Source organism: Adiantum capillus-veneris, chromosome 1 (genome assembly GCF_014529385.1).
Source record: "Adiantum capillus-veneris isolate H3 chromosome 1, ASM1452938v2, whole genome shotgun sequence".
Lineage (NCBI taxonomy): Eukaryota > Viridiplantae > Streptophyta > Polypodiopsida > Polypodiales > Pteridaceae > Adiantum > Adiantum capillus-veneris.
Window position 1 is genome coordinate 153,619,469 of NC_140931.1, and position 72,089 is coordinate 153,691,557.

Here is a 72,089-nt window from a genome sequence, read left to right on the forward strand (position 1 = left end):
CTATTTTTGGGCAATTTTCACATCAGGTGCAGCATTTACCATGGCTGACAACAACAACACAGATGTGTTCAAGAGGTTTGCTCTGCTGAGGACAGGTTGGATGGGGACAATTACCCTATGTGGGCTTATATGATGCAACATGTTCTTGTGTCAAAGGGCATCTAGAACATTGTGCAGGGCATTGATGTACGTCCTGGTTCTGAGGATGTAGGCGATGTTAACACTAGGTTGGTAATGGGACACTTTGATGTCCTGGGACACTTTTATGTCCTGTTAAGTGACCATTTTCCTTGAATTATGTCAAGAGTTTCAAAATGTATTTTGAGGTGCTATCTGTCTAGAAATTTGTCTGATGAGCTGAAAAAAACTCGACATTTTTTTGGAATATCAATTCCATCTTTAACCTTGTCCTTGCACAACATTTCACAACCTAAACTGTGTGAAAAAACGGGTCCTGTTTTTGGCTTTTTTCAAATTTTTGCAACTATACCACTCTAGAATCCATGTTTGTGAGGTCTATAATGCTAGAGAACTATCTTTAGTAGTCCTCAACATGTCACGATGCTTCTAGGGAGAAATAAATGCTAAAGTTGTAAGTTATGACCAAATTACAAAAATTGTCAAATCCTGTTTTTTAGCCAATTTTAGCTCTTCTATGATTTTTTTGGTGGCTTTCATGATATCCAAATGCAATTTTGATTTTCTATGTCGCATACTGTAACATAAAGCTAATATTCCTTGAGTTTTGGGGCACCTAATACCCTATTTTGCATAGTGGACAACGATGGTTGATTTTTTCAATTATAGAAGAAAACAAAACATTCTAGTATATCAAGTATAGCTTTTTCAATATTGTTAGTTTCTTGTGACAACTACATGCATTTTGTAGGTAGTAACCATATCTAGTCATAAGGATCAAATTTGGCTAGCTATTGAATAGTTTCTATGGGATTCTACAACTCATAATGTTGAACCCAGTTTTTTCATGTTTGTTGTATTTAACACTTCATCTTTGTCCCCAAGATTCCCCTTGGTAAGAGATGTATTATTCTTTTGACATGCTCCATGTCTCCTTATGAACCTAAAGGACAATAGGGAACTAAGAAAACATGCATATATTATTTGTATTGAGCATGGCTATAGAAACTTTGATGATAGGTTTGCAGAATGGTAAAAATTGAACTTTTTGGTACCTATTTCTTTTGGCAAAACAAAAAATAGTGAGTGAGAAGCAATCATATGTTTTGATCACCAACCCATTGAAGTTAACTAGGGAATTTATCTCAAGTTCTATAAAAATCCCTAATCTTATTTTTATGCAACAAAACGTAAGAAATGACTGTTTTGATGAAAATCTACTGGTCCATCAACTTTGGAGGCTTGGTGTGAACAAAAGATGAGAAATTTTACAAGTTTCTTATTTTTTCCATGTGTAGTAGGCCTTGAACTATAACCTCATGAAAGGATTTTTAAAAATGAATGGATCTACTATGGTTTTGGAGGTTTTTTTCAAAACCCTGAAAGGACACATTTATGTCCTGTTAGGTTACCAACCTAGTGTTAAGGATGTTGCAGGTCTTGCTGCAAGGATTGCTGCTATTAGAGTTGTTTTGCCTACTGTAGAACAAGCTCGTTGGGATGTTAAGGATGCATAGGCGCATGCATTGATTGCGTTGTCTGTGAAATGCACCATTGTTCCTCACATCTGTTCAGCAAAATCTGCAAAACAAGCTTGGGATATTTTGGCTGGTCTTTATGCAAGTCGCAATGAGGCTAAAATTGCTTTTCTGCATAAAGAGATGGAGTCGAAGATTATGCATGAGGAAGATGATATGGACACTTTCCTTGGTAGTGTCAAGGATATCAATGAGCAACTCATTTCTGCATGTGAAGTCATTTTAGACAGTTCCCTTGTGCAGGCTGTTCTTGATTCCTTACCAGATTCCTACCAGACTTTTGCTAGTACTTGGAGAATGATGACCCAAGGAAATCCTAAAGTTGTCAAGTTTGATGCATTATGCACATTGCTGTTGCAAGAGTCACTGTCTAGAAAAAATAGGACTAGGTAGCGTGCAGTTGAACAAGATTTTATCGCTTCTCAAAGAAAGGGTGGTAATAGTAATGCAGCCACTTCTTATGGTTCTACTGCGAGTGGAAAAAATTTTGTTCCTAATGCTTCTGCTGGCAACAATTCGTCTGGAAATTCTAGTGATAAGGGAAAAATGAAGATGCATTTCCATTATTGTAAAGCTATTGATCCCTTGATCAAGTTGCGTCCTAAGTTGAAGACCAAAGAGGCTAAGAAGAAAGAGGGTGGTTCCACTGCAAATGCTGGTCCACTACAAATGCAGCCATTGTTGAGTCTTCTATGAAAGGAGACTGTGATGCTGATGTTGATGCAGAATGGGCTTTTAGCGCAGAGTGCACTTACAATCCTACTGTCCATGATGCATGCTTGTCAGTTGCTGTAGATTCACATGTGTGGTATTTCGACAGTGGTGCTACAAAGCACATTACCTCACATTGTGAATTGTTTACCTCTCTCGAGTCTGTCCCTCATGGGAATTCAGTCACTTGTGCCAACAATGCCTCTTATTCGGTTCAGGGAGTTGGAAAGATTGTGCTTACTGCTACAAATGGCAGTTCCTTCAGACTTGTTGATGCACTTTATGTACCTGGGATCAAGAAGAATCTCTTGTCTGTATACGCACTTGCTAGACTTGGACTTGTAGTCAAATTTGTGGATGGCAGATGTACAGTTCATGATCTCCGTTTTGGTGATGAAATTGTTGCATTTGGCCTTTTGTGTCGTGGGCTGTATAAGCTCACTTTGTATGACAAGTGTGGACAAAATTTTACAAATTTTGTTGCAGATTCAAGGGCTATTTCAGATGCAAAACTTTGGCATGCACGTTTTGGTCATCTAAATTTTGCCAGTGTGCTGCGTTTGCAAAAATTTGATATGGTTGCTTCTTTGCCACCTCTTGAAGCACCTTTCAAACATGTTTGTGAAGGCTGTATTTTGTGTAAGATGCAGCGTTCTAAGTTTCCAAAGGATGGTTCAGTTCGGGCCACATGCAGGTTGCAGCTTGTGCATAGTGATGTTTGTGGGCCCATACAAACTCTGTCCTTGGGCAATTACTTGTACTTCGTGACTCTCATTGATGATTACTCCAAGCATGCATGGTTATTTCCACTTAAAGCGAAGTCCGAAGTTCTTATGTGCTTCAAACAATTTCTGGATATGGCTGAAAATGGCTCGAAATGTACTATGGGCACCCTCCATTCTGATCGAGGGGGGGAGTGCATGTCTCATTAGTTTAATGCATTTCTGGCTAGTCATGGGATAAAACGCCAATGTACAGTGGCTTATACACCTCAGAAAAATGGTGTTGCTGAGAGGAAAAATAGGTCACTGATGAAAACGGCACGATGTATGGTCAAAAGTCAAGCTTTGCCGCATTATTTTTGGCTTGAGGTCATCATGTGTGCCACTTATGTACTAAACAGGTGTCCTATGAAAGCTTTGTAGTCTATTACTCCATATAAAGTATGGCATGATAGAAAGCCTTCTGTTGAGCACATGCGTGTTTTTGGTTGTTTGGCATATGCTTTGGTGCCACAAACACAACGCAGAAAATTGGATGATAAGGCTGTCAAATGTATTTTTGTTGGTTATAGTGCTGAAAGCAAAGGTTACAGGTTATATCATCCGCAAACAAAGCGTATTCTGGTTTCATGGGATGTAGTGTTTGTGGAAGATTCTGTTCAGCCCTTGCTGTCATGTAGTAGAGACAGTAATGTAAGCTCACAGGATATTTATGACACTTTGTTGCCTCTTTTTAGTGGTGGAAATATGAACGTAAGTGCCAATGAGGCAAATGTATAGCCTATGGGGGTTTCTGAAAATGTTACAGATCAGCCTATTACTGATGTAGATGTACATGATGTAATTGATGAGGAAAGGGTTGAAAATGAGCAGGCTAGAGGTATGCCAAAATGGCTGGTGCACACTTTGCGTGACAGTAAATTGGATGCACCTTTGTCTAGTCGTACTCGTTTAGGCTCTCGCCATGCATCTTATGCATCAGAGTGTTATTCTTTGGATGTGTCTAGCTTACATGATGTTGAGGAGCCTCTGTCTTTTGATGAAGCACAGAATTCAGAAAATTGGATGACTGCCATGCAAACAGATATGATGCACTTATAGAAAATGACACATGGACTTTATGTGATTTGCCTCCTAGCTGGTGAGATTGATCGCCGTAAGGCTCGACTTGTTGCAAAGGGTTATGCATAGCAAAAAGGCAGAGATTATGAAGAGACTTTTGCTCCCACTTGTCGTATGACTACTGTGCATTTTCCATGTGCATTGGTAGCTCATTTTGGTTGGGATGTACATCAATCAGACATTGTTACTGCTTTCTTGAATGGTGACATATTTGAGAAAGTTTATGTAACGCAGCCTTGCGGTTTTTTCATAAAAGGACAAGAGGACAAAGTGTGCAGATGTAAGAAGTCTTTGTATGGGTTGAAGCAATCTCCTCGTGCTTGGTATGAGAAAGCTGACACTCATTTGGTTAAATGAAGCTTTCGTAACAGTCCAACAGAAAGCCATTGTATGTAAAGTGTGAGGATGATGTACTTCTCATTGTGGTTCTTTATGTCGATGATTTGCTGATCACTGGACCAAATGAGAGACATATTGCTGAATTTAAGGCTGCTTTGAATGCTACTTTCAAGATGAAAGATTTGGGGCTGTTGCATCATTACTTGGGTATACAGTTTAAGCAGTGTGATGGTGGTATTGCCTTGTGTCAGAAAAGTTACATAGAGACATTGCTATGTAAGTTTGGACTTGAGGATTGGAAACCTATTGCCACTCCCATGGAAACATATTTGAAGTTGAGTCTACATGATGCTAGAGATCCTGCTGATGTCACTCTTTACCAAATTGCTGTTGGCTGCCTCATTTATGTATGCAACACGAGGCTAGATATTCAGTTTGCAGTCTCACAGGTCAGCAGATTTATGCATAGCCCAGGGTCTAAGCACTGGCAGGCTGTCAAGAGGATTTTCCGCTACCTTAGTGGCACTTTACATCTTGGCTTATTTTATCCCAAGGGTGGATCATTGCTGCCAGACTTACATGCTTTTTCGGACTCAAATTGGGCTGGTTGTTTTGACACGTGAGTGTCCACAAGTGGTTTTGTTTCATGCTTCGCAGTTCATGTATATCATTGTTGAGCAAGAACAAACCTACTATGGCCACTTCGAGTTGTGAGGTTGAGTACAAGGCAGTCTTCATAGCTACGATTGAGTGTGTACGGTTCAGACGCCTTATGGCTGATTTGGGCGTTGGACAGGACACTGCCAACACTATCTACACTAACAGTCAGAGCACATTGGTAGTTGCGAGGAACCCAGTTTTTCATGCTTGCATAAAGGACATTGAGGTGCATTACCACTATGTCAGGGAGAGGCTCTCAACAGGAGAGATGAGCTTGGATTATGTGCCAACACAGGACAACCTTGCAGATCTTTTCACAAAGGCATTGTCTCGTGAGAATCTTGAAGCTTTCCGCAAAGCTTTGGGCTTACTCCCCTTTGTGGACTAATCACATCCTTAGGGCATGGCACTTCCCTTTACTCATGGGCCAACTCATGGGCAAACTCTCGTTCACTCCGATTTGGTCAAGTTGGCAGACCGCTATGGTCAGTTTTAGGTCGTAGGTCTTCGCGCACTGCTCAGTTTTTAGGGTTTTTTCCAAGGATTTAGACTAGCTACCGGCTGTACAAAATGGATCATTATTGAGTGAAGAATTTATCCCTCATGTCTTGTGTGAGACGGCACTGAAAAAGCTCAAATGTGGGCTCCGAAAATGTCGCGCAAAAGAAGTCGAAAACTCTCTCTGTAAAGGCTCCAAGTGGAAATGAGGTGGTTTTAGCCTACCCTGGATATCTATACCTGGACTTCCCGAACCAAATTTTCCCAGATTCCCCCGTTAGTCCTACTAGGCTGTAAAATCTATGTTAGATTCAAATTTTTCCCTGATCGGATCCCTGTAGCTCATTTTGCAAGAATTTTACAAAAGTAGGCATGACCGCCTAATTTAGGCTTCCCGCTTTTGTCTTCTGATTTTGTTGAAAATTTTTGTGCTTGTCCGCTTGTCCTTCTGATCACCATCGTGTCTTCAATTTTTCCATCTGAACTTTCTTGCTATTTATTACTAATTTTGACCTGTTTATTTAAAAAATCAAAGAAAATAGCAAAATTCTCTAAAAAAGTAAAGTAAAAATTCAATAATTAAGCAAATCACTCGAAAAACACAGCTTTATTGTATTTTGTTGGATTTCTCTATTTTTAATCCTCCTTATCAACAAAAATGATGAAAAATATCCAAAAAGGACTATTTTTTATGATTTTCTGATAGTATATACACTATTTTACACTCATCGAGAAGATATTATCAATGAATTTTTCCTTGTCGATGCATTATAAGGGCATTATTAATTTTACAAAAAGTCACACATTAACATGGAACTTTTTCCTCCCTCTTCAAAGATTGCCCTCAATTACTTAGTACTTAGTGCCCTTCCACCCCTCCTAGATGGTGTATTCCAAAACGATTGCATGCATGGGTTGAACAATTGTGTCTAAGCATCGTCGTGATTGGCTCGACCATGATATGAAGATCAATGCAATTCAAACCAATATGATGTGTGAGTTGGGTCTTGAGTAAATAACTCAAGGGTTTCCGATGTCGAGGTTTGTTGCTAATGTCTTTTAAAGATAAAATCTTATAGCTTTTGTGCTCTCTGTTTGATTGTACCATCAAGGTGTTTTAGCACACTGATTGCTTGAGCTATTGGTAGCATGTTAGACTGTTGTTGAGCTTTTTCGCGCCATTGGTAACGCGGTTGGCTTGGTGCTGCATGGTGTGTTGGAGTCTGTTGAGACTTAAGTCACCACTGCTTGATTGGTTTCGCGGGCTGTGGAGAAGATAAGTACTCTTTTTTCTTCCAAACCCTTTTCATGTTAGGTTCCTTGCTTGTAGATGCTCGATTCTATGTTCGAATACTTGGAACCATCTTATGTTTCTTCGGTGAAGTTTTAGGCACCCAGATCTAATTTGGTTTATCCTTAAGTTGTGCTTTTGGTACCCAAATTTTCCTGACTCCTTGCATGCTACTTGTAGCATTTGTTTATCGTGGAGATGGAGAAGATTTGCTTTGTGAAGTGGTCTGATGATTACATCTTTTTCATTCCTCCTTGCTTGGTGCAACTGGAATAATGAGTTGCCCTCCTTTACGTGATAGCTTTAGCTGATTTGTATCCCAATCTGGTACTGCTTTGTATGTACGCATCCAAGGAATGCCAAGAATCATCGTCTCATTCATGTGTTCATCTCGCAAGCATACAAATTGATGCAGACATGAACATCCATGTACTACCACGTTCAAGTTGACTACTCCCAATGTTGGAGTTGGATTCTTGTTGCATCCTTTGATTATCGTTATTCCTGCGGTCAATGCTTGACTTGTTGCCTTCTTGTATGTGGAATAATTGACTGCATTCACTCTAGCTCCCGTGTCTACCAAAGCATTGGTGCTATGATTGTTGATCTTTACTTTGATACGCAGATCCATTCCATCTAACCAGTCGTCATCTGTTGAAACCGCGTCTTTAGGTAATTACCATTGTCGGTCATCTATTTCCAAAGTGTTGATGGGAATCAATATCTATTGATTCTTGAGAGCAGCTTTACGCTTGAGTACCCAAAGTCTAGCTTTCTCTTGGGCTTCCTCAATAACCTGTTGTTGCTTCATCTTCCTTTGTTTGGCTGCATGCATTCTCTCTAGCAATTCATTGGTTAGTGGAAAATTGTATTTCTTTAAACGACATCCACTAATCCAATTAGCCATTGTTCACCATCTAGGGTGGACAATTTTACTGCTCCACTTGGAGATACATCTTCAATGATAAATGGTTCGTTTCCCTTTTTCTTAAACTTGGGAATGTGTTGCTTAAGGGAATAGACTAGAACTGAGTCCCCTTTTTTGAAGATTTTGGTGATTAAGTGGGAATCAAAAAACTATTTTTGTTTTCGCTTTTGTGCATAGATATGAGCTACAACAGTTAGTCTTTGCTCGTCTAGCTTTATCAAATCTTCAAGTCTTTCTGAAAATTCATGTCCAATCCACTCAAGAGTCTGTGCTACCCTTAATGTCAGCAATAGAAGCTCTATTGGTAGTATGGCATCAAGACCATAAAAAGGGTTAAAGGGTGTAGCATTTAGAGCTGTTTTGAACGAAACTCGGTAAGCCCATAGAGGAGCATGGAGATTCATTTCCCAATCTCTCCTTCCTGAACTAACCACTTTGGTCAGTACCGAGCTAAGAATTTTATTTGTATGCTCAACTTTTCCGTTTGCTTGTGGGTGATAGGGAGCTGATTTGTTATGGATAACTATAAACTCATTAAGCAAATACTCTATTACCTCATTGAGGAAATGAGTTCCCCGATCACTGACAATCTCTAATGGAAGTCCATATCTCATGAATACATACTCATATAAGAATGCAGTAGTGGTTCTGGCATCATTCTTTTGAGTTGCTTTAATTTAGCCTCGGCCCACTTGGTCAAATAGTCCGTAGATACAATGATATATTGAGCTTAGGTTCTATAAGCAGGTGGTTGTATCAGTCCCACAAAATATATACCCCATTTTACAAAGGCTATAGCCCCCATCATTGATCTTAAGGGCATGATGTCTACTCATGTTGGCATTTTTGCTTGTTTTGACAAGCATCACACCTCCGAACATATTCTTTGGCATCTGCAAAAAGTGTTGGCCACCATATGCCTGCCATCAAGATTGCTCTTGCGGTGGTCTCACTAGAAAAGTGACCTCCAGCTAATCCAACATATGTTTGTTCTATAATAAGAATATACTCATGTTCATTTGCACAAAGACGCAAATGTTGATCTTTACCTCTCCGATAATTGGTTCCCAATAAGAGCATAGTCTCTTGCTTTAGTTTCAATTTCTCTTTGACAGTGTTTACTCATTTCCTCAGGAAATGTTCGGCTCGATAAGTAGGTAGCCAAATAATTACTCCACTTAGAAACAGGTGACATTTGAAACAATGTTACATGAGGAATGGGTGGTTGTTTTTGACATTGAGGGCAATCTTTTACAAAAGATCTAACATCTCTCCTCATAGCCAGCCAAAATACTCCAAGTCTTAAGATTCTTTGCATTGGTCTTTCGAAAAGTGAAGTTCTACTATAGTAACATGTGCTTGAATTTGGTATTGATCCTTTTCTTCAAGGTTAATGCATAAAAGCAATATCCCGTCTCGATTTCTCTTATATAGCCTTCTAGCTAGTAATTGATACATGGTCGATTGCTCGATTAAATCAATTGTGATAGGAAATGGTGATTCCACTTGAGCTATTTTCATCAATGAAATAATTTTTCCGACCATCTAGGTATCATTTCCACGGAGAACAAATAGGCATCTGGTAGATCATCGTCTACCCCTTTGGGTGATTCCCCTGAAACAATCCTGGACAAATGATCTGCTCGTTGATGCATAGTGCCTTTTTTACAACCACAGTGAAATCAAATTCGAGAAGAATGATGAACCATCTCACTATTCTCCCTGTGCTGCATGGATTGTTGACCAAATATAACAAAGCTTGTTGGTCCACAAAGAACACAAACTTTTGGCTAATAGGTAATGTTTATATTTTTAACAGCATAGATAATTCCTAGTCCTTCTCTTCTAGTGGTGGTGTAATTCTTTTCTGCCATGTTCAATTGTCGGCTAGCATAAGAAATAGGAAAGTCAATTTTTCCATCTCTTGGTTGGGCTAGTATACAACCAATAGCAAAGTTTGAAGCATCTACATGTACGTGGAATACCTTATACCAATCGGGTTCTTTCAATATTGGAGCTGAGGTGAGATCTTGCTTAAGATTCATGAAGGATTCTTCACATGTCTCGGTCCATTCAAAGTGCGTAATCAAGCTATACATTGGTTTGCAATTATAGCATACATGTAGATGAACCCTCGGTAATATCCACAATGTTCCATGAAGGTTTGTATCCCCTTGACTATTGTTGGTCTAGGTAAATCAGCAATGACCTGAATCTTTTCAATATCAGTAGCTATGCCATTTTTAGACACTATATGTCCAATAATTTTCCCTTGTCTTCCCATGAATGTGCACTTTTTAGGATTTAAGCAAATCCTATAAAGTCTACATTTCTCGAATACCTTTTTGAGGTGTTCCAAATGATCAGCCCGGATTGACGAATGTACGTATAGATCATCCATGTATACTTCCAAGAATTTTCAAAAATACTCTTTGAAAGCATGGCTCATCAATCTCTGAAACGTGGCTGGAGCATTAGTTAACCCAAACAGCATAACCCGATAGACAAATATACCCCATTCTATTGCAAAAGCAGTAGAAACCAACAAACCAATGCAGACTATAATAGTGATCTTGTGTGGATTGTTCCTGAGGAGATGCTGGCAAAAGTCCAAGAAAATGAAGAACTTAAAGTTTATACATGAGCATATTGTTCTTCGTCTAGGATGCATTGAGTTTTTAAAGGCTCTATTTAGCAATTTCAATGTAGGGATATGGTCAGTTGCTAATGACATGCATGTTGTGGACATCATCAGGATTTTAGAAAAGGAAGCTAAAGAAAAATTTCTATTCTTTATGATCTGGGGGCAAAGCCAATGTCAACCATGCGTAGAGTCAAGGATCACTCGCTTAGATAATCCAAGAGTAGAAGCACTTTTCAAACCGCTGGCTATTGCATCATCAAAATTTGGGCTTGATGCAAGAAGATTGCTTCTTGTAGATGATGAACCATTAAAGGAATGTGTGAATATTGCATTGAATTGTATTTTTCCACCATCATTTAATGTTGATGATGAGGAGGATAATATCCTCCTTGGGGAGCTGCTACCATATATCAAAGCTCTCAATCATGTTAATGACATTCGCACAGTTACAGGGTCTCATTTATATGGACAATCACCCATTGCTCAAGGTCATGAGCTTTATAACCGTATATGCAAGGTTGTTGCAGAGTGGGAGGAGAGAAATCTAATTTTTCTAGGAAAAACCTACTTCACGGGAAGACTACCAAAAGTTTCTCGTCCTCTTCACGATGAGAAAGTTACAACATCTAGCACTAGTGGAATGTCCACTCGAAGTCAAGACAAGAAACTTTCAACACGTGATCGAGAAAAAGTAAGGGTCTTAAAGAATATCAAATCATTATCAGCCTTGAAAGGTACAAAAGCAATCATGCTTGCCCAAAAATTGGGATACAAGGAGCCTGTGATCAAAGTACATGAAGCCAGGAGTTATATAAAGCATCTAAAAATTCAGTATGATTTCAAATAGCCCTATATCAAGAAATGATGGAGCAATGTTTTGTAACATTTTGTCATTTACAAAGATCTTTATGTACTCAGAGACTTTGTTAGAGTGCTTAGGGTTTCAAGATATATGAATATGTATATGATTAATAGTTTTTTAAATTGTCTTTCAATACTATAAGTAACTTCTAAGTTTCATGTGCCAAATGCTCTTTTTTTAAAAAGCTTTTATAGTTGTTTGCTTTGAAATTTGAGTTCACTATGCCATCAAGGACAATCTTCATGCTCATAAGGTCAAATCTCACCCTATATGTCCTTGGGGGAATTTCACTTTATGGTCTCAACACCCTATGAATCTAAGGACATAGGGTCATAGTTTGGCATGTGTTCTTGCATAGGACTTACTAAGTGTAACCACAAATTAGCACCCTATGTCCCTAAGGTCTTCAACACACTTAAGATCTCTATATTAACTTTTTTTTTTTAATCATTTCAGGGCTTCCAAGAAAAAATGTTTTGCTATTAGATTATCACAAAATAGAGGAGCTCCCTTTCATATTACATCAAATATCACATTCAAACCAAGAGCAATGGTTTCATTATCTACCAACATCTTTCAAACAGGACAAAAGAACGCTTATCTTGGATTTAGAGGGTGTGCTTCTTGCAACATTTGAGCTTCAATCAAGGCCAACTTGGACCAAGTACATGTGCATTGTAGAAGATAACAATGAGGTGTATGTGGTGCATCCAGATGCAGAGTATTTCTTAAGATTTTGCTTTGAGTTCTTTGAGGTTTGGATTTGGAGCTGCCATCGTTTACAAAAAGCTCAACACATAATCAAGACCTATTTTCCTACACAAAGTCACAAATTCAAGATGATTATGGATAACCGGTGCTGCCAAAATTCAAATTTCATGATCGGTTACAAAAGAGCCTATCACAAAAATCTTTAGACCATATGGAAGCTATTTGATTATTTAGATGGGGGCAACACTATAATATTTGATGATAGTCCATATCGAGTGATGTGGAATATGCAAGGAACTTATATTATTTTTCCAAAGTTTTGGAACCAACCTACTCAATTGCTTCAAATTTTTTTAAAAGATGAAATTGTTCCATGGTTATGTGGATGGTTGTATGCTAAAGACAAGAGAGACTATACCATAATAAATTTTGTAATGTTCCATCTTGATCCTGAGACTCACTATGTAATGCAATGTTATATGTCTCAAAGGACTCAAATTCTCAAGAGAAGGAGGCCATTTTAAGTGTACTAGTTAAGTATTCTAAATAGCATCTACCAAGTATTTGGCAATGTGTACTTTTCAAAATTTAAACTTGATGGAATGTTGTGGGATATCTTGAAACATCTTTAAGCTGTTTTTTTAATGAAGTGCATCCTATTGTCAGGAGACTTCTCTCATTCAAGTTCTTTGGTTTCATTGTTTGATGCTTCTATGGTATTGTTAACTTTTTCTTCTTATTAATTGTCTTTATTAAGTGATCCAAACAATCAGAATTTCTTGACATTTGGTAGTGTTACAAAACGGTGTTTTTTGAACACCCTCGATCTTGGAGATATCATACTCTTTCTAGTTAGTCTTTTATTGTACATGCGATGAAGACCATCATTTTTATGAAACTGTCAAGTTGATGGTAATCTTTATGTTCATACTTTATACTATTTTGACATAAGCAATGTATACAATGCGTATTATTCACATCAAATGGTGTTTTTAAACACCTCCTTTTTTTGAGACACCGTCTTTAAAACCTTTGAGTGAAGTTTTAAAGCATGTACTTGATGTAAAAAATATTCATCTTAACATTGATTCTTTGGCACAAACTTATATTAGGAGTTTTTATATTGTAGTTTTATGTTAAGAAATAATTTCAAAGTTAGAATTATGATAGTTTATCTAAGTAAATGTCTCATCTAAATTTGTATAGTTAAATAAAATACCAAATGGAATTATAGGTGCAATAGATGACATCTTATGGTCTTAGGGCCATAGGATACTCTATAATATTGTTTAGATTTTTTAATTGTGTGTGAACATAGATCATAGAGGGTTTTTCTCACTACCATAGAGGATATCCTATGGCTTTGGGGCCACATGGTCTCAATATTGAGCGTAGAGGATTTCTTACTAGAATAGAGGGTACCTTGTGGCCTTAGGTCCATAGGGTGCAAACACAGAGTATAGAGGATTTCTTACTAGCACAGAGGGCACCCTATGGTCTAAGGCCATATGGTGACAACATATAGAATAGAAGGTTTCTAACTAGCATACGAGGCACACCTTGTGCGCCTGGGGACATAGTGTGCCAACATAGAGCATAGAAGGGTTTCTTATTGGCATAAAAAACATCTTGTGGCCGTAAGACAACCTACATCCTTAGGGACATAGGGTGGCACATAAATAAAGTCCCATATGGATTTGAAGGGCTGGACCTCTTTGTACGTTGGGACCAGCTAACAATCCTAACCCTATGGCCTTGAGGTCATAAAGAGACATATTAAAGTCATAGACATGTCTACAAAGAGCACCATATGGCCTTAAGGCCATAGGTGCAATAGATGGCATCTCATGGTCTTATAGCCATAGGATACTATATAGTATTGTTTTGACTTTTTAAGTGTGAAATATATTTTGAATGTTGTTTAAGTTATCGTGTATTTAAAACTTGATAGCATCTACAAAACCATGACCAAGTATTTTGTTATACATGGATTAAGGTCACCAAATTATGACAAGCGTGTTTAATAGTATTTGCCTTTACATATTATCTTTTTTAATTGCTGTAATCAATCTATATGCTGCTTAAAATCATATCAATTGGTTTTTTGACACCTCATTTCTTGAGAAGATACTTCTAGAAGCATTTGTTGTATTTTGAAAAGCACTGATGTCATACAAATCCTCTTTCCAAAAACTATATTGGAGGTTTATTCTTAAATTTTATAGTAGAGAATTAAAATAGACTCATACAATCATGATAATTTATATAAATTAAAGGCAACTAGAGCTTAGAAATCATTAAATAACACAATCCTAGCATACACATTTAGAATTTGGGAAACGGGATTTTCCCAAATTATCTAAAATGGTGTTTAGAGGCAATGGTCCATATTGCTACGTTTGTAGCCTTGAGAGAGCATGAACAAGTAGAATTTACGATACCACTCCCTTGATCACTGTTTTAGATCATAAAGAGTCTTTTATAACTGAAACACCAATTCTTCATTGCCCTTCTCAACAAAACCTTCTAGTTGCTGCATATAAACTTCTTCTTGAAGATCACCATGCAAGAACGCCGTCTTGACATCCATCAGGTCAAGTTCCATGTCGTCTTTAGCAACCAACACAAGTACACACCGCAGAGTAGTCATCTTGACAACCGAAGAAAAGATCTCATCAAAGTCAATACCCTGCTGCTGCTTAAATCCTTTAGCAACAAGCCATGCCTTGTACTTGGGTTTATTATCATGAGGTGTAATTTTCTTCTTGTACACCCATTTTCATGGTAATGCCTTTTTACCTTTAGGCAACCGAACCAAATTTCAAGTTTGATTCTTATGCAATGAGTCCATTTCTGATTGCATGGCCAACTGCCATTTTTTCGAGTCAACCACTTGTAATGCCTCCTTGGAACAAGATGGTTCTCCGCAATCCGTGAGCATGACATAATTTAGAGATGGCACATAATGATCAGGTGGTTTGGAGACACGCTCAGAACGTCTCACCACAACTGATTCTGCCTCTCTAGCCACTATAGGCTGTTCGTGAGTCTGACCATGCTGTCTTGATGTGCTAGCACTAGGTCCATCTTCCCTGAAGACAACTCTTCTGATCTCCTCTGTCTTGTCTGGCTTAGCGTGAAACTTGGATTCATTGAAATGCACATCATTGCTACGAATAACTTTTCTGGACTCAGTATCCCAAAGCCGATAACCCATCTCGCTCGATTCTCCGTAGCCAAGAAATATACACTTCTTGCTCTTTGGTTCTAATTTATTCCTGAACTCCTTAGGAATATGGCTATAAGCTTCACAACCAAAGACTGTGAGATGCTTATACGAAGGTGCTTTGCCTGTCCATAGCATCTCGTCCACTTCACTCTTATCCAAAACCCTACTAGGAGACCTGTTGATCAAATGGACTGTTGTAGCCACTGCTTCTACCCAAAATCCATCAGGCAACTCAGCATTTGACAACATGCTTCTGAACTTCTCTTGTATGGTCCTATTCATACATTCTGAAACTCCATTTTGTGAAGGATTTTATGGTGCAGTAAGTTCCCGCTTTATCCCTTTTGCTTCACAAAAGTCTTGAAAAGCTTTGGAAATGTACTCTCCACCATTGTCAGTTCTAGAGCACTTCAGCTTCTAACCACTTTGATTCTCCACAAGCATCAAGAATGTCTTAAAGACCGTGAACACCTCATCCTTGTGATTCAAGAAGTAAACCCATACTTTGCGAGAATAGTCATCTATGAATGTACAAAAGTACGTTGCTCCCCCTAGTGAAAAACTAGGCATTGGTCCGCATAGATCACGGTGCACAAGATCTAACCGTTCGTCCCTACAATTCCTCTTTGATCTGTGTGGTTCCTGTGTTTGCTTACCATAAACACAATGCTCACAAAACTCAAAATGTTGAAATGTAAAGCCAGGCAAATAACCATAAAGAGAAAGTATTTCTATTCCTCTTTTTGACATATTTCCCAGCCTAGGATGCCACAGTGACACACTTGGCTACTCAATCACATTAATCACATGGTTTTTAACCTCTGAAACATGTAAGTGTATAGAGTTCTTGACTTGCTTCCATGTGCTATAGTCATCAAGCCTTTGGAGATCTTCCAAGCGTTGTTCCCAAAAACTATCATATAACCCGCATCATCCAACTTTCCTATACTGGTCAAGCTCTTTCGGATTGCTGGAACATGTCTCACATTCTTGAGCCATAAAGAAGAACCATTCTGAAACTTCAACTGCACATCTCCCACTCCAAGTATATCACAAACCTGCTCATTGCCAAGTCTGACATAATCTCTAGTAGCCACATATGATGTAAACCACTCTTTGTGCGAAGAAACATGTAAAGATGCCCCTGAGTTGATAATCCAATCACTCATAGCATGTCCATGCTCTACAGTCAAGAAAACAGAATCAAGATTTCTTGTGAGGAAGATGTCACCAGATGCTATACCAGAATCACTGTCTGAACCAGATCATGTGACATTCACCTCTTCAATCTTCACTGAACTCTTCTTTTCATCTTGCTCAGAACTCTTTGTTTTGCCTTTTTCTTGTTTCCACTTCGTACAGTCTCTCTTCATGTGACCCTTCTTGCCACAATGGTAGCATTCTATGTCATCCTTTGACTTCGAGTCACGAGACTTACTTCGGTTTTGTGCCTTCTTACCCTTCTTCTCTTTAAACTGTTGTCTCCCTCGAATGACCAAAGCACTGTTGCCTTTGCTTTTGTCAATGTTCTTCCTGTTCACTTCCTCTGTGAGCAAGCTGCCTTCTACATTGGCACTTGTAAGACCTTTTGGCACGACAGAATTAGTTAACGTTGTACGAAAAGTATCCCAACTGTCTGGCAAAGTGATTAAGAGAAACATATCCTTCACTGAATCTGGAAAGACTATCTCCTGTGCTGTTAACTGGCTGAAAATTGTGTGAAATTCATTGAGATGATTTGACATGGCTGTCCCTTCCTTCATCTTCAGATCCACCAATTTCTTGAGCCAGTAAATCTGAGAAGCAGCACTTTGTTTCTCGTACATACCACATAGCTTTTGCCATACGCCATACGTTGTAGTCTCTTCTGCTACGTTGAAGTAAACATTTTCTGCCAGTGTTAGCATGGTTGTGGAACAAGCTAACTCATCAAGCTCTTCCCACTCATCTTCAGCCATACCTTCTGGTCTTTCCCCTTTGAGCTTCAGTGGCTTCACTTGTTTTTTGTGCACCAAAACCTGCCAAATCTGCTTCTTCCAAAATGGAAAGTTTGTGCCATCCAGCTTCTTTATGTTGTAAAGAGTCTCACTTTGAGAAGATGCCATATTTGCCAAACTATTTACTCCTGGGAAAAATCCGGCAGAGTTTCCCTTGTAAACTGGCCTCTGTACACAATAAACAAGCTGTAAAACAACAAGCTGAACACCTCTCCTCAAGAACTGTCAGTATTTTGAAAAATTTTGACAGAGTCTCCCCTGTAAACTGAGCTGTGGAAATCAAAAGATAGCTAAAAAACAACCATAAATAGCTAACCACTGACAAATCTAAAAATCTCTGTAATATGCTATCCTGAAAGCATATACCGTCTCCTGTTTGGGCGATCACAGAACCTGTATCTGTCTCAAGACTGAACCCTGAACAATGCCTCAACGGCTTGACGCATAAGATGCAATCCAGTGTCTACACAAATTCATACATCCTATGGGATAAAAGTCACCAAAGAGGATGCGTGTAGAGGGGAGCTCCAACAACCTAATCCACCTCACACTGGGTAACCCAGCCCCCAATGCTTGGCTTCAAAAAATCTCACACACGACCCTCTCAGCTGGCTTAGCAAATTGCCCAGAACTAGCATACATCCTACAATAGACCAATCACTATCCTATGACCGCTGCGGCAGTCTGTCTACTAGCGTGACTCACAACTAGTAGACCCACAATCACAGTACATCAATCTGCAATACATGCCAGTGGTGTCAAGCCGTCGTATGGCCACACCTCCCCTGGAACCTGGCAAGCACAAGAAGTAGCAATGCAGACTGCAATATATATATCTGATGATATATATGTGTACCTGGTCTATAGATGATGCTTTGAAGACTAATGAGTGATGTATGTCGATGCCGATATTGATGCCGACCACCTCCTGCTTGCCAATCTACACAAGAAGGGTTTCTTTGTGGCTGAAACCTATCTTCTGATGTAGTGCTCAGAACAAAATTTGGAGGGCATAAACAGCTTCAAAAGGGGGGTAAAACCACAAGTCACCTAATGGAAATACTCCCGGAACGCCGAGTGTGAATTTCCAAGCTCCAGATCCAGAACTTGCCTGAAAAGTGCATGCGCGCGATTATGCAAAAACGCATTGAACCTTGCTCTGATACCAATTGAAGTCGTGGAGAAGAGCGTAGATTGACTCACACACACACACACACACACACACACACACACACACACACACACACACACACACACACACACACACACACACACACACACACACACACACACAGATACACAGAGAGCTTACACAGTACGTAGAGAAGTCGTTTTAAGGGTTATCTCCCAAACCTTATTATCCACAAAAGTATATGTGAGTATATACAAAGAGTTAGTGATAAGTGAGTTCGGCGGGCGGCCGGCCATATCCATATAAGAGGCCACTTGGGCTTTAATCCCAACAAAGAACCCCAAAAGAGACTTCCATTTTATGACACCTTGCAGCATCTAGAATCACGGCCCTTGCAAAAAACCTGAGCTTGAACAACTATATATTTAGCAGCCTGAAATATGCCGAATGCATCATGCAAGCACATCCAGGCACGAATCGCCTACTACAATGCAATGGATAGGGAGAACGCTCTCAAGATGATATTGCAGTGATCTCTAAAGAAACCCTCCAAATTTTCATTTCTTAGTGGCTGCTTCGCATTGCACTGGAGCTCGCCACTCCATCTCTCCCCCAAGAGCATGCTGGTGACCATACATGTTGCGGCTACTGCATGGTAGTCCCCATCTCCGGAATCCTCAATAACCAGTAAGCATTGACCACTGCTACACACCATGCATTCCTTACAATGTAAAATCAACAAATAAAGGGTATCCTCAACAACAGTCACATGCAGTCACAAAAAGAACCAGCAAAGCAAAAGAGAAAGTTATATAGACCCTAATGTGAGAGGATCCCCTCACAAGTAGCAAGAGAGTGTCAATGTCTTAGCCCTAGGCACATGAAAACTTGCAGCAGCAGGAGAAACTCACCCTCAACTTCTGACAAATGATGGCACCGCATCGCCCTTAGATCTACACAATTAACAACCGAGATCAATGGACAAGTAATCACAAAAAAAAAAAGCAAAAGACGAACAAGATTCGGACATTGATACAAGGGGATTCCCTCTAAAAACAAGCAAAAGAGTATTGATGTCGTAGCCCCAAGTACAGAGAGAAAAATAGGGCAGAAATAAAACTACCTTCCAAATGAAGGATTACACTTTGAGATAAGCTTGTCTTTCTTGGTTGCCACCTTCAAACTAGGCCATTGGCCGTGTGCCAAAATGCTTACAACACCTTCAAGATGGTTGTTTGGACCAACATTTTGATTTGTAGAGTCTACATACATATGAGTCCTTTGTAGAAACTCGAATACACCAATAGAGAGCACATCGTTCACAGAATTGTCATGAGAATGTAACTCCTGCCCTTTTCTTAGGAGTCAGAACATCATGAGGTAGCTAAATCCTTTTTTAGCAATTAGTAGTTATTTTTTACTATAGAAGATTTTGCACACTTGTGAAAAACTTTCAAGGAGTGGCTTACATGCCAGTCGCACCAGATTCCTGCAAAATGCAAAACCAACAAAACCAGGTGATGTAACAATTCAGCTATCAGATAGGCAAAACTGTCTCATTTTGTATCTTCAATAAATATACAGAGTAAGAATTTTCTTTTTGCAAAACTAACAAAACAAGATGATGTAAAAGCTCAGCTATCATATAGGCAAAGCTGTCTCATTTTGCATCTTCAATAAATATACAGGAGGTAAAACGTGTTGTTAACTGGAGAGAAGTCAGTTTTGTTGCGACCAGTTAGTGCATGTTGTATCAACAACTGAAAAATTGAATGGGCATTGGATTTTTTAATGCAACTTTGAGCGCATTGTCTATAAAGCTAATAGATCATATTAGCAAAGTCCCTTCAAAAGTACATGGACTCCATTTAAGTAATCGAATATATTCTAGTAGCGAATTCCATCAAAATAATGAAAGATGAATCGCATCACAAACTCATAAGTCGGACGATGTCCTCCTTGGTTTTGCAAGATTCCAGACATCATAAACCTTTTGCCATTCTACATTCTCAATGCTAGGTCCAAGCAATGAAACACGCATTAATGCTTCAAGAGTTTCCACATTCAAGAACTCCCGAGCACGCGTCTTGATGAGATTTTGTTTTGAGAAACCTCTTTCACATGATACAGATGACGCAAGAAGAAACAACATGACCTGCCACAACTTTGTCAGATTCACGTATGTTTGCATCCAGTTCTTATTAGAACAAAAAACACGCCATGCATCTGACATATTCATCCCCTCACATCCGTAATACAATGTATCTGTGAATGAGAGCAGGGTGAAAGCATGACTGGGTGGTACACTTTTATGGGTTGATTACAAGTTTTGAATAGCTGCGCTATTAGACGTGGCGCACGGTAAAAGTTTTGCAAATTAATTCTAAATTTGGTGCCAAGCAGCTTTTTAGATTCTCCTCTTCAAGAGCTATCCAATGATATATCACACGCCTTGGGTTCTTCTATCTTTGTCAAACATATTGCAGCTATTAATTTGCCAAATAGTGATGTCCCGAACACAGCTTTGGTGTCCACCCAGTCATGCTTTCACCAAGCAACTCTGCCTTGCAATTGTCAATGTCAACCAGACTTCCAAACTTCTCAAGCGATTTCTTGAGCCATTCTGAGAACTTTTTCTCTCTGGATTTTATCTCCTATGCAATCTTTGTTTTGCGAGGATAGTAATGTGGGTTGAAAAGTCTAGCTGCATTGTAGAAATAAACATCTGGAAATCGATCATTCACACATTCTATCACTTTCAAGACAAACCTATTTGCAAAATTCATGCAACTTTGAACGTCACCCCCTTCCTTATCCAATGGCAACCCATTTGCATCATTGCTTGGAATTTTAGCATACAAGAGCTGATGCAAAATCTCCTTTCCATCATGACTAACATACACGAAAACACAGTCCTTTGTGGCATCCATGAAATTCTTCAAGAAGTGACTGCCTTTTCCAAACTCCTGCTGAAGAAATTTTTGTTTCAAATTAGAAGCAATAGTTACCTCTATTTTAGCACTTATAGAAGGAATATCCACATTCTTCTAGAAATGAGTATTCAACGCATTAAGATCCCTCAGCACATCTGCCAGCATGTATATACAAAAGAGGAATTTACAAACGTGAAGTTTTTCATACAAACTCTTTCCATTGTCTTTCCAAAAGCTGAGAATTGCAGGCATGAGTTGTGTCAACCTCTCCATCACATTACCTCGTGCGAGCCATCGAACCTCATGAATGTTTAAAACTTCTAAGACTTGTAAGTGCATCTCCTTCAACAAACTTTGGAAACCTGTGTGCCTTACACTAGAACCAGAAATCCATGAATAGACTTTGTTAGCAAGTTTATCAATATATGGTAAAGAAGGAAAGCATTTAAGTGCATCAAGTACAGCAAGAGCCTCTCTATGTGCAATACAATGAACACTCATGAGATGTGGCATCTCTCTTTTCATTTTTGCAACCAATCCATCATTGTAACCAAGCATTGATCTATCTCCATCTGTTGCTATTCCAACCAATTGTTGCTTGTTAAGTCCAACTTCTTTCATCATTTTCATGCTACCCCCATCAGGTACTGTGAGTAGCTTTGCAAATGTAATTTCAGCAGAGGAGCGGCCTGAACATTTAGGTTCCCAAAAAGAGAAATAAATGATGAGATGCTTCTCTAAAGACCTATCCGTAGTCTCATCTACCATCAATGCATAATAGGGGCTTTGCAACAACTTTTGCTTTTGCAAATCATCCAAATACTTTGATATGCAAAAGATGAACTCCTTCTCGGCCATCATATTAGTATATGAGGAGTAGTCATGCTGAATGGGCATTTCTTCTACATTCAAAGAATAGATCAAACCACGCAATCCCTCATACTTACGGATAGCCAGGTCCTCTTTTGCATTGAAATATACAAGTTTCATGACGGTAATGACCCTGTGCCTATTTCTGCTAATGACTTTCTTTGCATGAGTCTTCATCCATTTTCCACCTTTGCTATAGTGCTTTGTTGCAGCCCAAACATGCTCCTTGGACTTATGATGTTTTCTTATGGCACTCTTCATGATTGTTTTACATTAACCATTTCCTTTGCCCCAAGGTCCCTTACTTTATACTTTGTACACTAAGCTCATTTCATAAACTCCTTCTCCTTATGAATGACCTGGAAAACAAAGGGATACGTAATTACCCATTCTTGACGAAACATCCTCACGGTTACCTTTTTAGCCTTTGTTGGCGCAATCACTTATGTAGTTGTAGAGACACCATTGTGTGAGCCATCAGTTGATTGCCTTACACCTTCAATCTCTTCTATAGTATGGGCATTCAAACTCTCCACGCCAACCTCAAGAGTATCCTCTATCTCCACAATGTCTTCCATCTCGCTATCTAAGCAAAAGATATCTTTCAAAAACTCTCCCATAGATTTCTTTTCAGTTTTGTTACCTGATGCACAAGCTTTGTCATCTGAAGCTGAGGTCTTTTGTCCCCTTTCAAAGAATTGAAGCAAAGTACTTTGACTCATCTTTGATGGAATTTGTATGCTTTGCAAGCAAAAATTATCAAGCACATAAGTTTACATACATCACATCCTTATGAGATACTCTCAAGTCCCTCGTCTAGTTTAATACACATGTACAATGCATGCAAAGACCCAACTCTCTCTCTCTCTCTCTCTCTCTCTCTCTCTCTCTCTCTCTCTCTCTCTCTCTCTCTTCCCAAACCTTACAATCTATAGGGATGCCCAACCTTGCAATTAAGAGTCTCGACAAACAAGCCCTCATGTTAAACTTTAATGAATGTATTCCGAAATATGTTATTTCTTAAAAAGTTTCTCACATTGTCATCCATTAAAAACCAACAAAATAGCTCCTAAAAAAACCTAAACATCTTAGGAACAAAAGATAATTTCAAGCTTCAACAAGATCCAAAACATGCTTCTTTAAATCACCAAACCCATTTATCAGTCTTATCTCTTATCTAAAACAGAATTTCCAGTCTCTTTACGCAATGGAAATTGCACATGATCATCTTTATCTCTAAAAACAAGTAAATGGCCTAGCAAAAGGTAATTTCAACCTTCAACAAGATCCAAAACATGTGCTTCTTTAAATCACCACACCCATCTATCGATCTTATTGCATGAAAGAAAAATTTCCCACCTCAACTGCTGGCAATGGAAATTGCACATGAGCATCTTTGTCCTCATTCACACAAGCACTCCTTATTCAACAAATTATCTCTAAAGAAGTAAATAGCCTAGCAAGAGGTAATTTTAAGCTTCATTAGCATCCAAAAAATGTGCTTCTTTAAATCGTTGTACATCCATATATCAATCTTATTGCCTGAAAGAAGAATTTCCCACCTCAATTGGCAATGGAAATTGCAAACGAGCATCTTTATCACCATTCATGCAAGCACATCTTATTTGAACAAAAATTATACTAACAATTTCAAAAGATTGACATTCAAAATGTTGAGATGCACAACTTTTCACTCATCCAATTAGCTAGTCAATGAATGACCCATTCAACCATAGAACAATACACTCACAATAGTTGATAGACCCATTGTCCCATTGTAGCAGCAATACCCTCACAACATAAATGTGATCCATGAGTAGAACAATCACCTGATTCTTTAGCGATAATGTGTTATTTCACCAAATAGTTCAAGATTCTCTGCACTATAAATTGTAAAATTACTATTTTTTTAGTTTTACCACAAAAATTGAAGTTAAAAAAGCAATTGATGATTGAAATGTTAAGAAATAAGTGTTAATAGGTACCATTTATAGTGTTGAAACCGAAAACCTGACTGAGGAACAAGCCCTCACCTCTACTGTAGTGGGAATGTCACTAATGCATGTGTTGAAGTGAATCGTTGCGTCTCATTTTGGACAGAGCGCCAAAGTCTTCATTTCCTGCAATGACATACACACAAAAAATCTATAAGCCCATAATCATACCAAGTAAGAGATAGTATCTCATACTCCTTAGAGAAAGACAAGGAAATCCATGTGCGCACACACACACACACACACACACACGCACATACATAGAGATTTATGGGGAAGGGGGGGGAGGGGAGAAGAAGAGGATTTTAATCGTAGAAATCTATCCCAAGAGACCTCAAAGATCTATTTGGAGACCTGTTATTCAAGAGGAAAATAGCATAACACGCACACACACACACACACACAGAGAAATGAAATGAAATAAAATGTTATATTAGCATCTTCAAACGGCCAAAATGACCTATGACACCAAAAAGTTACAAGTGGTGAATTTGATACAATGTATGAATACAGAGAGCTGAAATGGGGGGGGCGGGGGGGATCTGATACAATGAGTGATACAAATCAACAGAGGTAGGGGATCAAACTCAGAGGAGATCCCTCATCACTCACTGTAGAAAGTGACTAATATCCTCCGTGGTTAGTACTCTAACTGGGCATCTCGCATGTGAAACTAGAGTGATCCGGATCCTATACTACAACCTTTGTCAATGCTATGAGGCCACCCATGGTCATGGGCACCTAGATGTTCCTAACTCAATTGCTTGATCAATCAACATACCTCTCGTGTGGATGGGATCCAAAATCTTCTGTGACGGTTTCTCCTCTAGTTGTTCACTAACTAGTGTGAAGAAATATGTGATCTACCTCTAAGCCTGGATCTGATATGATGTCCTCAACAAGCTCTCTCTATATCCATGTAGCTTGATCAATAAAAACAATCCGAGACACCTCTGGTCCTCGCTGCCTCATGACTCTAGAAAGTGGTCCAAAACCCTCTTTGAATAGACAATGGAAGCGGCATCATATCTCACAGAACACGGGGCAACGTGTTTGCATACCCCAGACTTGGGTGCTAGATGTGTTTGGTTCTAGTTGTCCGAGGTTCACAACATTAGCAAGTTGTAACATACAATTACTTGAGAACACAATGCACTCTGAGTGTTTACAATAAAAACTTTAGATGCCAACAACCTTAAAGGTTCGCTTCATTTAGAAAAAGTATCCCTTGAGGCCTAAGTATCCCTTGATGCTTAAATTTTCAAATTAGAAACCGGGAAGTCTTTATTTCCTACAATGACATATACACAACAAATCTATAAGCCCATAATCATACTAAGTAAAAGATAGTAACTCCTACTCCTTAGAGAGACATAAGGAAATCCATGCGCGCTTGCGCGCACACACACACACACACACATACATATAGAAAAAATTTGAGGGGGGGGGGGGGGAGGGGGGGAGGGAGAAGAAGAGGATTTTAATCGTAGAATTCTATCCCAAGAGACCTCAAAGATCTATTTGGAGACCGGTTATTCAAGAGGAAAATAGCATAACACGCACACATACACACACACATAAATGAAATGAAATAAAATGTTATATTAGCATCTTCAAACGGCCAAAATGACCTATGACACCAAAAAGTTACAAGTGGTGAATTTGATACAATGTATGAATACAGAGAGCTGAAATGGGGGGGGCGGGGGGGATCTGATACAATGAGTGATACAAATCAACAGAGGTAGGGGATCAAACTTAGAGGAGATCCCTCATCACTCACTGTAGAAAGTGACTAATATCCTCCGTGGTTAGTACTCTAACTGGGCATCTCGCATGTGAAACTAGAGTGATCCGGATCCTATACTACAACCTTTGTCAATGCTATGAGGCCACCCATGGTCATGGGCACCTAGATGTTCCTAACTCAATTGCTTGATCAATCAACATACCTCTCGTGTGGATGGGATCCAAAATCTTCTGTGACGGTTTCTCCTCTAGTTGTTCACTAACTAGTGTGAAGAAATATGTGATCTACCTCTAAGCCTGGATCTGATATGATGTCCTCAACAAGCTCTCTCTATATCCATGTAGCTTGATCAATAAAAACAATCCGAGACACCTCTGGTCCTCGCTGCCTCATGACTCTAGAAAGTGGTCCAAAACCCTCTTTGAATAGACAATGGAAGCGGCATCATATCTCACAGAACACGGGGCGACGTGTTTGCATACCCCAGACTTGGGTGCTAGATGTGTTTGGTTCTAGTTGTCCGAGGTTCACAACATTAGCAAGTTGTAACATACAATTACTTGAGAACACAATGCACTCTGAGTGTTTACAATAAAAACTTTAGATGCCAACAACCTTAAAGGTTCGCTTCATTTAGAAAAAGTATCCCTTGAGGCCTAAGTATCCCTTGATGCTTAAATTTTCAAATTAGAAACCGGGAAGTCTTTATTTCCTACAATGACATATACACAACAAATCTATAAGCCCATAATCATACTAAGTAAAAGATAGTAACTCCTACTCCTTAGAGAGACATAAGGAAATCCATGCGCGCTTGCGCGCACACACACACACACACACATACATATAGAAAAAATTTGAGGGGGGGGGGGGGGGGGGGGGGGGGGGGAGGGAGAAGAAGAGGATTTTAATCGTAGAATTCTATCCGAAGAGACCTCAAAGATCTATTTGGAGACCGGTTATTCAAGAGGAAAATAGCATAACACGCACACATACACACACACATAAATGAAATGAAATAAAATGTTATATTAGCATCTTCAAACGGCCAAAATGACCTATGACACCAAAAAGTTACAAGTGGTGAATTTGATACAATGTATGAATACAGAGAGCTGAAATGGGGGGGGCGGGGGGGATCTGATACAATGAGTGATACAAATCAACAGAGGTAGGGGATCAAACTCAGAGGAGATCCCTCATCACTCACTGTAGAAAGTGACTAATATCCTCCGTGGTTAGTACTCTAACTGGGCATCTCGCATGTGAAACTAGAGTGATCCGGATCCTATACTACAACCTTTGTCAATGCTATGAGGCCACCCATGGTCATGGGCACCTAGATGTTCCTAACTCAATTGCTTGATCAATCAACATACCTCTCGTGTGGATGGGATCCAAAATCTTCTGTGACGGTTTCTCCTCTAGTTGTTCACTAACTAGTGTGAAGAAATATGTGATCTACCTCTAAGCCTGGATCTGATATGATGTCCTCAACAAGCTCTCTCTATATCCATGTAGCTTGATCAATAAAAACAATCCGAGACACCTCTGGTCCTCGCTGCCTCATGACTCTAGAAAGTGGTCCAAAACCCTCTTTGAATAGACAATGGAAGCGGCATCATATCTCACAGAACACGGGGCAACGTGTTTGCATACCCCAGACTTGGGTGCTAGATGTGTTTGGTTCTAGTTGTCCGAGGTTCACAACATTAGCAAGTTGTAACATACAATTACTTCAGAAAACAATGCACTCTTAGTGTTTACAATAAAAACTTTAGATGCCAACAACCTTAAAGGTTCGCTTTATTTAGAAAAAGTATCCCTTGAGGCCTAAGTATCCCTCGATGCTTAAATTTTCAAATTAGAAACCGGGAAGTCTTTATTTCCTACAATGACATATACACAACAAATCTATAAGCCCATAATCATACTAAGTAAAAGATAGTAACTCCTACTCCTTAGAGAAAGACATAAGGAAATCCATGCGCGCTTGCGCACACACACACACACATACATATAGAAAAAAATTTGGGGGGGGGGGGGGAGGGGGGGAGGGAGAAGAAGAGGATTTTAATCGTAGAATTCTATCCCAAGAGACCTCAAAGATCTATTTGGAGATCTGTTATTCAAGAGGAAAATAACATAACACGCACACATACACACACACATAAATGAAATGAAATAAAATGTTATATTAGCATCTTCAAACGGCCAAAATGACCTATGACACCAAAAAGTTACAAGTGGTGAATTTGATACAATGTATGAATACAGAGAGTTGAAATGGGGGGGGCGGGGGGGATCTGATACAATGAGTGATACAAATCAACAGAGGTAGGGGATCAAACTCAGAGGAGATCCCTCATCACTCACTATAGAAAGTGACTAATATCCTCCGTGGTTAGTACTCTAACTGGGCATCTCGCATGTGAAACTAGAGTGATCCGGATCCTATACTACAACCTTTGTCAATGCTATGAGGCCACCCATGGTCATGGGCACCTAGATGTTCCTAACTCAATTGCTTGATCAATCAACATACTTCTCGTGTGGATGGGATCCAAAATCTTCTGTGACAGTTTCTCCTCTAGTTGTTCACTGACTAGTGTGAAGAAATATGTGATCTACCTCTAAGCCTGGATCTGATATGATGTCCTCAACAAGCTCTCTCTATATCCATGTAGCTTGATCAATAAAAACAATCCGAAACACCTCTGGTCCTCGCTGCCTCATGACTCTAGAAAGTGGTCCAAAACGCTCTTTGAGTAGACAATGGAAGCGGCATCATATCTCATAGAACACGGGGCAAGGTGTTTGCATACCCCAGACTTGGGTGCTAGATATGTTTGGTTCTAGTTGTCTGAGGTTCAGAACATTAGCAAGTTGTAACATACAATTAATTCAGAAAACAATGCACTCTAAGTGTTTACAATAAAAACTTTAGATGCCAACAACCTTAAAGGTTCGCTTTATCCAGAAAAAGTATCCCTTTGGGGCTAAGTATCCTTTATGCTTAAATTTTCAAATTAGAAACCCCGAAGTCTTTATTTCCTACAATGACATGACATAGACACAACAAATCTATAAGCCCATAATCATACTAAGTAAAAGATAGTAACTCCTACTCCTTACTCCTTAGAGAAAGACATAAGGAAATCCATGCGTGAGTGCACGCACACACACACACATACATATAGAAAAAAATTGGGTTTTGGGGGGGGGGGGGAGGGGGGGAGGGAGAGAGAAGAAGAGGATTTTAATCGTAGAAATCTATCCCAAGAGACCTGAAAGATCTATTTGGAGACCTATTATTCAAGAGGAAAATAGAATAACACGCATGCACGCACTCACACACACACAAATATGAAATGAAATAAAATGTTATATTAACGTTTTCAAAAGGCCAAAATGACCTATGACACCTAAAAGTTACGAGTGGTGAATCTAATACAATGTCTGAGTACAAAAAAAAAGAGTACAGAGAGCTGAAATGGGGGGGGGGGGGGGAGATTTGATACAATGAGTGATACAAATCAACAAAGGTAGGGGGATCGAACTCAGAGGAGATCCCTCATCACTCACTGTAGAAAGTGACTAATATCCTTCGTGGTTAGTACTCTGACTCGGCATCTCGCATGTGAAGCTAGAGTGATCCGGATCCTATATTACAACCTTTGTCAATGCTATGAGGCCACCCATGGTCATGGGCACCTAGATGTTCCTAACTCAATTGCTTGATCAATCAACATACCTCTCGTGTGGATGGGATCCAAAATCTACTGTGACGATTTCTCCTCTAGCTGTTCACTGACTAGTGTGAAGAAATATGTGATCTACCTCTAAGCCTGGATCTGATATGATGTCCTCAACAAGCTCTCTCTATAACCATGTAGCTCGAGTAAAAACAATCCCAGACACCTCTGGTACTCGCTGCCTCATGACTCTAGAAAGTGGTCGAAAACCCTCTTTGAATAGACAATGGAAGCGGCATCATATCTCATAGAACACGGGGCAAAGTGTTTGCCTACCCCAGACTTGGGTGCTATATGTGATTGGTTCTAGTTATAGGAGGTTCACAACATTTGCAACTTCAGAAAAAAAAAAAAAGCACTCTGTGTGTTTACAATGAGAACTTTAGATACCAACAACCTTAAAGGTTGGCTTTATCCAGAAAAAGTATCCCTTGATGCTTAAGTTTTCAAATTAGAAGCTTCAGAGTTGACATACGTTCAAACTTCAAGGCTCTCCCTCTAGAGGCTAAGTTAGAAGCTTCATACACAGATCCCAAGCATGCAAACTAAAATATTAACTAAGTTCACAGGAGTGAAAACTTAAATATTACCAAGGCAAACAAGAAAAGAAAACAACCGGGGTATAGTGTATTTGACCGGCTATAGTCATAAAATCTCGGTTACAATTTGAGCTTGCCTTGAAGAAAACTGGCAAATTTACACAAGTTTTAGTGTAAATACGGACAAAAGCTTCAAATTTTGACCTAGAAACCGACAGGATTTCAAGTTTTCCCTTATTTTCTTCGGTTAGGAAAACTGTATTCTTCCAGCCTTGAAAACTACCTACATGCGCCTCGTGATTGATGAATGTGTCTTGACTTTTGGTGTTGCAATCAAGAGAATCCGCATCTTTGTGTTAAGAAAATACTTCCTCTTTTTTGTGCCCACTACCTTTCTTCCTCAACCCTACTTTTTGTTTTTCGCATCCAACTCTCAGGTAATTTGTGCTCCTTAGGCTATGTGCGTGAGAGATAGCTGTAGCCTGTGCACCAACAGCTGATAGATTTCGGCTAGGGCGTGATTGTCGACCAACGACCTGACGATTGAGCTGCTGAGATTAGAGTAAGACGAACGAGCTGAGACTTCGACTCGAGAGCTCGATTGAAAGAAGAGGAGGGAGTCGGGCGTCGCGAGCTGTGAGTGACACGACTCTCGACAAAGATACATGTAAAATTATTCAATGCTCCTACATTGTGTTTTGCTAAATTTCATTTCTAGTATGTCGTACGCATTTCGAAAAAAGACGTAATAACCCGAATCTTTCAAAATCCTGTCTCGAGAAGCAAGGTAGCCTGGAAATGGGGGAGGAGCAGCTCGACGATGCGCTGGGGCTGAATCTTGTTCTGGAGAGGCAAGGCAAGCAGGGCAGGCCACAGTTGTGAGCGACGCCACGAGGGAGAAAGGAGGAAACAATACACACACACACACACATATATATGTGTGTGTGTGTGTGTGTGTGTGTGTGTGTGTGTGTGTGTGTATGTATGACACCTTACTCCTTATACTTGGGTGTCTAATGACACCTTGTCCCTAGCACGAAGGCGGAGGGGGATGAGAGTTTTTGCTGTCTCCAGCTGCAGAGGTCCAGTGGGAGCAATGGCTGATGCAGGCGCAAGAACTGCTCTCTCTCTCTCTCTCTCTCTCTCTCTCTCTCTCTCTCTCTCTCTCGTCTTGCAGGGTTCTGAACATGAGCGCCATTCATGTGGTGAATGGGAAGCAGGCGGAGACGATGACGAAGCCCAACAACCACGGGCAAGGGGGACTACAATCATATTGTGTGGTTGTTTCTCTGCACTCTGAGATTGGGGTCGAGTATTTGGACAGGTCGGAAGACTGCACACCCGAGCAGAGCGGGGCGGGGTGGGAGAAGAGCGGGGGAGAGGGAGAGATGCAGAGTGTGTGAATCGGCTCTAGTTGAATGTTACTTTTAAAACTTAAGATGTTGTGGAATCTTGCTGGGAAATCAATTCACGGATAAGTGAATAGACCCAAATATGTACCAATGATGCCCGAAATGGTCTCCAAATTTAAGGCCTGCCCCTGAGGGATGTTCCCTTATTAACCAAAGAAGAATTAGAGTCATAGAAAGGTTTAAAATGAGGACAAGAGGAGATGATACATTTTGGTACGCAAAAGCACATTATGATGAGGACACTAGTAAGAGCGGCACTCAAGCGAAGGTTAAGTTTGGCCTTAGTTTTTGAGGAAAATTAATTAGTTCTGACTTGCACAAAACATTGAGGCGATCAAACATTTGGGCTTAGGGAGCCTAGGGAAAATAATATAACAAACATGGCTTAAGCAATAGTTGATCGAGGTTCAAGCAAAAGTGTCGTACCGAATAAGACCAAATAAGACCTATGGAACAAATGAAACCAGTTGAGATCCAGCGGCACTTGAGAGTGCACACCATCGATGGGAGCTGGGAAAGGCAATTAGAAAAGCAAGCTGGGATGAATTCAAAGGTGAGCGATATGATACTGAGATTTCAATGGAGTACCAGCAGCTAGATGTAGAGGTACTCTTCCTTAGTACTGTTGCAAGGCTATGTCGGTAAACTCAATGGAATGGGAGGGTTTCTTTGAATGGTGCAAGTTGCAAATAATAGAATAGGATGAAGCATGTATAGAGCGAAGTCAAATCCAGAAGTGGACACACATGCCACTACTGGCAAAACCATGGTCAATAGATGAAAACCGGAATTAATTAGTCGCACAATTACAACATCTTTGCACAGGAAGTTTCTCACAATAATTCCCACATTGTGACTTACCTCAACATCATGGCACTCCATACCTAGCGCGGCCGCCGCCCCGGAGGGGGGGGGGGGGGAGGGGGCGCGCGGACTAGTCCCCTGCCCCCAATCGTACCTAGCTAGGTATGTGGTGCCTCTTGAACAGAAGCTCATGATGTTATATATGCATTGTATGAAAAAACACTGAAAAAGACGCCGCTTTCCTACATGAGAAATTTTCTAAATCTTCTTGTGAATTAATTGTCAGCTTCCCTCAATATAGTATAGGACACCCTCGTAACTTGCTACGATGAATATGGTGTGCGCAGAGGCAGCTCTTAATTAGGCAGGCGCTTGATCTGGATTCTGGAGCCAACCATAATTATATTGTTGCAGAAAGTTGCATAATATTAATGTTGCTGCTCATTTCATCTTCTTGTGTTGCAACAGCACGGGATAAATGTTTTTCAGGGCTTTCTTCACCTCTTCCTTCTTCTTGTCTCCTATCAGAACCACCTTCCCCGTTGTAAACATGAGCAGATTGACATGCGGCTTCTTCATCTTGTACACAAGCCCTGGGAATGCGCCGTCGGCCTTGTACGTCGCCAACTGCTTATGCTACCCTTCAGCTAACCTCAGCAAGTCGATGGGAAACCCCACATCACAGGATGCCACTATGTTTTGAATGGAAAACTTCCTGAATTTTACCTTATATCCCAGCTTCTGCAAGATGCGGGCATGCCTCCGAGCGGCTAGTTCTGCGTCGTCCTCGTTCTTGGCTCCTGTACAGACCATCTTCCCGGTCTTGAAGATGAGAGATGTTGTCTTGGGCTGGCGCAGGCGCATGATCACTCCAGGGAAGCGATGGGGATTGTAGTCTGCATTTAATGCCTGATACGCGACCTGCTTGAGGTCGATCTCGCATTCCAGGTTTACTGTACAGACAACATTTTGGATTTTTGGCTCTGGCAATGTACTACTATTTGGATCCTCCTCCAATATTGATGTGCAGGATATTGCCTGCATACATTCTGCCGCCTGTGTACTAGGGTAGGCCTGTACGTCGCTTGGAATGGGTGCATGAGCATGATCTTGTGCTTCAGTATCTATGGATGTCGCACATATCATGTTTGTCATGTCGCCGGTGAAATGCTTAAGCTCGGCGATATCATCTGAGAAAAGGAAATCATTCAGCATGTCCAATGTGAAAACTTGTGGAGCTGGCTCCTGATCATGAGTAGTAGCACTAGGGTTTTGCCCATTTGTAAGATCCACATCCAATACGGACGACGTCTCTGCAGTACTGAAAATGGGTGTTTGGTTACCAGCCTCGACCGCAGCTGGCAGTACAGATGCCGGAGAGGTGGAGCTCTGCTTGCTGGCACAGTAATAAGATGATGCAGGGAAGTAATCATGATGGGTACTTGGCATCGCCTGCGTATGCTCATGTTGGGGTGTGGAGGTAGCAATATTGACCTGCTGGTCATGGGTTTGTTGCATCAGATTAATATTGCTGTGGTTGTTGTACTGTACTAATGCAGATGAAGGTACATTGCAGTTATATTGAGGAACCGGATCAGATGGTACCCTGTTATTGTAAAAGTGTAGCTGTAAAGGTAGGTTTACATTGCCTGCATAATGAGCGGCAGGAGAACATGGCCCTACAATGTTATCATTTTGCGACATCGACGAAGATGCATCCGCGGCGGTGGCGGAGTTCTGCGCTAGGGTTTGATGTAGCATCTGGTTATAATAAGGAGAAGCTGATCTTGATGGTCCCATGCCATAAGGTGGATTATATGGTGATGCCACGGCCACTGCCTTGGCGGCGCAGTGAGCAGGTGGAGACGGTGCAATGCAGCGTGGTGTCGTAGGAGCTGCTATGGTTTTCGACGCTGGGCGCATGTAGGGTTTCGGGTCGGCGGGCGAACACCTCGACTTCATGCGCCGTGCCTGTTGCATGCGCTGGGCATGGAAGGCACGCATGCGGTTAACGTCTTCAACAGTGAGGCTGGCAACGTTGGAAAGCAAGCTTTGAACAGAATAATTAGGAAGAGAGCTCGCCATAGCTGAAGTGCGTAGAGCGGGTTGACCTGAGTACTGTACTAGGGCTGATCTTCGGCATTTGTATACTCGTGTAATGTTTGCCCTTTTATAGTCAAAATGCACGCGTATTCCAACTTCCGCCAAAAGCACGCGTAGCAGCGTTCTTGGAGAAATCGTTTTCAGAATAATTCCTTTGAGCTTATTTTTTACCCTTGACCTCTTTTCGGCATGATTGTAGGTTCACACATTTTTCCCAGTGCTACATATGTGAAACGACAGATGTAAATTTGAAGGTAATTACACTAATTTTTTCAAAATTTTGTAGGTTTTCTCACCTTCAAATACAAAACTTTAGAGGTAAATTTCAAAATTTGTAGGTGGGACTACACTAAACCTAGGTTTTTCTCGAGCATTGATTTTTCCCCGAACTTTGACGCGAAGCAACTAGGTCAATTCCTTCAAAACCAAGAAACTCGATCCGAGCAACCTTCAAGTTGACCTATAATTTCACTAAGGTTATCAATTATTAGTCTTTCTCGTCCTGGACGATGACTGCGTTTCTTGAGTCCTTTTAAGCTCTTAGACTTGCAAATCGGGAAGCGTAGCCTTAGCTGCACGCCACCTGATCCTATACTCCTCCTTTGACGTGTTGCCTTCTTGATTTTTTTTGTCGAATTAGCTCATCCACTTCTTCTTTAATTTTACTAGTTTTGACCACGCGAGCTTTCATCACCCTAGTAGGCCCTGTTCTTTTTATTGCTACCTAGATGCTATGCACTAATGTGAGCCATGCTCAAGGTCTGCTGCAACCACATCTTTCTTCAGCTTTACTCTTGATCTTCAAAGCATAATCATTGATTGAGAGGTTGTTCCTCTTAACCTGATTTAGCTCCGACTGTAGTTGAAGCTTCCTGGCCTTGGTGTTCACCTCGAACACTCTGCTTAAGTTTCTCCATGCAATGGCGGGGGTTTCAGCATCCTGTAGATAGCCCATCATGCCATCTGTGATGCTCATAGACAACCAATAGATCACTTTGCTCTGGCCTTGTTGCCAGTCCCTCAAAGCTTTCCTTTGTTCTGCTGTAGCATTTGCCTCGGGAATCTCTGGTTCCTTTTCATTGTCTCCTTCTACATAGTCCCAATAACCTTTTCCTTTTAGGAAATTTGTTATTCTGAACTTCCATGCAGGGTAGTTATTTTTCTCAAGCTTCTCAGTAACAATCTGACTGAAACCGTCAGACATCTTGAAGCACTAAGACAAAATAGCTGTAATCTGCAAAAACCTGCAAATCTACTGAACCTGCTATCGTGGTTCCTGTAACGCTTTCTACACTCAACGAGTGTCCACAATCAAGCGTTTCACAACCACTGTACTTGTACAGTAAATCTCTGTATACTGCACTTTGGAGACCTGTTCAGAAACTTGTGCGAAAAACCCCTAATCTGGTCGTGGATTGCGAACGAAGGGATTGTGATGCTCTTGCTCTCTTAGCCTCTCTTGCCTGCACCAGGCTCTGATACCATGTAAAGAATGAGGATGCAAGAGAGCTACACAAGACAAGAACAAAGCACACAGAGATGGAAAGCTTCTTCTTCTTCTTTACAGAAAAGAGAGTACAAAATGACTAAGTGCTAAAGCTGAAAAGTAGCACATATGTACATGCGGTCACTAAGTGTGAACTCGCTAGAAGCGTAGTAGGCTGGCACTATAAGTGTAGTCCAGCTGTAGAATCACTGGCAGAGATCCTCCGTGTCGGTCACCTAACGCGCCAGTGAGTAAATGCCGTAAGCGGCCAAGACCCGTAGTGGATGCCAGCTCAAGGTGTAGAGCTCGACATCTCAACATTATAGGCGTCACTAAAAACTACGATAGAAGAAAGAGGGAGCACACTCAAAACCCTTCTTCAGAGATGTGTAATAATGTGCACTACTTCTAACCTTTTACTGAAAACTTCATTTTTGCACCTTTCGTCACTTGTAGAAAATTATATGTAGCAAGAATAATAGAGAAATCATTGATTTGTAAGTATAAATACCACAAGCTCCACATGAAACAACATCTTGCAAGCTCACGGCCCCTTGCACTGCACGAAATATACATACCTGAAAGAAACAAGAAAAATCTGAAATCTTTGAAATCATGATAGTGTCTCCTTCGTCTTGTTCTCCATAGTAATTTTGAATATATTGTGATTTGAATGATATGCACCCTAGCTAATGTTGTATGTTGACCTATACTATCCCATGTTCCATCTATTGCCACATTCACAATGTGTGTCTATTAACACTAGGTAGGCATTCACCGAGGCCAACCAAGCAGGACTAGTTAATCTTACAAATAGACAAACCTTTGCTATTACTCATGAGGAGACAACTCCAAAACTTTTCACTTTCTATATGATGAATGATTTCCTTTTCTCAGATGATATCGCCGACCTTAAGCGCTTGGATCTATTAAAGTCTCAGTGGAAGACGATGACATTGTCCGTGCATGCTTGGATGGTCTAGGAGATGAGTATGTACATTTTAGGTCTTCCATGAATACAAGAGACGACATCCCCGTGTTCCAAGATTTGATTTCTATGCTTATTCTTGAGGAGAAGAACCTTGACACATCTTCTTCTCATGGCAGAAATAATTCTGAACAGGCCTTCTATTCTAACTCCAACAGAGGTAGAGGTAGAGGTCGTGGTCAAGGCCCAAGGGGTTGCAGGGGCCAATTTCTGGAAGGCCAATCAAATCAAAACAATACAGGTGGCAGGGGAAACCAGTCTCAAGGCAGGGGGAGTCAAAGAGGTCGTGGTGCAGGATCAAGCAGGCAGCAACATACTCCAGATAGTAGAGAATGTTGGACTTGTGGTGAAAGAGGTCACATGTCACGTGACTGTCCAAAGGGAAAAGCAAGTAGAAAGAGAGAACAGGGCAACTATGCATCTACTAGCAGAGATGCAGATGACAGCAAAAACGAGCGCATGTTTGTTATGCAGCATGTAATGAATACAATGACTGCAGAGAATTCCACCCAAGATGATGTTTGGTATGTGGATTCAGGTGCCTCTAATCACATGACGTCTCGTGGAGAGTGGTTTAGAGATATGCGCAAACCAGATGTGTCAGGCTATGTGCAGACAAGAGATGACACAGCTCACCCCATTGCTCATGTAGGGGACATACCTCTAAATACGAAGAGTGGGAAATCAAAGTACTTAGCAGATGTACTTCATGTCCCAAACATTACAAAGAATCTTGTTGCTGTTGGACAAATGGCTGTTATGTAGAAGATTTCCAGAATGGCTGTAAGCTGATCACAGAGGGCAAATGTGTGCAGAATATTTACGCTGAATGTAGACATGCCTGAGGTAAAAGCTGCATTATTTGCACAGGGCACAGGTGTTGTGGCTGATGTTGACATTTGGCACAAACGCATTGGCCATGTCAATGAGCAGAGATTGCGCAGCATGCAATCAAAACAGATTGTAAAAGGTTTGCCCAAATTCAAGGTGGATGGTATGCATAAAGTGTGTGCAGCATGCCAGTTTGGAAAACAGTCAAAGGGCTCATTTCCACATGAGCGCAATGTATGTAAAAGGCCACTTGAGGTGGTGCACACAGATGTTTGGGGTCCAACCGATACTGCAAGTATACATGGTTGCAGGTATTATGTCTCTTTCATTGATGACCATACAAGGAAAGTATGGGTCTACTTCATGCGTAACAAAAGTGAAGTGTTTGGTCACTTTCAAGACTTCAAAGTCATGATTGAGAAGGAGACAGATATGCAAATCAAGACATTGAGGTCAGATGGAGGGGGAGAGTACTTCTCCAATGATTTTTTAGATTTTCTGCGAATGCATGGTATACACAGGCAGTTTACATGCAGATATACTCCACAGCAGAATGGGGTCGCAGAAAGGAAAAACAGGCACATTGCAGAGGTTGCACGTGCATTGATGAATGAGAAGAACATGCCTCATCATTTCTGGGCTGAAGTTGTAAATACAGCTGTGTACATTATGAACAGGACACCTACAGCTGCGGTGCATGATGTAACACCTGAGGAAAAGTTTACAGGTACAAAGCCTGATTTGGCACACTTGAAAGTGTTTGGCTGCATAGCTTACGTGCATGTACCAGATGAGTTGCGTAGGAAATTGGATCCTAAAGCAGAGAAATGTATTCTTGTGGGATATTCCCTTGAACAAAAGGGGTACAGGTGCTACAATCCTACTACACGAGAATTACGAGTGAACAGAGATGTAGTCTTTGATGAGATGAGCAGCTGGTACAGTAATGCACATGGCACTATTGGGGCTGATGTAAAAGATGATGTGGTTGTACAAAATGTGAGGCCACAGTCACAGGTTTTGAGTGGACCACAAGAGTCCTCTTCTCGTGGCTCTGTTGAGAAACCATTAAATGGTAGACTACGTACGCAGGTTACTCCACCAACAGGTACAGGGAATGTATCACGAAAAGGAAAGGAAAAGGTTGATGAACCTCCCTTTATGGTTGATGCATCATCAGGTTTTTCACATGTAGACATGGATTCACATGGTTCTGAACAAAGTCTTGATGAGGAATTTGGAATTCCGGCTGTCAGGACACCTGGTGTAAGGAAAGTACAAGAAGATGCTAGAGGGCAAAGGAGTGACCAAGGACCGCGCAGATCTAATAGAGTCAGAAATCCAGTTCAGAAATTGACTTATGATGGGTATCTAGCGCATCACCAAGCCTACATGGCTAAGGTGATACAGGATGTGGAGCCCACATGTTTTGAGGATGCAGTTGGAAATGTGCATTGGGATGATGCAATGAATGAAGAGATGGCTGCATTGGAAGCAAATGACACATGGGAGTTGGTGCCATTGCCAAGTGGCAAGAAAGCTATTGGCTGTAAATGGGTGTATAAAACCAAGCATAAGGCTGATGGTAACATTGAGCGTCACAAGGCAAGGCTGGTCGCAAAGGGTTATGCACAGACGTATGGCATAGACTATGAGGAGACCTTTGCTCCAGTGGCAAAGATGACGACTATGAGAGCTGTCATAGCAGTGGCTGCATCTAGAGGATGGATTATGCATCAAATGGATGTAAAGAATGCCTTCTTGAATGGTGAGTTGCAAGAGGAAGTGTATATGGATCAGCCACCTGGTTATGTCGATCCAGGTTACCCAGATTATGTATGCAGACTTCTCAAAGCTTTGTATGGTTTGAAGCAGGGCTCTAGAGCATGGTATGACAGGATTGCCAAGTATCTTGTCAGTATTGGTTTTAGGAGAGCTCATGCTGATCATTCACTCTATGTACGTGAGAGTGATGTGGGGATTGTGGTCATTACCATATATGTAGATGACCTTATTATTGTTGGTGACAATGCTATGGAGATTAACCATGTGAAGGGTCTTCTCAAACAGGAGTTTGAAATGAAAGATTTGGGCGAGTTGCGCTACTTTCTTGGCATTGAAGTGATCAGGACTCCAGAGGCTGTATGGCTGTCACAGAGACAATATGCTTTGGACATGTTGTCAAAGTATGGTATGGCTGATTGTAAGCCGATTTCCATTCCCTTGGATGTGAATGCAAAGCTGAGTGCAGAGAAGGGTGATGTTGTTGAGGATGTCAATATGTACAGGAAGATGGTGGGTAGTCTAATCTACTTGACTATCACAAGGCCAGACTTGAGCTACACAGTAGGCTTGGAGAGTCAGTTCATGCAGCTTCCGAGGAAGCCACATTTGGATGGAGTACGACGCACACTTAGGTGCGTGCAAGGGACTCTTGACTACGCATTGTTCTATGTAGCAGATGCACCATTAGCATTGTATGGGTATACAGATGCAGATTAGGCAGGTAGCATTGTTGATAAGAGATCTACGAGTGGCTTCATGTTCTCTTTTGGGAGTGCTGTTGTTACTTGGAGCAGCAAAAAGCAGCCTACGGTTGCTTTATCGAGCACAGAGGCCGAGTACAGAGGTGTAGCAGTTGCGGCGTGCGAGGTAGCTTGGCTACGCACATTACTTGAGGACTTGGGAGTGCAGGTGGACCAGCAGATTGTCATTCATTGTGACAACCTCAGCAACATGCAGTTGGCTAGGAACCCAGTGTTCCATGCTAGGACCAAACACATAGAGGTCCATTACCACTACGTTCGAGAGCGAGTGTTGGCGGGCGACATCGACTTGGTCTACGTCAGCACAGAGAAGCAGATAGCGGATATCTTTACCAAGGCCCTCGGAGCTGAGAAGCTTCGACGTTTCCGGACTATGCTTGGACTCTGCGACATGCAGAGCTCGAGGGGGAGTGTTGAGATGTCGAGCTCTACACCTTGAGCTGGCATCCACTACGGGTCTTGGCCGCTTACGGCATTTACTCACTGGCGCGTTAGGTGACCGACACGGAGGATCTCTGCCAGTGATTCTACAGCTGGACTACACTTATAGTGCCAGCCTAGTACGCTTCTAGCGAGTTCACACTTAGTGACCGCATGTACATATGTGCTACTTTTCAGCTTTAGCACTTAGTCATTTTGTACTCTCTTTTCTGTAAAGAAGAAGAAGAAGCTTTCCATCTCTGTGTGCTTTGTTCTTGTCTTGTGTAGCTCTCTTGCATCCTCATTCTTTACATATAATATACCACTACAAGAGGTTGTGTGCACTTGTGACGCTGTTAGCGACGAAAATACATTGGGTTTTTATACTCCCCGGTGTCGCTAAGACCATCGCTAACAGCGTCGATACGGGAACGTCACTATGAGCGTTGCTATAACGGTCGCTATATAGTGACGTTTACAGGCCATCTTTAGCGACGTTTATAGCGGCGCTGTAGAGTCTTATATAGCAATGGTCATAGCGACGTCCGAGAGAAAAAAATTTGGTGGTAGGGCATTGAACCCATCAACCATATTGAATGTTTCATTAATTGATTCACCTTTGAAAAAAAGTGCAAGCTTATAGATAGACCCTAAGTAGTCACCCACAAGAAAATATAACCATTAACTCCATCATCCATAGTATTGTTTGCATAATAAAGATACTGACAAAAGTAAATTGATGAAAGTAAATCAATGACAATTGTACACATCATAGGCAAAATCACTTGATTGTTAAACTTTGAAAACGTAATAGTTACAACACCATTGTCATTATTGAAAAAATATACATGGTTTTTAAAAAGACATATAAAAGTCATCTCATGATACATATGCTATGGCAAAAGGAAACTAATGCTATCTAGCTACGACTAGACTTACGTCGTCTAACCACATGTCTCATCGCATCCAAGCGGCGTATCTGTCGGATTCTGCAAAAAAAAACAATAAGACGAAAGGTGCAAAAATGAAGTTTTCAGTAAAAGGTTTGAAGTAGAGCACATTATTATGCATCTTTGATGGAGGGTTTCGAGTGTTCTCCCTCTTTCTTCTATTGTGGTTTTTTGTGATGCCTATATACTTGCGTCCATTCTCGATGCACGTGATAGAATATATAATGTGTATCTGTTGTTAGCTACCTCTTGGTGCTTGCGTTGTCTTGGTCGAGGAACAATACATGGTTCTTGTTGTTCTGTTTTGAATAGCAAGAGTCATGGAAGTTTGAGAGGAAAAAAGCGAAAATAATAGCAGAGAATATTACAGGAAAGCGTATATGCAGGCAAATTTGATTAACTCAATAGAGCTCACCTATAAGTTAGGCCTGGTTGTTAATGTAGGCATATGGGTCAAACTGTTTGAATCCCCATGCGTAAAGTTCTTTGTCGTGCTACCATGTGACTTTTTGTGCTAGATAGATGGTGTGTATTATTTGCACTCTTTCTTGAAGTTGGCCAAAATCTCGCTTGCGTCGTTGTTTGACATGTCCACTAGTTCTATGGATCAATATCGTAGGCGTACTGCAACATTTCTAGAATATATGATCTGATGCTTGTCTTTCTCCGCAGAAGGATATTTACATCTTCTATAGTCATGTGGTCCAAAGACGTCAATATCTATGCCTAGATTTATGATGATCTCTTTGGTAAGGCATGTGCAAGTAAATTATGTTAGTCCATTGCTATGTACTTATATGAGAAAAAAGGAGTTTTGTGTGTTAATAAAAATGACATGTTGCTCGTTTGATTCCCATAGACTTATCCTCCATGGATTTTTCCACATACTTGTCCATGAATGCACGCAATTTTGTGTAGTTCAAGAATCCCTTCATGTATGTGACTGGACGACAACCAGCAAGGTTGAGCAAAGTGATTTGTTTGTCTAATTTAGACTCGCTCCTCTAGGCTTGGTTGTTTTTTTTCTGCAATGTTCTGTTTGAAAAGGTCAAAACTCTCTCCATAAAATATGAAAAACCAACATTATATGTGTTGGCATACATCGAATGAAAACTAAGTAGTAGTGCTTGACATATACTATTATTGCTTGTAACATTTAATGGTCTAGTAACTTGTGTGTAGTGGAAAATAACCTAGACATAGTGAGCATTTCATTAAGACTAAATTCTTAATGAGCATACCAAGAGTGCTTGGATGGAGAGAGCAACAAAAGCATAACACCTAGCTAGATAGGCATGAAAAAAGAGAGAGAATTAAGCTATTGACAACAGTTAAGGACCAGATTTACATTGACCGGGTCTCCCCTCCAAAAGGCTTTGTATTATAGGTTTCCCCCATCAAGGGAGATATTTTACAATTCAATACTTTGTGTTCCTTCAGTAACTTGCCGGTGCAATGAAGATGGAAGCTTCAAGAACCAAGATTACACTTGAAAACACAACATCAATTCCCTCACGGTCTCAGACCCAAGACCTCACACACCTTCGAAGATGGTGAGAGCTAGCAAGGTATGAGAGTAGATCGAGAGGAAGAAGGAGTATTCTTACGAGAAAGAAGTATGTCTCCTCACATAATCACTCATAATAGCTTAGCACAGCTTAGTAATAAGCATGGTAGAGGAGATGAGCATGCATTGGAGCTTGGCTCTTGGTTGGATTTGCATCACAAAGCCAAGATTTGTTGGTGTAGGCCTCCCTTCTCACAAGCTTGGAGTAGATGATGAGCTTTTCATTAAAGCTTGAGAAGGAGAAATAGTCTTCTTTACTTCACACATGAGCTTGTGTGAGTTTGTAAGTGATAATGCCTTGCAAAAATCAGTCGCCCTCTCTCTCTTGGCCGACCCTCTTGCTATTTGCACATGCTGAAATCCTATTGGACCCTGCAAAGCTTAGCCAAGGATAATTAAGAAGCATAATTTATAGCCTTGTGACATGTGTTCCCCTTTCCCCTTTTGTGAGAGCTTTAGGTATTTAAATAATGCAATTAAACTCTCATTGGACCTCTTAGTCTTCTGCCAATAGGAATCAGGGAAGCCATTGGGATGTTGAATACTCACTTTCCAATAGTCTTTTCGAGAGCTTAATTTATATTGTTTATTTTATCAAGTGTTTTTAAATGGATTAAACTAGATTTACTCAAGTCTACTTCTCATTGGTTCACCTCTATGTCCATTCAATAGGATTTGAATGCACCTTGGGGGCAACTGGGCTAGGGAGCTGACATGTGTCCACTATGCCCTTTGTGTAAAGGGAGCTTTCAAGAGTGTGTGTGTTTCTCACTCATCCCGTACATATAAGTCTCACCCCCTCCTAGATAGGGATGGGGAAGACTTTTGAGTTTTGAGTCTTCCCACAAGCGTCCAATTTACCCTAAGGCTTGACCATTGGACATTACCTTTGAATTTTGGAACCTTAGCATTTTGGAAGTTTTAATGGGCTGAACCTTAGGGTCTTTGAATCCCATTGATGCACATTTCTCTTTTGCATATGGCCCCCCCTTTGGATCCCTATTTTACCTCCTTTGGATCCTTACTGTGATCAATCTGCCAACCTAACCAATATTCTAGCTTTTTCTCCCCTGGTACTTCCCCATATCAAATGATCAGTTTAACATGAGAAAATCATTTAGAAGAATTAGATATTAGTTATTATGACATTGCCTCTCTCTTGAAATCATAGTCGTCCTTGACTATGGAATAGAGAAGATAAAGCCTATTCATTAGTCCTTTTTCTAGCGGGTAGAGGATCCCTATTTTACCCTACGACATCGTTCCAAAATGGATGACCAATCCATTTGGTGATTGAGAGCCTAAGCTACCACAAGCATGTCCGTGCATTAGTCCTATCAATCTTCCATAGTAGAGTGACAAGCTCTACTTGGTGTTTGGAAGACGTCGTCTCTGCAAACTTGATCCTAAGCATGCATACTTCTTAACATTTGTACACAATAAGGAAAAAGAGAGTCTTATAAGACAAAAACTTTGTTCATTTTAAACATTTTTACATTTGCTTACTCTAGGGAAGCATTGTAAGCATTGACAAGGTTTAGTTTATCCTTTAATTGTATGCCTTGCATCCATCTAGCATCTACAAAAGGATAGTTCTTAAACTTAATAAGATACCATCGGATAATCTTACCGCATCTCAATCCCTTGTCTTCATGTTGGAGAATGGACTCAGGCTACAGCACCTCTTCTTGGTCCTCGATCGTCGGTGGGTCTTCAATAGTCGGTCCTTGAGGTGGCTCTCTTTTGTAAGGCTTTAGTAGGATCATATGAAAGGCATTGTGTATGAGCCAATGGCTGGGCAACTTGAGTTGATAGGCCATCTTATTGATTGGTCTAAGAATCAAGAAGGGACCATAGTACCTTTTTGCTAATTTACAATAGTACTTTTGGTGTCCCGTAGGATTCTTGCCCATCGTGTGCCTTAATCGAGCCTTGGGAAATTCAAGCAAGACCCAATCATTTTCTTTAAAGACTTGGCTCTTCTGTGCTTATCAACAACAGCCTTTTGCCTTTGTTGTGAGATAGAGATATCATCCTTAATCTTTTGGAAATATTCTTGTAGGTCTCGGCTATACTCATCTGCAGCGAAGATCCTCCCGTGTACCTTAAGTAGCAGGGGACTTTTAGATCTTCCCTCAATTACCTCCAAAGGTGCTTTCCCCATGGAGGTACGTACAGTATTATTGTAGGCATACTCCACTAAGGGTAAGTACTTCTCCCATTGGTATCTTTGATCTACTTCCATTATGTAGGCTTTTAGTAGATCAAGAATTGTTAGGTTATCTATTTCACTTTGGCAATCTGCTCTAGGGTGATAGGCCAAAGAGAATTTTAGCCTTGTCCCTAAATTCTCGAAGAGACCCTTCCTGAAATTACTGGTCATTCTACGATCTCTATCCGACACTATGGACATTGGCAAGACATGGTACTTGAAAATTTGTGATGTGAAGAGGGTTTCCATTTGATGGGCTTTGATAGTCTTTTTGACAGGTATAAAATGAGCTTGTTTGCTGAACCTGTCTACTATCGTCCATATTCCCATATTCTCATGGATAGTCTTAGGCAATCCAAAGATAAAATCCATGGATATGCTCTCCCATGGTGAATTAGGGATTGGCAAAGGTTGAAGCAATTCAGGTTGCTTGCCTCTATCAAACTTCTTCTTTTGGCATACCACACATTTAGAAACATACTTTGTATGTTTGCTTTCATGGCAGGCCAATAGACATATGTTTCTATCCCCTTTAGGGTAGACTGAATCTCTCTATGTCCCGCATAATGAGAAACATGAGATTCATACATTACTTTCTCACGTAGTGAGTTAGAAACGCATAGTCTATTTCCATAGAGAAGATAACCATCTTGTAATGTAAATGGTACCTCTTTCTTCCCTAGTGCAAGGGCTAAAATCACATCTCTAAATTCGGGATCAATAGCATACTCATCTATCATAGAAGATAGATCATTGTGAGTTGCTATGGAAACCGCATTTACTCTCGGCCGTCTTGAGAGCGCATCGGCTACTTGATTATGCTTGCTAGCAACGTGAGCAATATGAAAATGAAATTTTAAAAGGAAATTTGTCCACCTCATTTGTTTGTCGGAGAGCGTGGTTTGTGTCATGAAGTACGTAAGGCGCTGGTGATCCGTCCGCAAAATGAAAGGAGTCCCCAATAAATAGTGCTTCCACAAGTCTAAGGCATGTACAACTGCAACGAGTTCCTTTTCATATATGGCTAGAGATTTCTCAACAGGGTCAAGCCTTTGACTTTCGTAGGCTATGGTGTTCCCTTCTTGGAGCAAAACAGCTCCAAGGCAATCACCACAAGCATCACATTGGACCTCAAATGGCTTTGAGAGATCAGATAGTGTAAGCACAGGTTGAGAGATAAGATTTTCTGTAAGGTTTTTGAAAGTACTCGTGGAACAGGAAACCTTTTCTTGATAGTGATCCTATTTAGTGCTCTATAGTCAACACACATATGATCTTTTGCACTAGTAACACAAGTGAACAAAATGGAGATGAAGTAGGACTAACCATGCCCTTCTCAGCTAACTCATGCACTTGCCGCATAATCTCCTCTTGTTGAGCTTGAGAAACTCTATAAGGAGGTTTATCAGGTGGTGAACTTCCTTGAAGAAGTTTAATTGCATGTATATAAGGCGAGGACAATCCCAACAGGCGAATACTATCCCTTAGAAGTCCGAACAACGGATCAGTCACACCAATGATAATTACCACATGCAATTAATGCAGTAACTCTTGGGAGCTATAAATAGGATCCATTACATTGTAATTGAGCTTCTTAGTTGTTCGGAGCCTCCTCTCTTCTTGGATTAGTTTCTTGTTTTTTGGCTTTAGCTTTCTAAGAATTTGCGGGTTTACGAGCTCTTTACCTCTAGCTTCACTCTGTAATCATTGCCTCTGGAATCATTTGAGCTTAAACCCATTATATATTGTACTGGTTTTCCTTGAGCTATTAATGTGAATCTGCAAATACTCTTTCCAGTCCTTCAGTATGTCTCTAGTTTCAGTATAACATCCCATTTCAATTATCTATTTCAGTCAGTTCTCTAATCCAGTCTCACTAATTAAACTGGCGATATAACTGTAAAGTGTGAGCTTTGTCCTAAAGTGTGAGTCAAGGAGAGAAGAGTGGAATTATCCCATATGCTGTGGAGCAAGGCTATAGAGCTACTTAAAGCTCATTTCATGAATGAATAAACACAACTCTATTTTGCACTACATGTTTGTCTATGGTGAGCTTGTGCTAAGCTAAGTCAATACTCAAGATTGTGTTTATGAGTCCAAGCTAATTCTATCTTGGAACCTAATTAATTCACTTGAGTGGTATGTTTCTCTTTCATCCACCCTAGCTAGCACGATCCCATTCCTAACAATTGGTATCAAAGCATTAAATATGCTAGCTATGTTTTTTACTAAGCATTTCTGTGTTAGTGTAATTACCGTTTCTTAATTATCATTAGCAAGACCGATTAAGTTTCTCTAATCAATTCAAAACTAAGCTATGTGTGGGCAAGTTCATGGTGAAAGTCCATTGAGCCACTACCTTCCATAGCTAGGTCGAATTTTGATTAAGAGCTCCTTTTCATTTGATTAGTGTCATATTTTGCATATTTCACATCTTCAATTATTTTTTCCATCTTCACAATCACCTAACACTATTCACCTCATCTCAAAGTACTCCTTACAAGCTCTCCAAAGAGCCTCCAAGCTCTTCGATCAGACATCTTTAGCCCCACTAATTAAACTCTTAATCTTTTGCTTAAAATAGGTGTGTGTGTGAGTCTATGTGGGTGAATCTCTACAAAATTGAGAAATAAATATCACTCTTTTGGAGCTTTCTTCACGTGGAGCCCTTTGGGCCCCTTGGCTTAGCACACACACCATATGTATATTGGTTGAGGTGGGTTGCGAGCTCAATCTCACTATGTGACAAAGGTGGGTGTGGATAGATTTGAAATTGGCGCTTAGTTGTGTTGTTGAGTCCTTTGTCGAGTCTACTGGGGAACACTCACACGGACAAGCCTTTTGTTGGCCTCACCAACTCGGTGTTGACTGACTTGCCCCCGCCTGCCCGATTGGCTACCCGTGCCTGCCCGGACTGCCCAAAGAGCTACCCAACATCTGCCCGCTGATTGGAGTGCATGCACGCTCTCGAGTTTGTTGGAGCCCCCTGCCCCCTTTCCCACGGTTTTGCTCCCCAAAGGGGATTCCCTTTCTTGTGAGGATCTTTTCCCGCGCCACTTCGACCCACAGCCAGGTACTTTATAGGGCATGCTCCCACTCAAGCTGCAGCAGCAAGGAAAAATTAATTAAAACTAACACAAAATAAAAGAAGCTTCGAGGACATTAAGTAAAGCTTCAACAAGGAATTTCAAGAGCGGCCATCAAACAAGCATCCGAAAGCTTCCGCATCGAGCATTCAACAAGCACTCCACATGAGTTTGGAAAACAAAGCACAGGAGGATTCCTTTTTTGTGAAGAGGGACTTCACCCTGATGAAGAGGAGCTTCACAAAGGGGTTTCTCTCTCTTAACTTGCAATGAAATGAACCCAACCGAGCACAACTTCAAATAAATTTTCAAATTCTTGTGCACCGTGTAAAGAGGTAGACACTGGCTAGGAGAGTCTCCTAAGCTAAGACCCCTCTATTAGCACAAATGGGAGACAAGGGAATAGAAAAATTCAATGGGGAAGGGTTTCACACCTGGAAAATGAAGTTAAGAGGTTACCTTATGAAAAAGTGTTTGTGGTCTGTCATCAGCACTGCCTTAGAGCAACAAGCCGAACCTGATGGAGTGCACACTAGGGAATCTACATTCATAGCAAGTGCACAGAATTTGGCCAAAGACAAACAAGCGTTAGGAATCATCATCACCTCCTTGCATGACAATTATGTACATTTCATAAACGAACGTAAGCATGCACATGATGCCTGGCATGTCCTAGAAATCAATTTTGGAGCCAGGACCAAAAGAAGTAAAGTTAGTCTCGAAAGACAACTTTACAAGATCACCATGATTGAAGGGTAGTACATTGCTAGCCTAGTAAATAGGCTTAACACTAGTTCTGTAATTGGACACTTAAGTGTCCTGAGACACTAAAGTGTCCTGTTTTTCTACCAAGTTTTGGCAATTTATTTGTCAAGCTAGAAAGAAGTTTTCTACACCTTGCTTCTACCATAGATTGGTTATGAGGGAAAGGAAACACTGGATTTTTCTCCATATCAAAATACAATCCGTATTGAGAAAATGTTGATAAGTTCTAAGACATAAATTTTAGAAAAATTTCAAGCTGTTTTGCAAAAAAATCAGAAAATTATTATATCGTTTTATAGAGATGGCCTTTTTTACGTTTATAAAATCCAAGTGTTAGCACTTAGTGTTACAAAACAATGGAATGCACTTCAAAGATAAGTTTTCAAGTCACATGCAAGTTATAGACATAATTTCATACTTGAGCACGTGTTGAATAAGAGCATAATTTTGGTCTTCCAAAGGTCCCCTCATGGAATTGGTACTATTCTAGTGCAATTTGACAACAACAAATGACTTTTATATTTCTAAACCAACAAAATACATATTTTTTGGGCTCCCTAACTCAATTAAATCTTGTTGCTTGAACTCTATCTTGAAATTTTTATCGTGGAAAAACTCTTGAAAATCTTGAGTTTTCCATAATAACATTGAAACCAAGGTTTTAGGCACGCCAATTGTGTATGTACCATTTACTTTGATACATTTAGTTGGTCTACATAGAAAGTTGATATTATTTGAGGTTTTGAATGCTTATGTGCCAAGAATATTTAAAATGATCCAATAATTGTTGCATACCAAAGCCCTTCTACTTGCCACCTTGAGTGCTCAATGGAAAGGGAAAGCAATGTATCACTTTCTAAAACTCACAAATACATCAAAAAAATACTTTTCTTTGTATACAACGATATGCTTGAAATGACCATATCAAACACATGGAACTTTCCATTATTTTTACTCCAAAGTCAATTTTTTGCACATGAAACTTTCAATTATCTATAGCAAAATTGTGGAAGAGTCACCTAAAATTTTCTACAAGGTCGCTTCATTTTCTTTTGAACTTATAAAGGCGATTTCTTCAAAGCGTCAATCGCAGTCTTACGAAGGTCAACTTGATGAGTATAGTTCTTGATCATGATAGATTCTAAAATGTAAGGTTATATTTTTAAAAGACCCTCTAGCTAACATATTTAAACATATCAAGAGGGTTTTCTTAAATAAATTGTTTAATGTAAGTAGCATTTAATTTAAATTTGTTAAAAAGGAACACTTAAAGTGTCTTGTTTTGGTACCAAACTAGTGTTAAGAGCATTGTCACGCAGCTCACTTACATCCAGGTCGAAGTACCAAAAGACGACAAAGTGGCCATATTATTAAGTGCATTTCCACCTTCTTATAACCACTTAGTCACAATTCTTGAAGAAAAAGAACCGGCTCCACCTTTCCAAGATGTCATCAACTCAGTCCAAGTAGAAGAAAGAAAGCAAAAAGGCTCATTAACCTCATCAGGAGGGGCCCTTATCACAACATCCTCAAGGGGAAGATATTCGCCATCGACATCATCAACCGGAAGAAAGTGTTTTGAATGTGTAAGAATGGCACACGTAGTGAAGGACTGCTACACAAACAATCCTTGCAATAAATGTGGTAAGAAGGGACACCCTTCTTCTCGATGCTACTCAAATGGAGGCAGTAGAAAGTAGCAGTAGTAGAAGCAACAGCAGAAGCTATGAAGGCAAGAGACCTAACAAAGGATCAGCTCACATGGTAGAAGACAAAGAAGACAAAGGATAGACCAACCTTGTCTTTTATGAAGACGTACCTTGAAGATGCAGCCTCTGTACTTGTAGGGGAGGAGTTTTATTTTCATCTGTGGATATTATCATCCTGTGTGGATTTTTTCAACCTATGTGGATATTACCATCTAATGTGGATACCAATTGCAACTTATCTTTCTTTGTGGATATTGCATCTTTAGTACTTTATCATAGTCCAAACTTCAAGGGGACGATTGTAAAGTGTGAGCTTTGTCCTAAAGTCTGAGTCAAGGAGAGAAGGGTGGAATTATCCCACATGCTGTGGAGCAAGGATATAGAGCTACTTAAAGCTCATTTCATGAATGAATAAACACAACTCTATTTTGCACTACATGCTTGTCTATGGTGAGCTTGTTGTGCTAAGCTAAGTCAATACTCAAGATTGTGTTTATGAGTCAGAGCTAACTATATCTTGGAACCTAGTTCACTTGAGTGGTAATCTTGCTTACACATGCACTCACACACTGACACTATGTTTCTTTTTCATCCATCCTACCTAGCATGATCCCATTCCTAACAATGACCAGTAGCTTTAAACTCTAACACTAGAATTAGCTATCTGTAGAGAGCAGCTCCAATTCCATTTTGGCGATCACAATGGTTAGAGCTGTTCGCTCTTCGATCAAAAAACTCTTATATCCCAGTTAGAATTTTCAGTTGTACTGATGGCGCCCAAAACTAGTCATGGTCGCAAACCATCAACCTGATTAGACACTGATTCCAGCCGCGTCGACCCTATTCCTGAGGAATCAGGAATAGAGTTTGATCTTAAGAAGGACCCAGTGACTGAGACTAAGGCTCAGGAGGAGCACAGTCCTGCTGATGAGGCTAGGGACTCTTATCACTCCAATCATTCCCGGAGGAGAAGGGATGAGCGAGAAGAACGCAAAACCAAGAGTTCTCAGTCCACACACAGGGATGTTGGGGCCAAGGGCAGCAAGGGTAGTCGTTAGAGTTCCACTAGAAAAGCCAAATAATAGAGAGAAACTGAGACTAAAGAAGAAGTTGACTGGGATGCTGACACAGACCACTACAGGAAGTCTTCGAGACGAATTTAGGCTCCCAAGGTCTGAAGAAGCAAAGACGATGCTGACCGGCATGATTATACTTCTTCATTGAAAATATTTTTCCCAGTGTTCAAAGGAGGAAAGAAAAATGATCCAGATGTTCATATCCAAGCTTTTGAGCAGTATGCTAAGTTGAAGAATATTGATGAAGATCACTAGGGAAAATATTTTCCTTAGACACTAAAAGATGTAGCGAGGAAATGGTATTACCATTACCCGACTTGCCAACTCTGATCATACAACAAATTTATCAAGGCTTTTAGACTGGAAATATTCAGACAACATGGGTGATGAGGACATCCTCTGCGAGCTAGATAAGATAAAGCAAGGGATATTGTCAGTTGGAAGTTATGTTGAGAAAATCAAGGAGTTAACCAAGCAGCTGTTGCAGGAGCCACCACCAAAAAAGAGGTTACACTCATGGTTCTTAAATGGGTTCCACAATAAGAAGCTAAGAGAACAAGAGGTTCATGTACCAACAAAGAAATTTAATGACTTGGTGCAACGAGCTCTGAAGCTTGAACAGTAGGCTAAGAAGAAGCGAAGTCACAGAAGAGGAGGTCCAGCAGTATCAGTTCTTCCATTGAGAATTCTGATTCTAGTGAGACCTCCAGCAGCTCAGATGACAAGATCAAAGACAAGGCCAAGAAGGGGTCTTGGTCTAGAAAGATTGATGAAATGGTCCGACAGATTGCTGAAATCAGTCAGACTAGACAACCAGCTCGGAGAATGAAAACTTGTGCTCAAGGTGCAGAACTAAAGATCATGTTTCCAATGAACGTCCATAGTGTACCTATTGCAAATCATACGGTCATTTATGGAACAATTGGTGGCATTCTTATTTATCACTTTAAGAAGGGAAAGGATTTGTCTGTAGTGGCATTTATCAATGTTGAACTAGCTAGAGTATAGACAACCAGTGTATTCCAAGAGGAGAAATTAGATACTAGTGGTACTGGTACTGGACGTGGCAGATACCAAGGAGGTAATGGTCGGGGCCGGGGTCGTGGTAACTTTCAAAAACAAAGCCTTAACTGTTATACTTGTGGTAAGTATGGGCATTTTGCAGCTCAGTGTCTAGAAGCACCTAGCATTGCGGCTACTGAGGCGAAAGCCCAGAGCCAGTTCCAGTACGAGTAGTTACATGCACTAAAGGGGTAGGCATTGATGAAATCCCACATGAGCCGGTAAAACCAATCAGTTCTAAAACTAGCAAATAGGCTCAGCACAGAGAGAGAGAGAGAGAGAGAGAGAGAGAGAGAGAGAGAGAGAGAGAGAGAGAGAGAGAGAGAGAGATGGAAGACAAAGGGCAAAGAGAAGGTAGTCGATGAATGGCAAGAGCAGAGAGAACTGGTGACTAAGATCACAGAAGATCTAGCCAGGAAGCTACCATAGCAGTTAGAAAGTTTTGATGCTCGGGTCATTCAAAAGATACCAACCTAGTCTTCTGAGAAAACACAACCAGATTAGTCAGGGTCTAGGATTCCTGAGACTACGCTGGCTGCAGTTCAAGGACTGGTGGAAGAACTAGGGAATGTTAAATTAGATATAACTGCAATGGAAAACAGTGAAGGGGGGACAGTAGGTACCAGAACAGAGGAATGACACTATACAGATAGTCCAGATTTCTCAAGTTCTGATAATAACCCTGATCAAGAGAGAGAAGAAATTCATGTTAAGATCTGTGAAAGAATTTGAAAACTGAGAGTTGAATTAGACTACATCAAAAAACTTTGCCTAAAGTAACAAAATTCACCAGACAACGAAGAAAAGTTGAAGCGGATGCCAGAGCAGTTGACTTGGCAGCTATCAGAGACGATGAAGTGCCGATGATCCACGCAGATTACAAAAGTTAGAAAACTATGGGAGCCACTATCCGATGTCATACTGGATGGATGGATAGGAGTAAACATCCTGGGGGCACACCTTCAGTAAAGAATGGGTGTCACAAACTTGAAACCAGCATCCTTCAAAGTTTGAATGGCCGATCGTAGAGTTGTGCAGGCAACTAGGATGATAGAAAGTACGTAGTTACAGGTGGGAAAAGAAAATTTCAAGACCAGCTTCCTAGTATTGGATGTGCAAGATGCATATGGGATGCTACTGGGGCGCCCATGGCTGCAAACGGCACAGGTTGTTCACGACTATGCCAATCAGACTCTGATAATACAGGGCTCCAATAGAAGAATTCAGATCCAGACAAACAACACTAGAAGTTCGAGGAAGGCATTGTGACCAGAAGAGCTTTGCCAAAAGTATGAAGTAAAGAAAATTGTGAGGATGTTGGCAGCAATAAATATTTTTCCATTTGCCGAGATAGACCTCAATGCAGTATTATTTGACAAAGAACAGGCTAAAAATCAAAGGAAGCAATTTCTAGGTCAGTTAATTGAACTCAATTCTAGAGAACGATCAGTTCATCTAACTAGACGGCCAGAGAAACCAGCTAACTCTCAAGAAGAATTCTTAGATTCTAGTATACCAGTGGCCTCTAAAAAAGTACACTCTAACAAAGTTACTGAAGTTCAGAATGACAATTTAGAACTAAGAGGTCCGTCGTGGGATTATGTTGAGGAGTCAACCAAAAGGAAGGGAGGTGGGCCAACTAGTTGCTTCCAGATGATCAAGAAAACAAAGAATGGAACCTGGGTTCTAAGGAAAATCCTAGATTGATCAAAGTTAACAAGCAGTTGAACCTAGGGATGAAAGAAAAAGCCCACTTCATGTTTTAGAAGTACAAAGACGTATTTGCATGGGAACATACTGATCTAAAAGGAGTAGATCCAGAGGTCTGTCAACATAGAATACCGTTGAAATCGGATGCCAGACTAGTGCGAGTTCAACGGTATAGAATGAATCCACATTATGCTAAGAAGGTCAAAGAAGAAATCGATAACCTTTTGAAGATTGGATTTATCACTGAAGTCGCCAGTAGTGACTGGTTGTTTCCTATTGTGGTAGTGTCCAAGAAAAATGAAAAGCTCAGAGTTTGTGTAGATTATCAAAAGCTGAATGCTCAAACCATCAAGGATCCTTTTCATTACCTTTTACGGATATGCTTCTCGCTGAGATTGCAGGCCATGAGTTGTATAGCTTTATGGATGGCTATAGTGGTTATAATCAGCTACAGATCTCTCCTAAAGACCGGAGTAAAACTACTTTTATTACTGAATGGGGAGCATTCATGTATCTGGTTATGCCATTTGGTCTTTGCAATACTCCAGCGACCTTTCAAAGATGTATGATGAAAATATTTAGTGAATTCCTCCACCAATTTCTCGCCATATTTATGGATGACTTCACTATATATTCAACTGAGGAGACGTATTTTCTCTTTCTGGAAATGGTTTTTCAACATTGTAAGGAAAAGCGGATTTGTTTGAACCCATTCAAATTTGTTTTCTTGGTCTGGAAAGGACAACTACTGGGACATCAGCAAGCCAAGACACCTTGCACAGATTAAAGTTAAGTTCATTCTTGGGATATATCAATTTTTATAGAAGATTTGTTCATATGTTTGCTTCCAAGGCATTACCCTTATATGAGCTCATAAAGAAAAATAGCAAGTTCATTTGGACTGCTAAATGTGAGGAGAGTTTTTCATGTTTGAAGAATGACATTATCAATAAGCCAGTACTTGACAACCGGATTGGGATGTTATTTTTCATGTGCATGTCGATGCTTCACGACTGGCAATGGGAGCAATATTGGCTCAACGAGAAGGGCGGACTGACTATCCAGTATATTTTGCCAGTAGGCGATTTAGTCAGGCTGAACAAGGATATACTACTACGGAGAGAGAAGCCTTGGGAATGGTTTTCAATGTTACCAAGTTTCACCATTATTTGTTGGCAAGCTATTTCATTTTTATGTGGATCATCAGACATTATTATTTTTTATTAACAAAGTTATTATTCAAGGAAGATTGATCAGATGGATGATGTTCCTGATGGAGTTTGAATTCCGTATATTTGGAAGCTCAGTAAATCCCATTGTGGTGCTGATTTCTTGTCCAAAAGTATTGATGGCTACTCTGAAGTATCCTTGAGGGATGAGCCAGTGGACATAGAGCTGTTTCAGGTAAGAGGTGAGGAAAACACAGATTCAGAATGGCATGATGTATATCAGTTCCTTTCCAAAGGAGGACTCCCAGAGAATTGGACTCAGAATTAGAAGAGGTCTCTAATTATTAAGAGTCCGAAGTTAACCATCATGGGAGGACTTCTCTATAGACTGAGAATAGATGGGGTTCTTCAAAGGTGTGTGCCAATGGAAGGAAGAATGTAAGTTATTTTTGAAGCACAGGATGGGATTCTGGACGACATTTCTCCACTAATATTACTTACAAGAAGAATTTGCAGGCTGGATCTGGTGGCAAACTCTAGTATCTGATGTTAGAAGTTTCTGCAAAACATGTGATGTATGCCAGAGGATGGTCGAACCAACAGCAATCGATATGACTCCACTTACTCCAGTTCAATCACTGGAGTAATTATGAAATGGGGTCTGGACTTCATGGGTCCATTCAAGAAAATCACTCCAAGGAAGAACCGGTATATATTGATGGCCACTTGTTATGTCACCAAATGGGTAGAGGCCAAGGCTATTCCAAATAGCACCGCAAAGTCCACTGCTATATTCTTATTTGAAAATATTATCTGTCGTTATGGATGCCTTGTGGAGATTGTGTCTGATCAAGGGACATATTTTATTAAAGATACTATGGATATTCTGATGGAAATGCTCTTAGTGAAGCACAGGAAGTCAACGCCATATTATCCCAAGTGCAATGTGCAAGCAGAGAGTAGCAATAAAACCATCAAGACCATTCTCACCAAGATTGTGTAGAAGGAGCCACACCAATGGGATCTTAAGCTCCAGACTGCTCTATGGGCCTACAGGTTAGCTTATAAAGTCATCACTAGACTGATACCGTTCAGAATGGTGTATGGTACTGAAGTTGTAGTGCTCATAAAATTTGTGATTCCCAATCTCAGGATGGCAGTTGAGTATGGATTAGATTTCAATCACAATCTTAAAAATAGACTGGAGATGTTAGCACAATTAGATGAGCTAAGACAATGAGCTATGTTGGAACAAGAAATTTTTCAACAAAGAAGAAAACATTGGCATGATAGAAGAATCAAAGTAAGGGAGTTCCAGAAGGGTGACTTGGTCTTGCTTTATCAATCTAAACTGGGCCCTAAGAAACCAAATTTAAAGATAGCTTGGGCTGGTCCGTATGAAGTCGATTGGGTGTTTTCCAACGGAATAGTAAGGTTGAAGGCTTTATCTGGATTACTTCTGCTAGGTGTTTATAATGGGGCCAAGATCAAACTATATTATTCTAATGAGAAAGAGACTCCAAGAGAAGAAGAGACTGGTATTCTGGGTACTGATGGCAGGGAATTTTGGGAACGGCCATTCTAAACCTCTTTTATGTACAACCAGTACCAGACCCAATCACGATGACCAAAAAGTCCCAGCGTGTTAAAGTGGTTCCAGTAGTAGTAGAGTCAATAAAGTGTCAGAGCCAGTACCAATTTTTATGGGGAAAAGGGCCAGTGGGAATGCATGTGATAATCATTAAAGATAACATGGGGAGTATTAGCCAATGCATGTGTGCCACGTCACTGACGGTGCACAAAACTCTAAGAACGGTAAGTAGTGGAGCTTTTATGGCGCGAACGTGTATAACAGTAAGGCGAGTCGATATTCTTCCTCACAAATCGCCTGTGCGACGCCTGTCTGTTGTTACACACTCGCCATCGCCAAGCTCTGAGGCCTCTTGACTACAACCACAAACCTCCTCATCCGACGAATTCGTTGATCACTGTCTCTCTCTACCCGACACGCTTGGCTATGGCTATGACTATCCAAGTAAGTCTTCTTCCTCTATAGACTAATCCTCTTCATAGTGCATGGGTAGAAGGAAAATGTCAGAGAAGATGCAGGATACCATAGATGAAACTTTGGCAATAATCACCTCTCTTAAAGCTTCTCTGCACTTATCCCGCACAGCAAGATACAAAGGTATGTGTTCACTAAGCAGGCCGAAGCACTGCTGCAATTATGGGACTTGCATGTGGTGGTACAAGCTACAAGAATAGATTTTGACATGGCCATAATCAAGTAGGTTCTTGATTCTTTCAATGCCAAGGATGGTAGTGCTGTTGTCAACGATGTAAAAGTCACAGCAACTCCTGACAATATTGCTTATGCTTTCAAAATGCCCAATGAGCCAAAGACGACCACAGCGTCTGCAAAACAGATAAGTTCGGCTCTGAAACAGGACAAAGCAGCCAAGAATAAACAAAAGGCTAGTGCACAATGGGTTCCAGTAGAACAGCACTGGACGTCCCCTCCACCTACAGGTTTGCCTTGATAAGGTTGTTAGCCTGAAGAATAATCCCACTTATGTGTTAGAAAAGCTATTTGCTATGCTGCTTGCATAACGATTAGACACTACATCTAAAATCAACTTATGTCACATCTTATCTCATAATGTGCTCCAGAAGACTGTCAAGCTAAAATCTCAAAATGTATTCAAAGCTTGGTATGTCTGGCAATTTTTATATTGGACAACTGCTCCAGATGTTCATTATCAGGTACGAATGGCTTGGAGTCAGAAGCCAATTCCAGAGACCAACAATGTAGAGCTATCTTCAGATGAAGAGGCTCCAGGCAATCAGTTGGCCCTAACTGGACAAAAGAGGAAGGCCACACATGTGGAAGATAGTGGCTCGAAGAAACCAAGGATTATCACTACAAGAGGTACTTAATAGTAGCGACGCTCATAGTGTGATGCTCAAACATGAAAAACCACGACGTCGCTATGTTACTTGTAACATAGCGATGCTCATAGTGACGCCTATATATAGCGACGTCGCCACGGCTAAAAAATATAACCGAGAGCGTTCAAAAACTCAGATCTGAGTTTTCGGCATGCGCTCAAGCAAGCAAGGTAACGCTCTCCCTCTCTCTCTCTCTCTCTCTCTCTCTCTCTCTTCTCCACACACACACACACACACACACACGAGGAGAGGAAGGAGAGCCAGGTATGCTCCTTCCCTCTCCTCACTCTCATGTTCCCTTTCCCTCTTTCTCTCTCTCTCTCTCTCTCTCTCTCTCTCTCTCTCTCACACACACACACACACACACACACACACATTGTGTTTTTTAGAGAGACACACACACACACACAGAGAGAGAGAGAGAGCACAAGAATAAACAAAAAATGCACACACACATGCATGAACAAAGAATGCGCACACACATTGAGAGAGGAAAAGAGAGAGAGAACATGCATAAACCAAAAACGCGCACACACACATGCATAAACAAATAATGCACACACACATTGAGAGAGGAAAAGAGAGAGAGAGAGAGAGAGAAGAAGAAGAAGAGGAAAGAGTCTTAACATCGTAGGAAACTATCCCAAGAGACCTTAAAGATCTAGTCGACAGGAGTTGAACTCAAGACCTATTATTCATGAGGGAAATGGCATAACCAATCTATCACACTTCGGTGATAGAAAACTTATACCATTTTTCTCTTTTTTTTATTGGCGTGCACACACACCCACACACACACACACGAGAAGAAGAGAGTTTAATTTAACGTCGTAGGAAACTAATTAAAGAGACCTAAAGATCTAGCCGACGAGGAGTTGAACTCAAGACCTGTTATTCAAGAGGAAAATGGAATAACCAATCTACCACACTTGGGTGATAGAAAGGTTATACCATTTTTCTCTTTTTATTGGCACACACACACCCACACACACACACACACACAAGAAGAAGAAAGTTTTAACGTCGTAGGAAACTATCCCAAAAGACGTTAAAGATTAGGTTAGATGTAGACTTATGTTAAATTAGATTTAGGTTTATTTAAGTTAGATTAGATTATATTTAGGTTTATTTTTAGTTAGATTTACGTTTGAGTAGATTTAGGTTTATTTATGTTAGATTTGGCATAACCAATCTACCACACTTGGGTGATAGAAAGGTTATACCATTTTCTTCTTTTTATTATTTAAGATAAGGTTAGATTTAGATTTTTGTGTAGGCGCAACTCAGAGAGCCGCCGACGCTTGGAAGAAATGGCGAGAAAATTTCCTGCGCTCACAACCTCGACAGTCCATGCGGACCAGCAATTCCACCTGCATATTCGACTGCTGCTACCATACAATAAGCCGTCATGTTTAGCTAATGGAAGAGAAAATTGAGCCTACATAGAAATTAGTGATACAAGATGACGATTCCAAGGGTCACACACACACACACACACACACACACACACACACACACACACACATCTCGTCAAATCTAGAGTAAGAATTAAGTGCCTTGAGCAGACATCAGCTACATTGCAAGAATGGCGTACCTGCATGCTACAAACAAAGATCTACTGTGAAAAGATGTTAAGATGTTGTGAAATGCTACAGCTAGAGAAGAGGCAAAGGGGTTTTGTCCACTACATGCAGTATCATGTAGATGTGGCGTATAGATTTCTTGTACCCACAAATATAGGCATTGACCAATAAAGACGAGATTATAACCCGTTGGTTCTGATCTCCGTGCACCTCTAGACCGAGGTGTGCGGGGATTGGACATGACTAGAGAATGTGAGGTAAAGGCAGAGAGAGAGAGAGAGAGAGAGATAAAAGACGAAGAATGCCAATAGAAGATTAAATTTGTTGTCCAGGTTATAAGATTTTTACCCTCATTATGAGTAGCGACGAGGATGTGGGGCCGTCCAACCGAAACACCTATCTCTCAACGAGGATCTTATGTCCTTGTAATCATTGCAAGCATGCTGTGCGACGGACAAGACGCGTTTCTTTGCAGCACGTTCGCAAATTTGGCGAGTTCGATCCATCTATTATAGATCGAGTTGTTGCCAATTATAACTCGTCAGACTCTGACGCTAGCCAACAGGCAGCAATCTTGCAACCCCATAGACGTGTTCGCAGGCGCTTTGGTCAAGCAGCATATGTGAGGCCACAAGATGTAGCATCTGACAACTCAGGGGATGATCATGCAGACCACATTCCCAACGAGGCAATGTTTGATCCCGAGATTGATGAAATGATCGAGACGATCATGGATTCAGAAAGGCTTGTCTATGATGATATGATAAGTGAAGCCAAAACACCATTGTATAATGGAGCATGTGTGTCTAGATTGAAAGCGCTCCTTGTTCTTCTCAACATGCAGACAAAGTTGGGATGGAGTGACACTAGCGTCACAGCGCTTTTCAGGTGATCTATTATAATTAGTTTACTTTAATAAAACTCTAAATTTTGGTCAAAGATCAACATCTTGCAGTGCATGGCCCGTTGTCATCGTCAACTACAACATTCCCCCATGGTTGACTACAAGGAAGGGGCACCTATGGCTAAGCTTGATTGTGCCGGGGTGATATAAAGTGAAGAATATGGATGTGTATCTTCGTCCACTATTGGAAGAGCTACAACAATTGTGGATTAGCATAGAAGTGGTGGATATGAGCCGACACACAGGTCGACGGAATTCTTTGATCAGAGGCATTCTAATGTGGACCATGCATGACTATCCCGGACTAACAGAATGCTCAGGTGACCTATTTACACTTCTCACTCAGACACTGTAAATCTTGGTTTTTCTCAAGCTAATCTATTATCATGTGTATACATGCAGGGCTTCAAACAAGCGCATACAAAGCATGTGTCACATGTGGACCTAGACTGAATGCATGTAGAGCGCCCTCATTGAAGAAGCAAATCTACGAAGGTCATCAAGCGTATCTTCCAGAGAATCATGTGTTACGCGACGGCTTTTTGGGAAGAGAGCCACCGAGGATGTCTGCACAAGCATGGTTAGAGCAGAAGGAGATGTGTGATGACGGATTACCCCCAGGGATGAAGAGACTATCTCTATGGTACGAGTTACCATACTAGCCCCTACTCATGATCAATCACTTGCTCGATCCAATGCACATATTCAAGAATGTGGGTAATCTACCAGCAAGAAAGATACTTTGGGAGCCAAAGTTGACCTTAGAAATGTGGATCGTATGGAGCAATATTGGCCGCAAACAACGTCCAATGGATCGATAAAACTTCCTAAAGCACCATGGATTTTCACAGGAGCCCAAGAACGCAAAGTAAAAGAGACCATTCGATCTTTGCGGACCCCCATTGGCGTAATGCACTCGCTCCGAACGTGTTTTACTAAAGAAGGAAAGCTTACCGGTTTGAAGTCACACGACTGGCATAAAATGTGTTAGGTATGTTCATAGTGGAGTATATCATAGTGAGAATTGTGTAACAAATTCGTGTGTGGACTTTAATATCATTGTTGCACGTGTTTTGCAGATTATTTTACCAGTTGCCATTGAGGGATGTTTGTCTCTTGACGTCCATAACACAATCTACAAACTTGCAAAGTTGGTGCAATGGATCTCCCAAAAGGAGATCAAAGTAGACTCCATACCATTCGCCAAACTAAACGTTGCGGAGGTTGTGTGCATGTTTGAGAAACATTTTCCTACTACCATGCTAACCATTCAGGTGCATCTTCTTGTTCACATAGTTGATGAGGTGGAAATAGCTGGCACAATACATTCCAGATGGATGTTCTTTTTATAGAGTTTCATGAAAACGCTCAAGGGATATGTGCTTTCTGTTGTTGCTAGCCTTTGAACATTCCAAAGCTACAAGCACCTTCAAGTTCTTGTACGATTCTCCGTTTTGAACAATTTTACTCCGTTTTGTAAAAACTCTGGCTCTCTAAGTACTTGCGTCATTGTATTTATATGCGTCATTGCATCATTGTATTTAATGGTCTTTGCGTCCACTCCAGGTATGTATGCTCTAGGTATGTTCTCATAAGAAAAGACGACGAGCACCTCCTGCGCTCTCTCTCTCTCTCTCTCTCTCTCTCTCTCTCTCTCTCTCTCTCTCTCTCTCTCTCTCTCTCTCTCTCTCTACTTGTCCATGTTTTCTACTCCATTCATTCAATATTAATTAAGTTTAAATGTTCGTGTGTTTAATGCAGGTATGGATGATGAGGAGTTTATTTCTTCTTTGTTCCCCAGCAGAGACAGTGGTACGTGGAGAGTCATCCCTCTGGTGCACCATCGCGCGTTCCTACTCCATCCGCATCTCCCTTTCTTTCGGAGTCCTCAGCGCGCTCCGAAGCTTCATTGTCGATGAGACGATCTTCACACTTGTTTAGGCGTCGGCGCTCTAGTGGTGGCGGTGGCGGTTGTTGTGGGGGTGCCACCACCGATGCTTCAACACCACCTCGTGTTCGACGAGGCTCTTTACCCTCCCCTTATTTTTCCGTCCCGACACCAGCCACAGCATCGCCATCAACACCAGGTTTTGTGCGCCTGACTGCCGTTCCCCGCAGCTACACACCACTAGCTACTCCTCCAAGAGTCACTCCAGTGGACACTCCTCGCTTCGGGGCTAAGACTCCAGTGGAGACACCTGGCGTCCGTACCCCTGTTGACATTCCACTAGAGACCCTTGCCGAGACACCCAGGTTCACGCGTCAGCGGGCGAGAGGGCTTGCCTTACTCCGTCGACTTCAGCGGCGGCATCATCTTGGATGATGAAGGCAAGAAGGTGATTTCGTGCATGCGCGGTCTTTGCTCTCAAGTGTTTAGACACTACATACTAAACACCTAGAGTGAAGTACCAAATCAATTAAAAGACAGAGTCATCAGCGTGCTTCATGACGAGTTTCCCGTTCCAACACGGGATGACCGCTTCAATGAAGATGTGATGAAGGTTCGAATGCGCGAATACTGCAAGCATAAGCGTTACGAAGTGCAAAAAGCAATCAAGCATGGGTGGAGCAGACCAGATTGGTTGGCCAAAGAAGATTGGAAGCATACGAAGAAATTAGAGCGCGAGAATCCCGACAAGTGGAAGCAACAAAAGGAGGCAACCAGAGCACGAGTAGAGGCAGGGAGCTCGCACCACTTGGGGAGCGGCGGGAGGGCATCATTTGAGGCAAATTTTGTAAGTGTTTTCGCATCTATGTTTGATAGTTTAGGACTTATGGGATTTGAAATTCTAACATAATGGATTCTTTGTATGTTTTGACAATGGTAGTTTACAGGACGTGATCCCACACCCGTACGAGCGTGGGTACGCAGGCAAGAAGGGCATAAACGCCCTTATAGACATCCTGAGTTCTTATTGCGGCATGGCTAGTATTAGGGTTTATTCTTTTCTATTTATTGTATTGTTTTATAAACATCGCTATATGTTTATACTTAGTAAAAAGCTATCTTATTGTTTTTTTTGCAGAATCCGACAGACACGTCGCTTGGACGCGATGAGACATCTGATTAGACGACGTCAGTTTAGCCATAACTAGCTAGCATTAGTTTCTTTTTGTCATAAATTATGTATCATGAGACGAATTTTATACGTCTTTTTGAAAACCATGTATATTTTTTAAATAATGACAATGGTTTGTAACTTTTACATTTGCAAAGATTAACAATCAAGTGATTTTGCCTATGTGTACAATTGTCATTGATTTACTTTCATCAATTCACGCTTGTCATTTTTGTATCTTTTTTTTGCAAACAATACGTACTATGGATGATGGAGTTAATGATTATATTGTCTTGTGGGTGACTATTTTGGGTCTATATTTACCTTTGCACTTTTTTTCAAAGGTAAATAGACAAATGAAACATTCAATATGGTTGCTGGAATGCCCTGCCACCAAAAACATTTCCTCTCGGACGTCGCTATAAGCATCGCTATTCATGGCCCTGCAGCATCGTTATAGCCGTCGCTATATAGCGACGCTTATAGAGACTATCATAGCGACGTCCTCGTATCGACGCTCATAGTGACGTTTATAGCAACGCTTATAGAGACTGTCATAGCGACGTCCTCGTATTGACGCTCATAGCGACGCTCTTAGTGACACTGGGGGTTATAAAAACCCAGTGTATTTCCATCGCTAAAAGCGTCACAAGAGCACACAACCTCTTGTAGTGTATGTTGGCCAAAAGCACTACTTTATTAAAGCAATTGGAGAGTCAGGTTAAGTCTTTGCCTCCTCGGAAAGTTTCAGCAAGCCAGAGACTTCAGCCACACCTAAAGAACAGACTCCAGCACAGACCAGTGCTGGGAAGGGCCAGCAAGGAGAGACTCCAACAGACACCAGTGCTAGACAAGCAACAAATGTCAGGTGTTGAACATGTGGCAGTTCATACTGACAAGGGAAAAGGTTCAGAACCTGCTAGTCTGGCCAATAAAATTTTTTCAGTGAATTGGCTTTATCCTTAGCCAAAAACGATAGACTGCAGGAATTACAGTATCATCCTCTCAAAGGACGACTAATTCTTTAGAAACCTGACTTCACAACATTACCATACATGGCTTCTGTTACGATTTATGAGCCAATCCACTCTAACCCGGCAACAATAGTAGATGGCTGCTCGGTGCTTATCCAATCATCATGGAACACAATTGTCAATGCTTTGGGACAAATAATGGATGCATCAACCTCCATTGATGAAGTGTCTAGCTAAAAGATGAAATGGGAATCAATCAACAGCAGCAAGTCCAAAAACTGAAGCAAGATATCGGGGCACAATCCTTGAGGCATAGTATTGTTGAAAACCAGTCAGCCCGGACAATTTAAGGAGCTCCAAGAGAAGTTGTGCAAGCTCAAGACAAAGAATAGGTAGTTAAATGAAGAGAAGGCAGAAGCTGTACGGAATGCTGACAGATTTTAGACTATGTTGAGAATGAAGAGAGTCAACTTCAACACGCTAATGACTAGCCACACTGCATTGAAGGCCTCTCTTACTGAGAAATATGCATATAACAACCTGGCTGATATCTTGACTCTAGAGGGCAATGTCACTTTGAATATGGGTAATCTAAAGGCAATTATGGAGACCATGCACAGTGATCTGCAAGACAAGCTCTCTGAATACAATAGTGTTTTAGCAAATCAAGCTATCCTGGATTATATTGATAAGCAGAATGATCCTTTTGAGGATTCTGAGAAGGTAGAAGAGCAGGATGAGGAAGGGAAGGACAACCCAGTAGATAAACTTGATGATGATACTCCTCCTTCCCCACCTTCTGGCTCTGGAGCTAGTGGACCAGCTACCACATGGGGCAATCAGCCCAACAAAGACCCGCCAGACCAGCACAAGGACCAGCCAGACCAACAGTTGGGGAACCAACGGTCTGATGATCAGCAACCACGCAATGGACATACAGATACTAATTAGGGAAATTTTGGACTCACAAAGGGGCCTTATAAGGATTTTGACTTTCTCTCTCATATCCAAAACGGGCATGCGGTAAAATTTTTGCAAATCAACTCTAAACTTGGCAAAGACTTGACAGTTAGAATCTACTCTTTGAGCTCTTTCTATTGATATATAGTACGCCATAATATCCCTCATATTTTGAAAGATTTTATTTTTTATTCTCTTGTGACGTGACAACTTCATCTAGAATCTAGAGAATAAAAAATAGAATCTTTCAAAACATGAGGAATCTCGTGGCGTGCTATATATCAATAGAAAGAGCTTGAAGAGTAGATTTTAACTGCCAAATCTCCGTCAAGTTTAGAGTTGATTTGCAAAAAAAAATTACAGCACGTCCGTTTTGGACATGAGAGAGGAATTCAAACTCCTTAGAAAACCCCTTTGTGAGTCCAAATTTTCCCTAATGTGACACTGGAGATTTTCCAGTATACCAGTCACAACACATTCCAGACAGCAAAGGAAAAGCCAAAGCTGTAAGTGAGTCCTTAAAAGGTGATGAGAAACATTCATTACAGCTCGTCACACTAAACAAGAGATTGAGGCATCAACAAGCTCCTATTACTAGGATATATTTGGAGGATGACTCTCATCTCTGATCTTAAACGCTTTCATAGGCTATATGTTGGAGCTACAGAAATGATTCAACATTGAAAATCAGCTTCCTTCCATGATCAAGAATTGTACCAATTGCCTGTGCATCCCAACAGAATCTAGCTGTTGAAAAGGATACCTAAGTGGGTGCTGACTTCTAATGATAGGATAGTCAATCCACACTGGCAGCGATAGTCCACTGCAAACCAATACTACAAGAGGCTATTCATATGAGCGACGCTCACACAGCGACGCTCAAAAAAAAAATTCCCGGCGTCGCTATGAGCGTCGCTATAAGCGTCGCAAATTTCTTTGTTAATTTGCGACGCTCATAGCGACGCCGGCTGGGCTAAAAAAATAACCAAGCGCACCCAAAAACTCAGATCTCAGATCTGAGTTTTTCGGCGCCCTCAAGCAAGGAGCAGGTAATGCTCTCCCTCTCTCTCTCTCTCTCTCTCTCTCTCTCTCTCTCTCTTTCTTCTCCACACACACACACACACACACACACACACACATGAGGAGAGGAAGGAGAGCCAGGTATGCTCCTTCCCTCTCCTCATTCTCATGTTCCCTTCCCCTCTTTCTCTCTCCCTCTCTCTCTCTCTCACACACACACATAGTGTTTTTGAAAGAGAGAGAGAGAGAGAGAGAGAGAGAGTACAAACATAAACAAAAACGCACACACACATACATAAACAAAGAATGCACACACACATTGAGAGAGGAAAAGAGAGAGAGAGCATGCATAAACAAAAAACGCACGCATTGAGAGAGGAAAAGAGAGAGAGAGAGAACATGCATAAACAAAAAAACGCACACATTGAGAGAGGAAAAGAGAGAGAAAACATGCATACGATCCAAAAAAACGCACACACATTGAGAGAGAAAGAGAGAGAAACTAATTTAACGTCGTAGGAAACTAATTAAAATTAAAAGACCTAAAGATCTAGCCGACGAGGAGTTGAACTCAAGACCTATTATTCAAGAGGGAAATGGCATAATCAATCTATCATACTTGGCATGGGTGATAGAAAGGTTATACCATTTATCTCTTTTTATTGGCACACACATCCACACACGCGCACACACACAAGAAGAAGAGAGTTATAACGTCGTAGGAAACTATCTTAAAAGACGTTAAAGATTAGGTTATATGTAGACTTACATTAAATTAGATTTAGGTTTATTTTTAACTAGATTTACGTTTATTTACGCTAGATTTAGATTTACGTTATATTAGATTAGATTTAGGTCTCCATAGACTGCGATGCCTGCATGAAGCGGGTGAAGAAAGCCCTCAATGGAATATAGGGTATTGCTGCCTTCACTCATGGTGGGCTCCGTCGATCCAAAAGTACTGGTGAAATGTCTTCAGAAGATAGGGAAGAAGGTGGATCTTCAAGGCGGCAAGAGTCACTACATCCCCGACACAATGACCATCTAGACAACCTCTAGTCATTCAACAGCAACTTCAAAGTTAGTAACAAGATCAAGAACGGTCTAAAGGGCCAATTGCTATCGTCAGATGTGGATGGAGATGAGGTAGCGTCACCGCCGGAAGTTAACTCTCACATCTTTAGTGATGAGAATGCCAACTCTTGCCGAGTTATGTGAAAAATTATGTGTTAAATCAGTTTTAAGGTTCTTATAATCCCTGTTAGTTTAGTTCTTTGTTTTTAATATAACATAATTTACGTTAGATTTAGATTTATGTTATATTAGATTAAACTTAGGTTTATTTAGGTTTACCCACACACACACACACACACACACACACAAGAAGAAGAAGAGAGTTTTAACGTCGTAGGAAACTATCCCAAAAGACGTTAAAGATTAGGTTAGATGTAGACTTACGTTAAATTAGATTTAGGTTTATTTTTAGTTAGATTTACGTTTATTTAGATTTACGCTTATTTACGTTCGATCGAGTCCACGCAAGAATTACTTACGGTTTAGGGTTTAGGGTTAGACGAACAGTGAAAAGATCTACTGTGAAAAGATGTTAAGATGTTGTGAAGTGCTACAGCTAGAGAAGAGGCAAAGGGGTTTTGTCCACTACATGCAGTATCATGTAGACGTGGGTGTGTAGATTTCTTGTACCCAGAAATATAGGTATTGACCAATAAAGACGAGATTATAACCCGGTGGTTCTGATCTCCGTGCACCTCTAGACCGAGGTGTGCGGGGATTGGACATGACTAGAGAATGTGAGGTAAAGAGAGAGAGAGAGAGAGAGAGAGAGAGAGAGAGAGAGAGAGAGAGAGAGAGAGAGATAAGACGAAGAATTCCAATAGAATATTAAATTTGTTGTCCAGGTTATAAGTTTTTTATCCTCATTATGAGTAGTGACGAGGATGTGGGACCGTCCTACCGAAACACCTATCTCTCAATGAGGGTCTTATGTCCTTGTAATCAATGCAAGCATGCTGTGCGACGGACAAGACGTGTTTCTTTGCAGCACGTTCGCGAATTTAGCGAGTTCGATCCATCTATTATAGATCGAGTTGTTGCCAATTATAACTCGTTGGACTCTGACGCTGGCCAACAAGCAGCAATCTTGCAACCCAATAGACGTGTTCGCAGGCGCTTTGGTCAAGCAGCATATGTGAGGCCACAAGATGTAGCCTCTGACAGCTCGGGGGATGATCATGCAGAGCACATTCCCAACGAGGCAATGTTTGAGCCCAAGATTGATGAAATGATCGAGACGATCATGGATTCAGAAAGGCTTATCTATGATGATATGAAAAGTGAAGCCGATACGCCATTGTATAATGGAGCACGTATGTCTAGATTAAAAGCACTCCTGGTTCTTCTCAACATGCAGGCAAAGTTTGGATGGAGTGACACTAGCGTCACAGCGCTTTTCAGGTGATCTACTACAATTAGTTTACTTTAATAAAACTCTAAATGTATAATGATCTGATAGATTTTTACACGACTGTATCATATTTTTATGTTGTGTAGATTGCTGAAAGAGCACATACTACCAGCTGACAATGTGATGCCAGATTCCCGAGATGAAGCAAGAAAGATTTTGCAAAACTTGGGGATGGATTACAATTCTATCCACGCTTGTCCTAATGACTGCATTCTTTTCAAAGGGGAATACATAGACATGGAGAAGTGTCCGAAATGTGATTCCGAAAGATATCGAGTAGATCTCCACGGGACAAAAATTCCACAAAAGGTTTTGCGACATTTCCCTCTGCTTCCTCGCATCAAGCATTTCTTCGAATGTAAGTCCATGGCCGCCCTAGCATCATGGCATGAGGAGAATAAATCTTCGGATGGTGTGCTACGAATTCCTGCAGATTGCGTAGCGTGGAAACATATAGATGGAACATGGTTGGATTTTGCCAGGGAAGCTCGAAATTTGCGCTTAGGCCTGGCTATGGATGGCGTAAATCCATTTGGTCAAAGATCAACATCTTACAGTGTATGGCCCGTTGTCATCGTCAACTACAACATTCCCCCGTGGTTGACTACGAAGAAGGGGCACCTATGGCTAAGCTTGATTGTGCCAGGGCGATATAAAGTGGGGAATATGGATGTGTATCTTCGTCCACTATTGGAAGAGCTACAACAATTGTGGATTGGCATAGAGGTGGTGGATATGAGCCGACACACAGGACGACGGAATGCTTTGATCAGAGGCATTCTAATGTGGACCATGCATGACTATCCCGGGCTAGCAGAATGCTCAAGTGATCTATTGACACTCCTCACTCAGACACTGTAAATCTGAGGAGCTACAAAATGAAAATGAGGATATGTGTTTAAACGGAGAGCTCTATATAGATATAGGAAGTTATGCTGAGTTATGCGAGGATGAGAGAGAGATCTCTTAAAGCCACAAATATTGTATTTGAACAATTTTGCTCCGTGTTGTAAAAGCTCTGGCTCTCTAAGTACCTTCCATGGTGTATAACGCTCTTTTCTACTCGCGCTCACATCTTTTGATTGAAAATTTTGAGTTTTCGACTTGCCTCTTCTATCACTCGATTCATTGCGTCATTGTATTTATATGCGTCATTACGTCATTGTATTTAATGGTCTTTGCGTCATTGTCTACTCTATTCATTCAATATTAAGTTTAAATATTCATGTGTTTAATGCAGGTATGGATGATGAGGAGTTTCTTTCTTCTTTGTCACCGCAGCAGAGACAGTGGTACGTGGAGCGTCATCGCTCTAGCGCATCATCGCGCGTTCCTACTCCATCCGCATCTCCCTCTCTTTCGGAGCATTCGGCGCGCTCCGAAGCTTCGGCGTCGACGAGACGAGCTTCACACTCGTCTAGACACCGGCGCTCTAGTGGTGGCGGTGGCGGTTGTTGTGGGGATTCCACCACCGATGCCTCCACACCGCCTCGTGTTCGACGAGGCTCTTTACCCTCCCCTTCTTTGCCCGCCCCCACACCAGCCACAGCATCGCCATCTACGCCAGGTTTTGCACGGCTAACTGTTCCTAGAAGCTACACACCTCTACCTACTCCGCCAGGAGCCACCCCTGTCGACACTCCTCGCTTCGGGGCCCAGACGCCGGTGGAGACACATGACGTCCGTACCTCCATCGACACGCCGCTAGAGACCCCTGCCGGGACACCCAGGTTCACACGTCACCGGCCAGAGAGCTTGTCTTACTCCATCGACTTCAGCGGCGGCATCATCATGGATGATGACGGCAAGAAGGTGATCTCGCGCATGCGTGGTCTTTGCTCTCAGCTGTTTAGACACTACATACTAAACAAATGGAGTGAAGTACCAAGTGATTTA

At 41.0% G+C, this 72,089-nt stretch overlaps 1 protein-coding gene and 1 pseudogene across 1 annotated transcript; both read right to left on the minus strand.

Annotated features, from left to right (window-relative positions):
* Positions 1–20,458: 20,458 nt before the first annotated feature.
* LOC147465833 (uncharacterized) lies at positions 20,459–23,047 on the minus strand (annotated as a pseudogene).
* A 9,754-nt stretch (positions 23,048–32,801) lies between these two features.
* LOC147465834 (uncharacterized) lies at positions 32,802–34,664 on the minus strand. Its single transcript, XM_086512561.1, has 2 exons — positions 33,306–34,664; positions 32,802–33,206 (listed from the first exon to the last, which is right to left on the minus strand). Exons 1-2 carry the CDS (start codon positions 34,662–34,664, stop codon positions 33,021–33,023), a joined length of 1,545 nt encoding a protein of 514 aa, XP_086368687.1. The 3' UTR covers positions 32,802–33,020.
* Positions 34,665–72,089: the final 37,425 nt, after the last annotated feature.

What these genes read in the sequence shown, in the direction of transcription:
- LOC147465834 (XM_086512561.1), bottom strand. Translation starts at nt 34,664, where the DNA reads ATGGCGAGCTCTCTTCCTAATTATTCTGTTCAAAGCTTGCTTTCCAAC. An exon ending in TGCAGAAGCTGGGATATAAG is followed by an intron (nt 33,207 to 33,305) that starts GTAAAATTCAGG and finishes TAGCATAAGCAG; the next exon opens with TTGGCGACGTACAAGGCCGA.